Below are 72089 nucleotides of genomic sequence, written 5' to 3' on the forward strand. Positions count from 1 at the left end.
TCTCTGTGCTTGTTTCCTTATCCAGTAAAAGGGATGTTAATATTTTCACTATTAGGTCCTTAAGAAGAATAAATGGAAAATGAGGCTCAAATATAAAAGCATTAAAATGTTCTTTATTATTACTATAGATTAGCAAGTGATAAGAAAAAAAGCTTCTGAAATATCCTAAATTTAATTATAAGGGTCAAAAGATGGAATGTATATTGAAACCCTGACTTAAATCCCATTTTAGTCTACCACCATGACCACCACACCCTGGTTATATGTAAAGTTTCCAGCCTATTAACCCCAACCAATCTAGAAGCAACAACTACTTCTTCTTATGGATTGTCTTCCTATCCCCCAACTTTCCCCATTTCACCATATCCCACTTCTTTTATCTATACTCAGTGTGTGTTCAATGTAAGTAATTTATGCTTTAGTCGCTTATATTTTCATTATCAAAATACTCTTGGTCCTGAACATATATTTTCAGCTGTTATCCAGCCTTGCTGTTTGTAGCTGTAGGAACTCATCCCACAATGTGGCTCTTTGGTTGAAAATGTTAAGGACTTCTAAGCAGCTCACAAACAAGCAAGTTCCATACAATAATGGCAGGGGTGGACACCAAATACTAGTAAGGGCAAGGAGCTGGTAAAGATAGTTAGCAAGGTGAAGTTATGGTGGGAAGGCACACTGATAAATTGTTGTGGTTCTGTAAATTAACACAATCATTTTGAAAAGCAGTATGAAGTTTCCTCAAAAGGACTGGAAATGGAACCACTGTATGACCCAGATATCCCTCTCCTTACTATTTATCATAAATAACTAAAATCAGCACACTACAACGGTACAGACACATCAATGTTTATAGTAGCACAATTCACAAAATCCAAATTATGGAACCAGTCTAGGTGCCTGTCAACAGATGAAAGGATAAAGAAAATGTGGTATATATACACAGTGGAATTTTACTCAGCCATAAAGAAGAATGAAATTATGGCATTTGCTGGTAAATGGTGGAATTAGAGAACATCATGCGAGTGAAATAAGCCAGACTTAGATAGTTAAAGGTTGAATATTTTCTCTCATATGTGGAAGCCAGAGCAAAATAAAGGGTGATCCCATGAAAATAGAAGGGAGATCAATGGAATACAGAAAGGGGATAGAAGGGGAGGAAGAAATGATAGGGAAAGGGAGGAACTGTGGAATGCTATTGACCAAATTATGCTATGTTCTTATATGAATATAACACAGTGAATTTTACCTTTTTGTATATCTGTAAATAATCAATTAAAAATAAATAAATACAAAAAAGATCAGTAGAGTAGAAAAGGGGAACATGGAAAGGAAGAACGGTAAGGGAAACAAGAAGTGCTAGAGACTAAAGTAAAGCAGATTGCTTTCCATGCAGGTATGATTATGTCAAAATGAACCCCAATATCATGTATGAATATAACATGGTAAGAAAAATATTCTTTTTTTCAAAATTATTTATTTATTTATTTATTTATTTTAGTTGTTGATGGACCTTTATTTTTTATTCATATGCGGTACTGAGAATCAAACCCAGTGCTCCACATATTCGAGGCAAGTGCTCTACCACTGATCCACAACCCCAGCCCTAATATAAATATTCTTAAAAACTGATAAAAGATAGTAAATCAGAGTCTTAACCTAATGGGTCAGTTTCCAGCCCATTTCCAAAAATAAAGATATATATTCACACAGTTAAGGCAGAAACAATTGAGTGAGACATTTAACCTCTGAAATGTTGTTGCCACTTTCCTAACTGATTATATAACCTGCTTGTGAAGATAAGACAAATATGTCTACCTTCACATCCTCAAAACACTAGCACACTCTACAAATAAAAGGCATCACATGCGATTCCAAATTAAAGATCAAAAAGAATGCTTTCAAAGATCAAATTTAGCCCAGGCATATTAGCAAGTTATCTTTAACTTTCTTCCTCATAAGTGTGCTATGATAAAAAGATATTTTATTATGATACACACTGAGGTCTTAAGGAAAAGAAACCTGAAATACAAAATGTCTTAAGCTGGGTTTACTGGAAGTAGAACTTAAGAGACAGGGATTCTGGTGAATGTCACTTATTCTCAAGAGAAGGAAAGCAGAATAGATGCAGGGAGAAAGCTAAACAATATGATAATAGGATCTTGACTGGGGATTAACTTTGGCCTCAACCCATGAGGAGCACTGAAATATGAATTGTACTGAAGAATTGAGGTAGGAGTGCTGGCCACTTATAGCTCCATGGGAGTTAACCACTGACCTCTTACTACTCCTAGGGAGTAAGCATAACCACCCTTGCAAGATGGCCATTTCTTGAAGTATGATGCTCAAGAAAAGAAAGCAGCTTTTAAAGACAGGCAACCAACACTCAAAGCAGCTGGGGATTTGGGTGCACCCACTGGTAAAGGAAATCTGGGCAGGGCACCAACAGTATCCACTCCTCAAAACTTTATTAAGTTATCCAATTTTTCCCAGTTTCATGAGTCCTTAGAGTTCATTCAATCCTTTGTCCCCTCCCTTTCCCTAACACTTAAAATGAAAAAACACCATGAAGTGTTCATTGGATTACTTCCATGAAGTAAAAATGGAATAGCCTGATTAATAAACTATTTAAAAAAGTAATATTAAAGACAGCAGTAAACAGGTTCTAGGTTAAAAAATTAGCATTTGATGTGAATTTTCTTCTTAGGAAATGTATTTTATCTCATGTTGTTCACAGTTCCTCGTTGTTAATTAAGTTTAACAATGTCAAAAAAGCATGTGATTTGTCCTTCATCCTATAAGAAATATTTTTGTGTATTGTTGGGTCAAATTCTTGAACTTGAAAATATTCACAATGAAGGAAAACGAATTAAGATCAGCTTTATAGATATAATTCAGAAATAATAATGACAAACTTCTCATTAGCTGAAGTTCTACAGAAAACAGAGTCTATATGCCATAGACCATATACAATCCCAGAGCAGCAAGAGTTGGGGGTGGGAGTAAGTGAAACAGGAAATGAGAAAATGCAAAAATAATGCAGGGTTAACCAGAGATGTGCTCCAATTGGCAGCAGAGACATCTTTTTCCATGTATCATCTTGATTGTTTGAGATTGGCTATGGTAGAAATATTTATGCCATGGAAACAATCAAATACTACAAATCAAGACCCCCCCCCCCTCCCCCTTTTTTTTTACAGAGATGGTTTTTAAACATTTACCTGTATAGAACTGACTGTTATCATACTGTCCAAAGCTTTGTAAGAAAATGCAGCTGATGTGTTCCCTGGACAGACTGAATGAAATAGTCTACTGTTGAGGAAGAAGGGAGAAAAATCTGTAGGTGTGTTAGTTTCTGTTACTGTCACAAATACTAAGGTAAATCAACTTAAAAGAGGAAAGATTTATTTTGATTAATTGTTTGGAGGTTTCAGTCCACAACTGATTGGTTCTGTTGCTTTGGGTCTGTGGGTGCACTCTACATCATGGTGGGGGCAAGTGGCAGATGAAGCCTGTTCACCTCATGGCAAGGTGCAAAAGAAAAGAAGATAAAGAGACCATGGTCCCACAATCCCCTTTGAGGGCACACACCTGATAACTTGAAACCTTCCACTTGGCCCTACCTCTTAAAGTGTCCACCACAATCCGAGAGTGACATGCACTAGGAACCAAGCTTTTAACATATGAGACTTTAGGGGACACTTATCCAAGCCACTGAAGTAGACTTCCCCATAATGCCTATTTCAGAGAGTGTTAACTCCTCCAGGCCCCATACCCCGAGTGAGGTAGAGTCCTCACTAAGTTGTGAAGTTGGAGGAGTCAGAGCTTCTGTTAGTTCAACCTGTTTGGACATTGAAGATGCTCATATACAAGTGATAAGCCTGTTCCAGAGTCTTGCCCTTACTGTGAGACTGAGAGGACTTGGGAGATAAGGCAAACATGATAGCAGTTTGCCATGAAGTATTCATCCAAGGACCAATAAGGTAGAAGAAGCCAAGAGAAAGTGAAGAGGCCAAATTGGGTGGGATAAATCATCTTTCACAGAGAAATATATTTTAGACAAGGATCTTTACCAAACTTCACGCTGTCTTTAAGTAATGCAAAAACAGGTGATCAAAATTCTGCTTGGTCAGAGAAAAAGAAGCAATAGGGGATTCTAAATACCGAGTGACCTTGTGAAAATTTGATGTGACACATGCCACTTCTGACTGTACATCAGTCTTTGTTTTGACACACACCTGATGGTGCTTGCATTTTAACATTAGCATATCCTAATTAATTTTCAAATACCAACAATTGTAATTCATAGAAGGCCAAACAATGCAAAGAAATTACTTATTCATTTGGAAAGGTCAGCCCAATTATAGTAGATAAAAGCTTGTACTGTCTTATGTCCCTAGTTAATATCAGGTATGTGTCATTCCACACATTCAATAAAAATGTTAACTCTACCATGTACTGGGAATGTAAGAAATACCAAAAAAATTAGTCCAGGCCTTTATCCTTGAGGAATTCTTTGTTCAATGGAGGGAGAAAGGCATGTAAATAAATAGACTTAATGCAGAGAGATAAGAAGAAGGCATATGTTAATGTAATGGCATATTTTCTCAAATGAGATGGCAAAGCAGTGCTTATGCCCTATATGGAACATGGAATTTATTCTGTAGGAAGGTATTATGAATGCTTAGTAGTTTTGGAAAGGTCTTCTTATCCATGGCTTGCAGTGCCTGTACTGCATAGTGAACACCCAGGGTTCAGATGCTGCGCTCCACAGCTCATCAGATTTCATAGATTCTGACTGCATGCACAAATAGAATCCCTTATTTTGTTCAACAACAAGCACTTTGCTTGTATGCTTTCAAATGCTTCACTGGCCCCCATGTGTAGATACTATTATTATTCTTACTTTACAAATGAGGAAGCTAAATCTTAAGTTGGTCACAAAATGTATGGAAGGTTACATTGTAAGTACCATAGGCAGCATTTGAACCCAGTTCATGTTACTCCTAAGTCCATATGTTGTGCAGATTGCCTATCTAGTAAACTGTTATTGATCTGTAATGAGATAAAGAGCTTGTGCCAGAGTCTAAATCAACTACATCAGTTAAGAATGTTGTTCAATTCACCTAACTTTTTTTGGATCAAGATTTCCTTGATAAAGTAAACAGTGTATCGATTTACACTCTAGTGCAAGTTTCTTATCTTGTCATGAATCAGCACTTTGTGTAGCACTACACTAAAACTATATAGCTTCCTACAAAGACAGCATCTTAGATTACTGTAGTCTTCCTTCTTTCACATCTATGGAGGAAGAGTATTAAGTGCACTTAGTGTGTCTTAGGATAGAAGTAACTCAGAAAAGCAACTACTACTCTAGGAAATCCATTACAGTATTTCCCAGCCTGCTGATCATGTTGAATACTCTTCATACCACCCAAAGAAACATACATTTTGGAAAGAATTTCCAACCTTAACACTGACCTGGGGAATGTTTTGTATTCCCCAGGCCAACCCCATTAGCATTTTGTGAATGCTTTGTCCCTTTAACACATTCTCTTGTCTACTTCATGAAGTACCCAGGACAACAAAAGTGATGTGGACCAGCTATCCCTCTCTGTTGGTGCCCACCAGCAACCACCCCTATTTCCTTTCCTTCCTTGATATTCTGCTCTCATTTAAGAAGACAAATCCAGCAATTCCAAGAGAAACAAGTACAAATTCTCAGGAAAATTATATGGAGGAATGTTTGTATCAATTTTATTTATACTAGCTCCACACTGGAAACAACCCAAATGCCCATCAACAAGAGAATGGATATGTGAATGGCAATATATTTAGACTCATTCATACAAGGGGTTAGAATCCAGCAATTATAAAGAACAAAGTACTGAGATACATTATATATATACACACACACACACACACACACACACACAACATGGATGAATCTTGTAGACATAATGAATGCAAATATCCATACACAGAATATATACTCTATGTTTGTATTTATATGAAGTTAAAGGACAGGCAAACTCGTCTGTGGTGATAGAAGTCAGAATAGTGTTTACCTTTGGGTTAAATGTGGAATGGATATAGATTGGTAGAAAGCACAAAGGAATCTTCTAGAAGGCTGGAAATGTTCTATATCTTAATCTGGAAACTTCAATGAAAAGAAATACTTTTTAAAAAAAGTTCTCTGAGTAAAAGAAATAGAGGATTTGGGGGTTAAACTCAAAATGTGCACAATTGTTGACCCAGCAATTCCATTTCTAGAAATTCCTCCTAAAGAAACAAACATGAATTATGCCCCCAAATAAGTATCAAATCATTTGAAGAGCCTTGTTTATAATTGGAAACAACCTAAATGTTCCAACAATATGGACTCAGTTAAGGAAATTATGATAGAGTCATATAACGAGCTGCTAAGTAGAAATAAAAGGTGAAGTTGTAGAGAACATTCCATCATGAAAAATGTTAGCAATATTGAGTTTAGAGAAAACAGAAGGTTATAGAGTAGCATGTAAAATAGCATGTCTATTTTTATTTTTAAAGTTTGTGCATACACATATCATGTAAATATGTGCATATATATGTACATAAAATACACATGGGCATGTTATAAATATGTATTTAACTCGTGTGTCAAATACTGCAAGTGGATTCACCTACATGTTCAACTCAGAGTCTATTTTATGGATACCAGTTTATTTCCATCTTTGGGCTTTTTTGAAATTTTCATACATTTTCAACAATGAACATTTATTACCCGTGTTATCATAAAAATATTAAAAACAAAGTCTGTAGGCTTTGTGCCTATTAAATAAAGTCTGTAGGTTTCTAACAATGCCAAAATATAATTGAGGTTGTTAGACAAAAGCGATCTGCATCATTTTTTGTGACCTAATATAAATCACCAGCCAAATTTCAAATGGGTAAATTAAACCACTCTGAAGCCAGTGATTACACTTGGGCGATCTTACAGTAGAATCCCTTCACCAGTTTTGAATAATAATAAATATGTAACCTAGTGCCAGTAATTCCCCATTGTAGAAATCTTTAGCTGAACTAAACACTTGTAAAACATCTATGATTTTCTAGTTCTTACTGAACTTGTTGATGGAGATAAAAAAATGGTAATAACACAGTTTTAATCCAAGATTTCTCCCCTTTGTCACTTTTACCTCCAAGAAGTTGTCAATTAAACCAAAGGGAAATTTCACTTCTCTTAAGTTTCATAAAATAAAAGTTTTCTGGTATCAGGAATTAGGAGTCTGTATTGTCAGTTCTTTCCATTTATCACTGAATGCCTACAGAACTTAAGAGAGAGATTTTTATTATTTTAAGAAAAAAGGGGATAAGGATATCTGCCATAGCAACATCAACCACACTGACAGTTTATTTTAACAACTCCAAGCTAATTTTCATGGAAGACACAGTATCCTGAAGTTATCAGATATAACCATGCCTATGTGCTTTGTTACAAAACCCCTACAAGGGATTGCTGTAGGCGGTTGAATTTTTTTCCAGTGGGAGAAAGGTAACTATGGTAACTATTTTTATCTACTAACATTATAATTTCATGTTGGATGAAGCCGCCTACATCTTTATTTGTAATAGTAAGCCATTAAGGGAATCCTGAGAATACAACTCTAGAAGCTCCAATCTTTCTGTTCTTCCTTTACCTGCTAAGTAGTCATTAAAAGAAAATTACACAGACACAGTAACCCAGTTAGAATTTTGAGGGGTTTTTGAGCCATTGATTTAGCTTCTGGTGTGTGATTTGTTTTAATGTATTTCACCTTTTTTTCCAAAACAGACTTTTCCTAGACTTATAGACTTTTCCTATACTTGCACAAAAAACTACATCACTTTGTAGTAGTTATACTATATTGTGTATACTTTTTAATACATCAGGGGTCCCCTACTTAGGTGCTATTTTTATTTTTTCTCTTGAAGCCTCTGGGATGGGTTTTGGGTTAATGAATATGAAAGTCAAATTTGATAATGCAGGTTTGGAATAAATGAGGAACACTGGCTGTCCTACCCTCCCCACAAGAATGTCTATGGAGTTTATGTGCATGAATATGTCTGTGTGTGTGCATGTGCACATTGTTCATATTTGTGTGTTGGTGAGAATTGGTAGGGAGGCAATGATAATAGTCAACCAGAAATGGCTTTGAGACCAATTGGTATATAGCCAAAGGATTTAAAACCAGCATACTACAATGATGCAGCCAAATCAGTGTTTATAGCAGCTTAATTCATAATAGCTAAGCTATGGAACTAACCTATGCCCTTAAACAGATGAATGAATAAAGAAAAAATTATATATACTCAGCTCAGCCATAAAGAAGAATGACTTTATGACATTTGCCAGTAAATGCATGGATCTATAGACTGTTGTGCTAAGTGAAATAAGCCAATCCCAGAAAACCAAAGGGCAAATGTTCTCCCTGATTTGTGGATGCTAGCCCAAAGTAAGTGGGGAGAGGGTAAGAATAGAAATTCAGTAGATTAGACAAAGGGGAATGAAGGAAAGGGAGTGGGGATAGGAAAAGAAAATCCAGTGGAATGAATCTGAAATAATCTTCCTATGTTCATATGTGAATACACCACAGTGAATACCACCATTCATATATCCACAAGACTAAAATCCTAATTAGAATAAGATATATTCCATGCTTGTATAATTATATCAAAATAGATTCTATTGTCATGAATAACTAAAAAGAACGAATTAAAAAAGAAAACTCTAGCCTACCAAAAATATCTAAACTAGGAGTCAGCAAACATACTGTGTAAAGGGCTATGTATTAGCTTTCTAGAGCAGTTGCTAACCAATCATCACAAACATGGTGGTTTAAAATAAAAAAAGATTAGAAATTTATACTCTCATAGTTTTGGAGACTGTAAGTCTGAAATCAAGGTGTTGGTAGGGTCGTGCTCCCTCTAAAGTTTCTGAGGGAGAAATTTTTGTCTTCTAATTTCTGATGGCTCCTGGCATCCTTTGGATTGTGTTTATATCTCTGGTTTCATCTTCACATGGCTCTCTCTCTCTCTCTCTCTCTCTCTCTCTCTCTCTCTCTCTGTGTGTGTGTGTGTGTGTGTGTGAGAGAGAGAGAGAGAGAGAGAGAGTTCTCTTGTCTCTTATAAGGACATTTGTCATTGGTTTTAGGGCCCATCCAGATAATCCAGGGTGATCTTATCTTGAAATCCTTACTTAATTACATTTGTGAAGACCTTATTTCCAAATAAGATCACATTAATAGGTTCAAGGTGTTAGGACATGATTATGTCTTCTTAAGGGTCACCATTCAACCAAGTACATGCCAGATAATAAGTTTTCTAGGCTTTGAGGGATATATGGTTTCTATGGCAAATATTCAACTCTGTTATGGTACAACAGCAGCTATGTATACAAATATTTACAAAAATGTATGTGACTATGTTTCAACAAATCTCTATTTCCAAAAACAAGTGATAAACCAGATTTAGCCAAAGAAGTGTTATTGACTCCTTTTAAAACTGCTTTTCTAGAATTCATGTGCCTTAATACTCTAGTTCTACCTGAAAAAAAAAATGGCATTAAATCAATCATTCCTGGGCACAAAACCTCTGTAAAAGCCAAGAAAATTTACCCAATGCCTTTGAACAGATTTTTCTGGTCCCCCACATATTTTTGCCTACTAACTGTATAATCTCTTTCAAGTGCTGCCTGGAAAAGGAGAAGGTGCTTCATGTGAATAGTTGCTATAAAACACTTCAAAAGTTAGGTATGCGGGGCTTGGTGTTTAGTTCAGTGGGAGAGCACTTGCCTAGCATGTGTGAGGTCTGGAATTTGATCCCCAGCACTGCAAAAAAATTTTAAAAATAGGCATGCAGATGGTTAATACTGTTTGCCCTCCAGGGCTTCCTTCCTTTTTTTCCTTTTTCCTTCCTTTCTTCCTGCCCTGAGGCTCAAATCCAAGTCCTTGTGCGTGCTTAGGCAAGTGCTCTACCACTGACCCACATCCTCAACCCTGATAGTGTTTGCTTTTAAGGGGTGTAATGCAGGTGCCTTTCAGTTTCCTTCAGACACTTGCCTAATAATTCAGTAGTATTTTTGCCAGATAAATATAGTATGCCTGGTTACATTTGATTTTTCAACAATGAACAAATTTTTATTATAAGTAGGTCTCAATTATTTCACAGGGTATACTTATACCAAAAGAATCATATTTATCTGAAATTCAAATTTAAACTGAACAACCTGTATTTTTATTTGCTACATCTGGCAGCCTTAGCCCTGAGCATTTCTTACTTTTGTAAACAGAAACATGTACATTTCTCTTTATCCTGTGACATAGCAGTATCTTACTCATCCTCACGGTGTTGACTTGCTTATATCAAACCATTTTCAACTTACTAAATAATTTATAAAACAACTCTTATTCTGTGAAAGTGATAAATGTAAATTATATGTGAAATAGATAATTTTGTCTTTGCCATTATTAAACAAGGGCACAATGTTGTGAGATGATTCCCACTTTTATGTAAGAATATTCTAAACTAGAGATAGTAACATATGCTGTCAGTCAGCATATTAAAAATTAAATACAGTAACTTCAGGCACCATTGTGATTAGAGACTCAAATGCAAATAGAGATTGGGCTCATTTACAGTGAGATCGTACAGATTGGAAATTAACAAACGTTTTCTATAAAGAGCCAGATGATAAATATTTTCCACTTTGTGGGCCATCAAGTCTCTGTTGCAACTACTCTGACATTGTAGTGCAAACACAGCCATATAGAATACATGTATAAATGAATGATTGTGGCTGGGTTCTAATACAACTTTTTTTAACAGATGATTATAGAATTGAATACACAAAATTAAAAGATTCTTAGGGACCTCAGGGAATACTGTATCTCTCTTGTAAATAATTTACTTCCTTCTATATAGTATTTCAAAGTTTCCAATAGTACTATGAATGAACTCTTCAATTTTTTCTAATTAATTACTATATTTTATAACTGATTATGGATGGTTTGAAGGAAAGTTATTGATTTGTATATATTAATCTTACATCAGGATTACTTTCTGATGTTCTAATATTTTATTAGCATTTGAGTTGATTGAATTGGACTTTTCAGGTGAATAATTATATAAACTGCAAATCTTGACAGTTTCTGATATTCACACATGTTAGTTATTTTTCTTATCTAAATGCTCTAGCTAGCAATCCCAGAATAATGTCAATTGGGCAGCAAAAGCAATTTGTTTCTTTTTCAGTAGATTTTTTGCACATAAGTAACTTTATTAAAGTTTTCAAAAATTTTTCTGCTTCAGTATTTTGTTCTCTGCTTCTGCTTTCAATATGAAACAGACATCAGGGGGTTCAAATTTGTTATATGTCAGGACTTTGGATTGAAAACCTAATGCAAGTGGATGTGACATTAAAAATGCTGGCACTAGTTCAATTTAATTAATTTCTTAAAGGGTATATAAAACTGTTAGGTTGCACATAAAATATGAAAAACTCATTTCTATACCAATAACTAGTAAGGGATATGGGTTTTGGCTCAAACAAATCATTAGAGACCACTGGATAATGTGGAGTCAATTAGTATGGCCATAAGAGTGGTCAGCTTCTGGATTCTGAGCAAGGCAGTACTTTAATTTCATAACAAACTCATACTGTAGATGGATTACTTCTGCAAACTTAGGTGCCAGTTATTAACTATTGTCACCCAGCTCCAACCTGCCATTTATTTACTGATCTGTGATGCTGAGGTTGGGACTTTGCAAACATATTTCTACTTTACCAACAAATTCCTGCTAGGCTCTGTCACTAGTAGTGTGTCAGAAACAGACTGTAAGGCCAGAGAAGGGCGGGGGACTTGTTTTTTTTTTTTTCCTGTCTATTTCCTATTAGCTTCCTAGGTAATTCCTGTTGGATTACTATTTCTATCATCACCCCTGCCTCATATCTTTACATTGGAAGTATCCAGGCCTTCCAGCAGTTGAACTGAATTTTTGCTTTTTCTTTTTTTTTTTTTTCTATTCAAAACATGACAGCATCATTGCATTACGCTACCACCCTGAGACACTAGCACACATGAAGCAATGTGCTTTTCTTGGGACTCATAGTTCTAACTCCATGGACTCCTCCTCTTCCAAGCCTCTATAGTTTTCTTTCCCTTGTTTTTCCAGGGGGTAGATGCTGCTTCCTGCAGTTGCTACTTCTACAATACCTCCATGTTTTATCTTAAAAGATAAAAGATAGCCTTTTCAGTTATATATTCATCACCTTATACCTAATTACATTTTTGTTTTGTTTTGTTTTGTTTATAGTACTAGGGATTGAACTCAGCAGCACTTAACCACTGAACCACATCACCAGCATTTTTTTAATGTTTTACTTTGGGACAGAGTCTTGCTAAGTTACCTAGGTCCTCACTAAGTTGCTGAGGCTAGCTTTGAACTTGTGATCCCCCTGCTTTAGTCTCCCAAGCCACTTAGATTACAGGCATGCACCACTGTGCTTGGCTAATACTTCTTTATACTAAGTTCTCTCAGTTAAAATTACTTGTGTAACTTTTTTCCCTTGACTGGTACTTACCTGCAGATAAAGAATTCATTAGCGGTTATGTGGATTCTCATTAGCTCTAAAGCAACTGAGATTTTCCTGGCATTGACCCTCTTTTGGAGGATGGTTCACTTTTTAAATTTTTATTTTATTTTTTCTAATTTGTTATATATAATGGCAGAATGCATTGCAATTCATAGCACACATATAGAGCACAATTTTTCATATCTCTGCTTGTATATAAATTATTCAAGCCATTTATGTCTTCATACATGTACTTAGGGTAATGATATCCATCTCATTCCACAATCTTTTTTACCCCCATGCCCCTTCCCTTTCCCTCCCACCCCTTTCCCCAATCAAGAGTTTGTCTAATCCTTCCATGCTTCCTCTCCCTATCCCACTATGAATCAGGCTCCTTATATCAGAAAAAAACATTCAGCATTTGGTTTTTTGGGATTGGCTAACTTCACTTAGCATTATCTTCTCTAACTCCACTCATTTACCTGCAAATGCCATGATTTTATTCTCTTTTATTCTGAGTAATATTCTATTGTGTATATATGCCACATTTTCTTTATCATTCATCTACTAAAGGGTATTTAGGTTGGTTCCACAATTTAGCTATTGTGAATTGTGCTGCTATAAATATTGATGAACACTATATACACTATATACTATAAACACTGTGTCTGTGTAAAATGCTGTTTTTAAGTCTTCTGGGTATAAACCGAGGAGTGGGATAGCTGGGTCAAATGGCAGTTCCATTCCCAGCTTTCTAAGGAATCTCTATACTGCTTTCCATATTGATTGCACCAATTTGCAGTCCCACCAGCAATGTATGAGTGTGCCTTTTCCCCCACATCCTCACCAACACTTATTGTTGTTTGTATTCTTAATAGCTGCCATTCATGCATGGGATGAAATCTTAGAGTAGGTTTGATTTGCATTTCTCTAATTGCTAGAGATGTTGAATATTTTTTCATATATTTGTTGATTGATTGTATATATTCTTCTGAGAAGTGTCTGTTCAGTTCCTTGGCCCATTTATTGATTGGGCTACTTGTTTTTTGGTGTTAAGATTTTGGAGTTCTTTATATACCCTAGAGATTAATGCTTTATCTAATGTGCGAGTGGTAAAAATTGGCTCCCAAGATGCATGCTCTTATTCACCTCACTGATTGTTTCTTTTGCCCAGAAGAAGCTTTTTAGTTTGAATCAATCCCACTTATTGATTCTTAATTTGAATTCTTGTGCTGTAGGAGTCTTATTAAGGAAGTTGGGGCCTAATCCCACATGATGGAGAGTTAGGCTTACTTTTTCTTTTAATAGGTGCAGGTTCTCTCTTAATTCCTAGGTCTTTTGAGTTGGGTTTTGTGCATGGTGAGAGATAGGGAGTTAATTTCATTTTGTTGCATATGTATTTCCAGTTTTCCCAGCTCCATTTGTTGAATAGGCTGTCTTTTCTTCAATGTATGTTTTTGGCACCTTTGTCTAATATAACTGTAATTATGTGGGTTAGTCTCTGTGTCCTCTATTCTGTACCGTTGGTCTACCAGTCTATTTTGGTGCCAATACCATGCTGTTTTCATTACTATTGCTCTGTAGTAGAGTTTAAGGTCTGGTATGGTGATGCCGCCTGCTTCAGTCTTCCTGCTAAGGATTGCTTTAGCTATTCTGGGTCTCTTATTTTTCCAGATGAGTTTCATGACTGCCTTTTCTATTTCTAAGAGGAATGTCATTGGGATTTTGATTGGAATTGCATTAAATCTGTATAGTGCTTTGGTAGTATGATCATTTTGACAATATTAATTCTGCCTATCCAAGAACAAGGGAGATCTTTCTATCTTCTAAGGTCTTCTTTGATTTTTTCTTTAATGTTCTGTAGTTTTTCATTCAAGAGGTATTTCACCTCTTTCATTAGGTTAAAACTTAATAGTTTTAAATACTTGACATTGAAAGCAGTCTCTCTCTATATATGTATATATAGTATATATATATAAAACAAGTTTAAGTTCCTGTAGGAAAGCCCAGCATATATTTAAGCTGATGATGAAGGGAAATTACCTTTCCTTTGTTCAGGGATATAACATCTGATTCTGTAGATCTAGTAACACCTGTTTTTTGATGTTACACTAAAGTTTTTGAAAATTGAGTGGGAGGACCTAGAAAATTGTGCAAACCAATCCACCTCCACTCATTGAAGTGAGTAGCACAACTTAGATTTGCTAATTACTGACTCAATTCAATTCAACATGTCTTCTAGATAGATACAGATACAAGTGTTTGTGTGTGCACATGTGCATGCACATACAAAGCTTCTGTGTTTTCTTTTTTAAAATTTTTTATTTGTTCTATATTAGAATATGCCCTTTAAGTGTTTTGCCTCTAGCTATATAGACCAAGGCAAAGACCTTGTCTTGATTTTATGTCTCCATTTCTTATTTCAATGCCTGGGATATAACATATGTCATAAATATTTGCTTTTATAAACATGTTTACTGGCAAGTTGAAGATTAAGACATGCAAACATGAGAACCTCATCAGAGTTTTCTGCCCACACTTATATTTTACATAACTGTGTCCCTTTTCCCCAATTAGATTTAAAAGTAATTGATGCAGAGCCCATAAGAGTCTTTACTTTATTCTCTTCCCTATCTCTTACCAGTGCAAGAGATGCTATCTGAGAGTTATCAGTGTCTCTTTAGACAATGAATAAATCTGTTGGCTGCAATTTTTCATTTAGACTACCTGGTTGGAAACTTTTTTCACAATCATATCCAAAGACAAATATTTTCATTTCCCTAAAGCAAATACCCTGAATTGTATAATAAAACAAGCTGTTCCAGGCTCTTTTCACACCCAGTGGTCAAAACCCTTGTTCATCCTCATTTTTGAATTTTAACAGGTTCCCAGAAACAACTGCTATAATTTCCTTCAGGGATATAGCAAAGACTTCAATGTAGTTTGAAACTGCCAATGTGTGCATGGAGTAGGCTCTTTAGTGTTGAAAAAGTTGAAAAATAGGATGCAATGAACTGAGTTCAAACAACATTCTAACTTCTATGTACACAAAGGAGTTCATAAGAACTCATATATTTCCTTTGGCTGCAGGTGGATTTTCTCCTACACTTCTTTCTCTCAAATTAGCATCATCAGCCAGTACTTTCACAGGAGAGGCAAGGGATGGAAACCCAGCAGTCAGAATAAATAACAGCAAGGAATGTCTCAGGGGGAAAGTGAAAACATGAGAAGTCTATGGCCTCCTTTATGCTTGTTAACAGGTTATACAGCAAGCAGGTGGCATAGTCTCACAGGAAACATTTATCGTCAGATGCGCATCCTCACATTCAAGGCTGATCATTTCCATCCCTACTTATATCCCAGAGGGTAGGAAGCATATCCACAAAACAGCCTTGAATACCAATGTAGGTAATATAAACTTTATGCATGGTAAAGCTATTTAGAAATAGATTTGATTTTTCTCCTACTCCTCTGCTACAGGTGTAAAGAAGATCATAAGAATGTAATCCCTGGGAAAATTATTTGGGTGATTTATAAGAATACACTTTCCTTATTTTGTCCTGAAACATAAAATATTTCCAAATGTGCTATTAAAGTGTAGAAAGTCATATAATATACATTTTCAAGTACACCAAGATTAAACAGATAAAAATATTTTATTTTTCAACTCTTTTTAAATAAAGTAGTACAGATACATCTGGAACAGCTTCATCCCTCCCCCTGCTCCTAAAGTAGATCTGTTTTGTATCATGTATGGTTTTCAACTTCAACCACATAAATATAAACCTATAACCCAATTACAATGTTTAAAAAAATTCTTACATAAATGATACAGTGATACATATTGCATGCCTTGCTCCTTTCATTGAACATTTTGTTCTTTAGATTTGTTCTAGGTCACGTATGTAGACCTTGTCCATATATTTTTAGTGTTTTATAATCTCTTTTCTGAGTATCACAACTATCCATTATTTTATCAAATGATAATTAGATTATTATCAATGTCCCACTAAATTCTCTTGTACTTGTCTTCCTATGCACGTGTGTAGAAATTTCTAGAAATGAAATTACCCAGTCTGCATGTTTATCTGCATCTTTAGTAACTATTGCAGAAATGCTATCCAAAGTAAATCAACCATTTCTTGTCTGTCATCAATGCTTTTGAGTTCCTGTTTTTTTATGTTCAACTCTCGCCAACATTTGGTGCTTTCAGACTTAACATATTTTTGTAAGTGTGCGAATGGCAGAATGGTATTTCATTATTCATAACCCTTCATTTCCCTAATTATAGATACAACTGAGTAACTTTCCATATGACTTATTAGCCATTGAGAATTTTACTTCTCTGGGTTATCTGCTCATTCCTTGTTCATGTCTCTTTAGATTATTTGCATTTTCAAAGCTTGCCTCTAAAGCCATCTGAGCCTAGTGTTTGTGTTGTGAATAGACTGTTATTCTATTTCTTTACTAGTAATGATTTTAAAACTTACTTTTATAACAAAAGACAATTTTATACCATAAGACTTGTTAAGTCTTCATTTTACCCATAATTTTGAATAGTGTATTAACTGGGTGTATAAATATAAATGATGGTTGATTTTCTTATTATTTTAAAGATATTATTCTAATGGTACTTGGTCTATGTTGTTACTGTTACAAAGACAAATTGCCTATATTATTGTTGCTATTTTGGACAATCTGGATTTTCTTTTTTATTGTTTTTAATGGTTCTCTTTCTTTCTTTGCCTGCAGTTTCATTATGTATGTCTAGATATGGGCTTATTTTTATTTATCCTACTCAGGACATGTTATATTTCGTAAATCTCAGGAATCATGTCTTTATTAAAACATTATGAATAGTTCTCAGTTGTAATCATTCAAATATTTACTCTTCAACAATCTCTCAATCTCTTTTTTTGGGGGGGTGGGGGTGTAACCAGGGATTGAACTCAGGGGCACTTGACCACTGAGCCACATCCACAGCCCTATTTTGCATTTTACTTAGAGACAGGGTCTCACTGAGTTGCTTAGCACTTTGTTTTTTGCCAAGGCTGGCTTTGAATTTGCAATCCTCCTGCCTCAGTCTCCTGAACCTCTGGGATTACAGGCTTGTGCCACTGTGCCCGGCTCTCTCAATATCTCTTTTTATTTTTATTTTTTTTTTATTTTTTATTGTGGGTTGTTCAAAACATTACAAATTTCTTGACATATCATATTCCACACTTTGATTCAAGTGGGTTATGAACTCCCACCTTCACCCCAGATCTCTTAATCCCTCTTTTACGTTTTCCATTTCTTTATCTCTTTGTGTTTCATCATGGTCAATAGCCAGATCTGCATTTTTGATCAATAGACCTCACTTTGGTTATAGATAATCTATTGTTTAGTTTGTCTTATAGGTTTTAGTTTCAATAACCACATATTTTAACTTATTTTTTTCAAATTTTATTGGTGTATTATAGTTGTACATATGGTATATTTGTTGTTACATATTTGTACGTGTACACAATATAACAATATAATTTGGCCAGAATCATTCAACAATATTTCCTTTTTTTCCTTCCCTCCTCACTCCCCCAGTCCCTTTCATTTACTCTACGGGTCTGCCTTCCATTTTCATGAGATCTCCTACCTTTCTTTGACTTTTTCCTCTTTATATCCCATGTGAAAAATACATACAGCCCTTCATTTCTTGTAGAAATGGAGAAAGCAATCATGAAATTCATATGGAAAAATAAACGANATATATATATATATATATATATATATATATATATAAAACATTTTCTTTAGCCATTCATCTATTGATGAACACCTAGGATGGTTCCATAATTTGACAATTGTGAATTGTGCTGCTACAAATGGGTAAGCCTGTATCACTATCATATGATAATTTTACTTCTTTTGGATAAAAACCAATGAGTGGTATAGGTGGGTCAAATGGTGGTTCAATTACTAGTCTTTTTAAAAATATTTTAGTTGTATATGAACACAATATCTTTATTTGTTTATTTTTATGTGGTGCTGAGTATTGAACCCAGTGACTCACACATGCCAGGCAAGCACTCTACCACTGAGCCACAGCCACAGCCCCCATTACTAATCTTTTAAAGAACGTCCATAGTGATTTCCACAGTAGTTGTAATAATTTTATTCCACCATCAGTGTAAAATTGTTCCTTTTTATTCACATCCTCTCCAGCATTTAGTATTGTTTGTATTCATGCAGTGAGATGAAATTTCAATGTAGTTTTGATTTGCAGTTCTCTAATTGCTAATGATGTGAAACATTTTTTTCATATATTTCATGGCCATTTGTATTTCTTCTTTTGAGAAGTAGTCTGTTTAGTTCATCTGCCCATTAGTTAATTTGGTTATTTATTGCTTGATGTTAAGTTTTTTTATTATTTGTTCTTTTTAAGTATACATGACAGTAGAGTGTATTTTGACATATTATCTACAAATAGAGTATAACTTATTCTAATTAGGATCCCATTTTTGTAGTTGTACTTTCTTCATATTCTTAATTGCATTAACAGGAGCTTTGCCTGGGGACATCTCACATCCAAACTACAAAATGCAAGCAAATGCATATAGATAATAGCTAGTGTCCTAGGTTTCTGTCAAAGAGTAGAAGTTTTAAAAAAATGATTCTTTTTAGTTATAGATGAAAATAGAATTCATTTTGACATAATTATATAAGCGTGGAATATAATCTCTTCTAATTCAGTCCCCAGTACTTCCCCCTTCCTCTCCTCTCCTCCCTCTCCCTGATCCCTGCCCTCTACTGATCTTTCTATTTACTTTATTTTTTTTTAATATTTAGTGTCTTATGGGATATACATGATAGTGAGATTCACTGTGGTATATTCATATATGGACATAGGAAAGTTAGGTCAGATTCATTCTGCTGTTCTTCCCTTATCCCATCCCTTCTTCCTCTGCCTCAGTCCCCTTCACCTAGTCCACCAATCTTTCTTCTATTTTCATGGAACTCCTCCCTTTCCCTTTCTCTATTTCTCTCTTTTCTCCATCATTATGGACTAGCTTCCACAAGTCAAACATGAAATATTTGACCTTTGACTTTCTGAGTCTGAATTATTTCACTTAGCATGATAATCTCTAGTTTCATCCATTTACCAACAAATGCCATAATTTTATTCTTTGTTGCTAATACTCCACTGTTTATGCATACTACATTTTCTTTATCCATTTGTCTCTTGAAGAATACCTTGGTTGTTTCTATAGCTTGGCTATGGTGAATCGTGCTGCTATAAACATTGGTGTGCCTGTATCCCTATAGGTTGCTTTGGATCTATACCAAGGAGTGGGATAGCTAGATCATATGATAGTTCTATTCCTAGTTTTATGAGAAATCACTATACTGCTTTCCAGAGTTGTTATACTAATTTGCAGTCCCACCAACAATGTATGAGTACACCTTTTTCCCCACATCCTCACCAGAACTTAATATTATTTGTATTCTTGATGATTGCCTTTCTGACTGGAGTGATATGAAATCATAAAAGTAGATTACTAGAGATGTTGAACACTTTTTCATGTATTTCTTGGCCAATTGAATTTCTTCTTTTGAGAATAATCTGTTTAGTTCTTTTGCCCATGTATTAACTAGATTATTTTGGGGGGTGTCATGTTTTTTGAGTTTTTTGTATATTCTGGATATTAATGCCCTGTCTGAGAAACAGGTGGCTAAGATCTTCTCCCATTTTATAAGCTTCCACTTCACACTCTTCTTTCCTTTGCTATGCAGAAACTTTTTAATTGATGCCATCCCACTTATTTATTTTTGGTTTTTATTCCTTGTCCTTTAGGAGTCTTGCTAAGGAACTTGGTTCCTGTACTGGCATGTTGGGGTGTTGGGCCTACATTTTCTTCTAGCAGGTGCAGAGTTTCTGATCTAATTCCTAGGTCTTTGATCCACTTTTTGTTGACTTTTGTGCAGGGTGAAAGATAGGGATCTAGTCTTAATCTTTTACATATGGATATCCAGTGTTCCCAGCATCATTTATTAAAGAAACTGTCTTTTTCCTAGCATAAGTTTTTGGCATCTTTGTCAAGAATTGAATGATTGTAGCTGTGTGAATTTGGCTCTGTGTCTTCTATTCTGTTTCATTGGTCTTCAGGTCTGTTTTGGTGCTAGTACCATGCTGTTTTGTTACTATAGCAGTTTTGAATGATGTCAAGTGGCTGTCAGTAGCTGGCTACTTAGCAGATTTAATATTAATGTATTAATATATCTCTTCAAAGTATATATAATATTTTAGCAAAGCATACAAAAGTAACTAATTTACCAAAGATATTTTTATGAAGAGAGCATTTTTCAAATAAACATTTGGAAAAAATTTCAACACTCTGTACTTTTGTTACCAAAAATAACTGTCACTTTAAAAAATTATCATCAATAAGTACAGAAAAGCCTTGAAATGGACTATTGTGAAGTGAAAAAAATCTTTAAATTGCAAAGGTTTACTGGATTTTGAACCCATTGAAATATATTTAAAAATGAACATTTCAAAAATTGGCAAGAACAACTGATTGTACCATGGAAATTAGAAATAACAAATGAATTATAGCAAAAAGTTTGATGTACGTGGTGACTGATATTTTTAAAATGAGAAGTAGACAATGAAGCCCTTCTTATAAAATGTAGTGATGAACTTCAGAACAATGAAGCTGGGTCATCACTCTACAGCTAGAAATGTAAAGGGTATATTTTCGTGGTTACCACTTGTCATCATTCAAAACTTTTACTCTCTGCTATAGTACACTAGTACACTAAATAAACCTGCAAAGTTCTCTGCTAGGTTCAGGGTCACCAGAACAACTGAAACCATTCTTTCGTTTCATCCATTTGTATACAAAATGGTCAATACCAGCCTGCCTTAGTATTTTCAGTGGTGTACCCCAACCCACCAAACCAGTTGCTGAGTATGGATGAATATCTTTACTCCATTTGCAGCCTATCAGGAGGAAGGCTGAAGGCACACCTTACTGGCCACTATGGTAGAGAAATGAGATGCTAAAATTCCAATTTCAGAGATAGTGTACTCAGATTTTTCAAATGCTTTTCTCTTTCTTGTCTTTCATCAAGTGCTTGGTCTACAATCAAGTATTACTTGGAAAATGAAATTCCCATGTGGTCATACAGATAAAGGTTTTTAAGATTTTTAAAATAAATATTCTTTTATGGTCTATTAGGCTGTTTTCCATATCCTTGACCAAAAACATTTTGAGAAATGAAGAAGTCACTTTTCCTAGGTATTTCTAATGGGAAAATGTTCTGTTTGGTGCTACATCCCACAATTGAGTTTTTATTAAATTTTATCCCACAGACTATTCTTTAATTGGTTCCCATGTAGATTTTCTAGCTCTAACTTCATTTTCTTGATGAATGATTCCAACTTTCAATTAGATTTTCAAATGTGTTGTTATGGCATTTAAAAGACACACACAACAGAAAGTCTTAAAAATTCTTGGCATCAGTGGTTTGCTGAAGTCATGATTTCCAACCTTTATGAAATGAGAAAATATTCCTAATACTGTAAATGTTATGCTGTGAATCTAAAATGCTCATGTGATGAAGGTTGGTCCCCAATGTAACAATGTTCAGAGGCAGGGCCTTTGGGAGGTGAATGGATTATGAGGGCTCTGACCTCATGAATGGATTGATCTAATTTTAGATTCATAGCTTAAAGGCTTGTGGGAGGGACTCTTGTAACTCTTGTTTGCTGCCTGGTTTCTATAAGGTGAGCAGATTTGCTCTACCTCATATGCTCTCCACCATGATGTTCTGTCTCACCACAGGCCCAGAAGGATCTGGTCCAAGGGACCATGGACCCAAACCTCTGAAATTGTGAGCCAAAATAAATCTTTCCTCTTGTAAAGTGATTTTCTCAGGTATTTTGTCACAATGAGAGAAAGCTGATTAACACAGTAAGTATATTGGATTTCCTAATACAAAACCTCTACTCCACCCTCTCCTCTATTTAAAAAAAAGCATTGTGTAGCATTAATTTATTTTGAAAAGTAAATTTATTTTAAAGTTATATCTGTGATATTTGTTTGGTTCTTATGATAATCAAAGACAAATGAAGGTATATTAAAAATAAAGGCCTAAATTAAGACAGGTAAACTTATGTTACTTTCTTCTGTCAACGATACCATAACTCTGATCTAACATTATAGTATACTATCACTCAATAATATGTTATTATACTATACAACATGGACTCAGAGAAGGCCCATATGTTAGTTAATACAATAAAACTGCTGACTGTGGTATAATGATTAAGAATGTGGATTCAAAAATGTCAGTTCTACCACTTAATAACAGTGTAGCCCTTGGCTTGTTAATTGACCTTTGTGTGTCACAAATTGGCAGATACTGACACCAAGCTTAATGTAGGATCCAGGGACAGAAAGAGGATATTAGAGAAGAAACTGGAGAAAAGTTATAGCATCTTTGACAAAACAGCTATAGGTTGGTTAATAGTGCTGTATCAATGTTCATTTCCTGGTTTTTGTAAGTTTACCATGGCTATGCAAAATGTAATCATTAGGAGAAGATGGATGAAGGCTATATCTGGGGACTCTCTGTACTATTTTAAGAACTTTTCTCTAATGTTGACACTAATCTGATAGAAATGTTCTGGTACCTAACCTATAACTGTCACTGACGTCTAATGATTGGTTTGTTTACAAGTCACCCAGTTAATGTGGAATGTCTAAGCTTTGCAGCTCTTATACATGGAAGGTCCATGAAAATATGTGAACAAATTAAGGGTAGGCAGTAGAAAATCTGAGAAGAACGAAATAATGGGTAACTCCCTTCTCCTTACAACCCCCCATCTGGGAGAAAGTACAGAGATATTTGGTTGCTTTCATGGCAGGGATTAGATTTGAACTTGGTGTCATCATCATACAGCAACAGGAACAAACCTATATCCACCATGGAGACACTCTGAAAAGTTACCACTTCCATGTTTGTCTAAAGCTACTTAACCTGGCTGGTGATTTGTATGCTTTCTCCTCTGCCATTTGCCTCACATGTCCTGAATAATCAGATTCTGGAGTGCCACATGACCTTCTCTGGGGCCATTGTCATGAGGTTTTCAGCAGAGCAATGGAAAAGGAGAGGCAGAAGGAAGTAACTGGTTTATCTCATGTTTTGACAGAGACAGATCTATTCTCTGCTATTGTCCATGTGAGGCATCTCCAAAATATGTGGCTTTGATGTGAGATTCTCCTGAGCTTAGTAAAGACTCCAGGGTGGTTGGAATTTATCAGCACAAAATGAACTGACATGAAAGGATGAGTAGAGAAAGGAGAAATTCAGTTGGAATATAAAAACAGGCTGGGACTTAACTGCTTCTCTAGGCCTCTGCAGTTTTTCCTCCTTTTTTTGATGCTGAAAAATAAAGGAAGCATTTCCCTTGGAGAAATCTTGTACTTGGAGAGAGTGGTGCTTTCTGATTATAGGGATTGTGTCGTGATTATTTGGGTCATTATCTGAGACTTGCCTTATCTAAAAACCAAGGATGTTAAGTGGATGTACTTCATAGGCCTGCTAGGAGGGATAAATAAGTTCACACCTATGAAGAAGTTAGAGCTTTGGTAGGTACCTCGTGAGTCTCAATATGGTTATTGTTCATGGTGAAGATACTATTACTGCAATCAGAGCACTATGTAGGAGGGACTTTTTAAGTGGAGAAAATATAGGTTTTGTACTCAGAATACCTGACTCTAAATGCTAATTCCATCACTCAATAGTTATATGATTTGGAGGAAGCTAAGCCTCAGTGGTCTTAAGTCTGAAAAGTTGTAAAGTTTCTGTGTGGAAATCAATATAGATTGTAATTACTTAATATAAGGTAATTATTATTTTATTAGCATTAAACCAGTAGCTTGCAGGACTTAGTGATGTTTTGAGTGTGATCACCTCAAAGGCTATATTCATAGTCATCAATCCTTTTCTGTGATGGACAGTAGATAGCCTTCAACATAGCCTGGAAAGTTGAAGAGAAATAATCTTGGAAATCATGTGTTTTCCTTGTTTTACACATTTTAAGCATATTGTTGTTGGGTAGCAAACCACATACAAACTTCACTTAGGTTAAATTTCTACCTCAGCTTTCTCCCAACTTCTGAATCAAAGTAAACAAGAACTGGCAATGTGGTTAAAGTCATTTGGGATAACACTAATAGGATTTGCCCAGCTGTGTTTGTTTACACAACCTAACCCTTCTTATTTAGAGATTGTTTTCTGATAGATTTGAAGTGTGCACATAAATGAAGAATGGAATTAGCCAAGATGAGAGTCTTTCCTGTATGTTTTTTATGCTTAGAGACTGAAAAAAATACAACTTTGTTGGCCAATTTTGGACCACCTCTTATTTTTGTAAATAAAGTTCAAACTGCTTTTACAATGTAACAGAGTTGTTGAGTAGTTAGCACATACTGTATAGGCCACAAGGACCAAAATGTTTATGCTCTATTTCTTTGTAGAAAAAGTTTGTGGAACTCTGGTGTATACAGTCTCACTCCACGAACCAATGTAATAGACAATGGCATTGAACTTGCCACTTGCTCATAAGGGTATCATCTTTTAAATGCAGCTTACAGACAGCAGGCTTAAAGAATTTGATATGAAAATTATAATTCTTTTTTAAATTTGTATTGGTTCTTTTTAGTTGTACAAAGCTAAAGGATTCATTTATTATTTTTATTTTTTTCATATTTTACTGGTACATGATAATTATACATGATAGTGGGGTTCATTGTTATATATTCATATATGTGCACAATATAGCATCCTATATCCCTAGTATTTCCCATTCCCTTCCCTCTTCTCTCCCTGTAGTCCCTTTCCTCTACTCTTCTGGTCCCTTAGATTTTATTTTTTATTATTTTATTTTTTATTGGATATTTTAGTTTTGCGTGACATTAGGATTCATTTTCACATAATCATACATGCATAGAATATAATTTGTTCATTTCAGTCCCCAGAACTTCCCTTTCCATCCCCACCTCCCTCCCTTGTTCCCTTCTCTATTCTACTGGTCTTTCTGCTATTTACTTATAGTTTTCTTTTTTAAATTAGTGTCTTGTATATATACATGATGACAAGATTCACTGTGGCATATTATTGTTTTTATTGTAGTATATTCTTAATATTTCCTTAAGAACTAAAGTCACTTCATAAATATTCTACTAAGATCAGCACAATAAAAAATACAAAACACCTTAAATATGCTTTCAAATTTAAACACTATAGGAATATTTTGAAAATAAGTATCTGTGAAATATTTCATACTCTTAGAAAAATGCACAATGTAACAATATAGAAGTACAGAGAAGTAGGTAAGTAGGCCATGTGGTGTATGTTTTTAAGTGTCTAATGCCAGTAATGTTATTATCTCATAATTCTCTATTACTGAACATCAAAAGACAGTAGAAACTTAAAAGCATAATGTGATAGAGTAGATGCCTGGAAACCACTGTGTCAGGAGAAATATAGATGTTACTTCCACTATGAGCACCACCCTCATCAAATTTTCACAGAACTTTTTAAAAATAAATGATTACAATCATCAACTTATCTGCTAAAAAGGTAGTTAAATAAAACAACATAATTTCATAAAGCTTTCAAAAATGTCATCCCAATCCTTAGTCTTTCTCAGATAAGATCCGAATTAGGTATGAATTAGAGAGAGTAGAAACATATATTTGTCCACAGAAAATTAATGGTCATTTTTTTTGTATCCTGATTACATCAAATCCATCTGATTTGTGTGAACTATAGAAAAGCTCCTGGTTGTCACTTAGGTTGTAAAATGCTGTACTTTATTCTCCAAAGTTCTCTTTCCCATATGAATTAGGTGATTAATTGAATTTCCTAATAAGGTAAGTGACTTGAACAAAATGAGGAATTGTATTTACCATCTAGAGTTGTGGCTGGCAGATTGGGCTCAAGAGTCAGGGAGCCACATACTAAATTTGATGAACCCAAATACCCAGAAGTTCAGTTTCTTCATCTGTGAAATGGATATAATAGTAACACAACCTCATAAGGTTTTGTGAGGAGTAAATGAAATAAAGTATCAGAAGTGCTTAGAAAAGTGCATAGACAGAAGAAGTGCTCAATGTTTCTAAGCATTTGTTTAAGCATTATCTTTAGTGTGATTTTTAACAAAGTTAATATCATGGCCATATTTATAGTAGGAAAATATGAGGCAAAAGATTAAACAGTGTGTGTGTGTGTGCATGCATGTGCAACTGGTGTGGTAGGGGTGGGGCTTAACTACAATATCTTCACTTATATGCCAGAGAAATAATTCTAGAAACCTAATTGGAATGTTTGTCTAGTGTTTTCCTTTCTTTCTTTCTTTCTTTTTTTTTTTTTTTTGGTATCAAGAATTGAACCCAAAGTTGCTTAACCACTGAGCCACATCCCCAGCCCTTTTTCTTTTTTATTTTGACACCGGGTCTAAATAAGTTGTTTAGAGCCTCACTAGATTGCTGAGGTTGGCTTTGAACTTGTGATCTTCTTGCCTCAGCCACCTAAACCACTGGATTATAGGCTGCGCTACCACGCCCAGATCTGTTCAGTGGTTTTTAATCATCTTTAACATAAAAGCCAGGTTCCTCAAAGTGTTATACCAGATGCTTCATGATTTAACCTGACAATCTCCTTAGCCTGAAATACTGGTAGCACCTAGAGTTAGAACTAGTTATAACTCTAGGTTCTGCATCCTCTACAAGATTCTTAACATGGATATACATTAGAATTACCTGTAGTGCTTTAGAAAAATGCTAATCTTGGGGTGCTACCTCCAGGGATTTTGGTGTAACTAATATTGGCATGACTTGGACACTGGCATTCTTTATAACTTGTCTGGTGACTTTAAGGTACAGCCCAAATTGAGGAATATTGTTTCCTGAGGGTCAGGCCTGTGTCATTCATCTTTGTATTCTATCATGATTTTTCACAAAGCAAATCCCATATAATAGGTCCTCGACCAAAGTTTGATATAATGAGAGTGAAAGAGACAAAGTTCGTGTGAAGAAAGGCAAAGCACTGAATTATCATTAGTAGAGCATCTACTATGATGATATTCCTTAGCACTTTTCATGCTGTAGTACTTTTATTCATTACAACAGCATTGTGTTACTTCTGTTGTTGTATTTTTTCAGAGTACACAGCTCTATTTTATGTAGGTATTGCTTTGTTGTATTTTTCAGAGGAAATAATTGATATTCAGAAAAGTTAAATTGACTTATCCAAGGTCACAGAGCAGAGCCATGACTTAAAACTTGACCTGCGCAACTTCAAAGACCATGTTCTTTTCAATACCTGATCCTGTATCAAATAGGAAATGGAAAATAGGAATCCCATAAAATCTTCATTTCTTTTTCTATTACAAGAATCTTAAAGGAGTACTGAGGAAATTTCTGGAAGCAGCAGGGAAGTTGCAATGTGAACTGAAGGAGGCCCTCATGATTCTGGTACCAAAAGGCACTCCTACTGACACTCACAGACTGAAGAGCAATGGATATACATTGAACATGAGTGCTCTGGGAGGCGATGGAAAATTGGAATTGGAACTGATCGTCTCCAATAGGAACAAATGAAGCATCACTGAAATGGGACTAATGGATCTTCAGTCAAACCCAAATCTTCTTGTGCAATTAATTTTCCCTTTTGTCTTTTCCCTTTCTTTCTCTCTCTCTCTCTCTCTCTCTCTCTCTCTCTCTCTCTTTCTCTCTCTCTCTCTCTCTCTCTCTCTTTTCTTTTCTTTTCTTTCTTTCTTTCTTTCTTGACAGAGGTTGAACCCAGGGGAGTGCATATGCTGGCAAACTCTATCATTGAGCTACATCCCTAGTTCTGGAATTGCTTTTTTATGGTTTGGGCCATGGCAAATGCTGGAGTAAATCAGTAAGCAAGAGGAAGAGCAAGTCACTGTGACTTCAAGCCTGTGAATCAGAAACAATATAAAATATAAATATAAATATAAATAAAGATACCACCAACAAAAGCAAAATCGTGATGATAGGTAGGGTATACAGAGTGTCTAAATGAACAGGTGAGGTTTCATTTCCTAAACATGAGCAATTTAAAAAATTAAAAATATAGCAGTGCCTCCTGCTAATGCCATTCCAGAAAATATATTCTGGTTTTTAATCATCTTTAAGGTAAAAGCCAAGATGGTAAGAAACAAAGCTACAGAAGGTTTCCATCATTCTTGGCATTAAGTTGTAACGTGTCACATCTACAAAACAATGCATATTAAGGGACAGAGTAGAATAGTGCAAGTCAAAAATATAAACTCCAAGTGTATTCAGTAGGTTACAAATTTCCAGCTACTATCCAATACATTTTTGTGGAGAAGGAAAATGACAATGCCAGCATGCTGCTGCCTTTGGTTTTACAGACTTACATATTGTGATGTACAAATAGAGACTCTTTGAACAACATAAACACAACCAGGCTATTAACTGTAACATTAGAAAACACTGTTATATCTTTTAAATACAGAGATTCCTCCCCACTCTTACTGCTAAGCTTTTCATTCTACAAAGTCTGGGAAACAAAGACTTGACAAGACTGACAGGGACTCAGAAATGCTTCATTCTGTCTCTAAATTTCTGTGTCTCCTGACTTGCTGACAACCTTTTGATGAGGTGTGAAGTATCGAATCTGAAATGCATGGTGGATTTCACAAGTTCTGTGATGCTCTCAATTTGGACCACATTCAGAGGAATATATCCATGCCTTAGAGCCTCAAGAGAATTTGATTTGTATATGTAATTTAATAATGTTGTGTTTCAGGAAGAAGACAAATATAAAGCCTTGGGTTACTATGACACTGCTATTCTCTCAATGAAATGAGAAATAGAAGGCTAAAAAATGTTAACATATGACAAAGAAAATGATAATTTTGGGGTCAACATGTAATTCAGCATTAATTTGTCCATCAGAAAATCCCCATATCTAAGGTTAATTGCCATGTGTTTGCTGGCCCACTACATATTCTGAAGTCTAAAGCTGTTCAGGCATAGTAATCAATAAAACGTTGGGCTTTCAAATCAGTTTTTCAGGAAAGACCCATGTCTCTAGTTATGCCTGTTTATGGTGCCAAAATCAAAAGACAAAAATGCTGTAAACAAGCAGTTGAGTCTCTCCCAGCACAAATGGAACACAGAGAACATTTATCATAGCAGATATGAATAAATCACTCTCCCAACTGTCTCAGATAGGCAGGCCAAAAAAATGGTTTTACTTTCCAGCACTAAAATATCTGCTATTAGGGAATATTTTTCTATTTTCCCAGTCTATATTTTTAACCAACTTTTTCATTGAAAGAAAAATGTATTTTTGAGGTTAAAAAATAACCAATAAACCATAAAATTTAAAGGAAAACTCATGCCAGAAAAATCCTTGGAACTTGAATCCCTAGTAGAAAGAGTTTTATATCAAATTTTTGAAAATTAAATGTCATAAGGAGACTGTGGATATGAATACAGAAATTATTTTGTTCATTTATGACACTATTTAAATAGGTAAACTTATGTTTTCTGGCCCAATAGACTCAGAGAAAGTAAAATAGAACCTACAAATACAATATTGATTGTCTGGGAACACTAATAATCAACAAGAAAAGTAAAATATGGAATTGGCAAGGTATTCAGAAAAAGAAGTGTGGGAGCAAGATACTGATGGAGCCCTCAGTCCTTCCAGGAAGTCCTATAGAAAAGACAAGGCCCCTTTCTCAAGGACCCATCTCTTCTCACTCTTTACTTTTCCTCCAAATCTCGTTCACTCTCTTATCTGGCAAATCTTTATCTACTCTGCTTGGCAGGAAGCCTAGTTTTGTCTGAGTACAATTTATTTTTCATCTCTGCTGAGTCCCCTCAGGACCTAAGCTTATGAAACTCATTTTTTTTCCTGTCCCCTCTCCCACTCCCTCCCATGGTAACATCCCTTTTCTATATGCTATAGCCTCCCAAATGATCAAGAAGGCCAAAGAGGATACAGAATATACATTTAAAAAGAAGGGAGAAGGCTGGGATCTTGAGTGCAATTGCCTCTGCTAACACCTACACATGAACATCTGCCCACAGCATCATTTCCCTCCTATGCAAACTCTGTGAGAATCAGTGCACAAGAACAATCTATCTCTGGGTATGTAGAAGGTAGTGATAAATTTTATTTATGTGCTTATGTATTTATTGCTTTTTACCACTGTAACACACATACAGTAAACTGTATTCAAGTGCATGAAAATGAACTGTTTAAGGTCTACAGACATGTACATATGTGTAACCAATCACCCAGATCAAGATCCAGAATATTTCCATCACCCCAGGAGGCCTTCACCACTTAGTACTTCCCACTTCCACCCCCACTTCATAGCCATGACCATCATTCTGACTTCTGTCATCATTGGTTATTTTTACTTCTTCCTGAACATCGTGTCCAAGCAGGCTCCCTTTGCATTTGGCTTCCTTCATTCACCATCATATGTGGGAGAGTTATTACTACTGCTGCATATACCAGTGGGTCTTTTTCATCATTATGGAGTATTCCATTGAATGAATATGGCACAAATTCTTTTAAATACCACTACTGATAGACATTTGGACTGTTCCAAATTGGGATCCTGATAAATGAAGCTGCTATAAATTTCCATGACCATGCTTTTTTGATAGACATAAGTTCTCATTCCTTTTATGTATAAACTTAGGAATATAGAATTGTTGGGTCCTAGGACAGGATTACCGTGTGCATTAAATTTCCATCACTGTAACAAAATCAACTTGAAGGAGGAAACATTTATTTTGGCTTATGATTTTAGAGATTTCAGGCCGTTGTCATTGGCTCTCTTGTTTCTGGGTCTAAGGTGAGGCAGAGCATCATGGTGAGGAGTATGCGGTGGAGCAAAGCTGCTCACCTCATAATAACCAGGAGCAGAAAGGGAGAGGAAGGAGGCAAGAACAAAATATGCCCTTTAAGGGGATGCCTCCAGTGACAAATTTCCTCCAAAAAAGCACTACCTCCTACAGTTTTGTCACCTCCCAAAACCCCATTAAGCTATAAATCAGACAATGGATTAACCCACTGATGAGGTTAGAACCTTCACAATCCAATCATGTCTCAGAAGCCGAACCTCTGAACATTGCTGCACTGGGGACCAAGCCTTCAACACAGGAGATTTTGTGGATGCTTCACATCTAAATGTTAACAGTTCTCAACACTAAACGGATCCCTTTTTAGAAGTTCACGTGCAATTTGTAGCAATGGGTTAAATCACTTTATAAACATATCATTTGACTTCAGAATTAGATTGCCAACAGTAAAGATTTAGACAGTTATGTAAAAATCTACTTAATAGAAACTAGGCAGAAATACCTATTTCTTCCAGAAACTAAGCCCTGTTTATTTCCCACCAATGGTCTATATCTATAGGTTTGACCCCATGGTGAAAAATTAGAATCTTAAGCATTGGGAATTTTATTCTCCAAAACTGCAATCTAATTATGCATTATACCAAGCTTGTAAACAAGTTTTAGCTACTTGCCAGTTCACCAAGACATTTAATTAGCTGTTTCTGCTCTCATTGCCCTATTCCCTCTGGAGATACACAGGTAATAAAATAAATGAATTAAACATTCTTTAATATTCACTTGGCAAAATGTGTCATTCAACCTGCAATTAAGTGAATGGTTATATATCAGGCTGGCCAAATTATACATATTTAAAAATTTTCCCCAGATCAATCATGTTTTCACACAAAGGAATATAGATTTATCAGACTACTTATAATATTCTCCTGTTTACATATTTTAGATCTCTGTAAATCTATGTGGGATTGAGGAGGGAAGAAAGGAAGGAAGGATTTGTTTTTTCATATACAAATTTCACATATTCCATTTCAGACTACCTCCACCCTCCCCACCTCCTTACTCCACTGCATCACTGTAATAATTTACATTATCACTAAAGTGTAGAGGACTAAGTTTGTCATTACAAACTGTCCTCAGAATCCTAATGGCTTTGGGCACCCTGGAACCAGAATCACCTTCCTATGAATTCTAAAAATATTTCTAGATGAATATTGGTCATCTCAAAATACACTATCAATAGATTTTTTAAAATGGAACAAACCCATTACTTATATTCTACATATCCACCCAGTGAAAAGTAAAGAAATTTATAGGAATTGTAGATTTTTGTTGGTTTACACCATTCAATAGGTAAAGAAGTGAAGGAAGCTGAGAAAATAAGAGTTGCATAGGGAAAAATCTCCATAACATTAAGCAATAACTTTTTCAACATGATTCCTAAAGCACATCCCACAAATGCAAAAGTGGACAAATTGGATTATATCACACACACACACACACACACACACACACAAATAGGTAAGAGAGGCTATAGATATGTCAATTATTTTCATTAAATCATTCCACATTGTGTACATATCAAAACATACATTGTACACTATAAATATATAGAATTATGATTTGCCAATCTATGCTAATATTAACAACAAAAAAGTAAAAATGTATAAAAAGTTGCAAGTCATGGACTAATAGAATAGTGATGAAATGCAAAGCACATTACATTTCAGACTGACAGTACTTAAGTGGAAATGTTGGAAAGGGTTCTACAGTTCTGACACTCCCTTGAAAGAAAAGCCAGTGGGATGTAAATAGGGTCCTGCTGGGAGGCAAACCACCCTGATTTCTTGAGATGTCTTTGATATGTGTAACTGATGTGATTCTGCAATCTGTATATGGGGTAAAAATGGGAGCTCATAACCCACTTGAATCAAAGTGTGAAATATGATATATCAAGAACTATGTAATGTTTTGAACAGCCAACAATAAAAAATTAAAAAAAAATAAAAATAAATAAAATTTAAAAAAAAGAAATTCACACAATGACAATTGGGTTTTAGATGTTTTTAGAAAGTCATAACTCATGCTCATTCAAAAATAATGAGATTTCCTAGAAACTGTGTTGATTTTGTAAGCAAAGCAACAGGGAATGTTAGAAGTCAAGTTAATAGAGTTGGGTTTGTGTGAGGTAGGATACAGGAAGAAAAGATATCAAATCACAGAGTTGGGAGAGACTTTAGACAGCACCAAAAATGAGAAACCCCTTGGTCAAAAGGTGAAATAATTTTCTGAAGAAAATAAGAATTGAGCAGCTAAAATGTCCACTAACTTGTCAGGTTGCTAATAAGGTAGATATCACAGACCCTTCAGTATTAAACAAGATGATTTCTTTTCTCCCATTTTCAGAAAAGGAACAGTTTGTGTAAAGAAATTTATAGGTTCCTGGTCATTATATAGTATACTATATATAGTGGTAATATATGTTACATATTTTTGCATGTATGTGTTTGATACATATGGTACACATATATCTCCTGCTGTATAAGTATATGATTATTCCCAATTTATAGAGGACAGCTAATGGTGATATCTGAGAATAGTGGACAGAAGGGGGTAAAAGGTAGGTATTATTTCAACTTTTTACCTTATAAACCTGTTTATTTTTTAATTGATTTTTAAAATTGATTTAAAATTTGAGGGCAAAAATAAGATTTTTTATTTAAAAACTTGTTATTAAATCTGGAAAAAAGATACAAAACTTGACTCCATAAAATATAATTAAACTTGCTAACTAAAAAAACCCACAAGGTTACACATGAGAAAATTTTTTTGAATAAATAAAAGATAAAATAAAAAACAAATAGCAAGCTGCAGGAAAATATACATCATTATATTATGGCATTAATTGCAAAAAACCCATTCCAATTATTAAGAAAAAACAGCACAATCAATATAAAAATGGAAAAAGGATATTAATAGGCAATTATGAGAAAATAAATTCTAAATAACCAATAAGCATGAGAAATATACTCAATTCCACTATAATTTTAAAAATGCACATCAAAGGATAATATCATTCATGCATTGTCAGCAAAAAATGTTATAGGTTTGTTGATATCCAGTATTTTTGAGAGTGTGGAGAAACGTGCACTTTTGTACCTTATTAGTGGAAGCATAAAGAGTTTTTGGAAGCAACTTGATAATATTTACTAAATGTGGAATCATGCAAACTCTTTAATCCAGCAATTTTAATATTCGCAATTTGTTCTCTACTTCCACTTCACCATGGTTGGTAAAAGGATGTTTACAACATCATTGCTTTTAATTACAAAGAAGTGGAACACTTCAAAATCCATCAATAAAAGTACAGTGCATCAATCCTGTGGAAGATTGTGGACCTCTAAAATATTTTATGAATAACTAGAAAAGAGGAACTCAAACTCTTCAAACACAATGTAATGAAGAGATTAAGATACTAATTACCCTGATTTGATAAGTACATATTTTATACATATATTGAAATAGCATACTGTACCCTAAATAGGTACAATTATAATGTTAACAAAAAATTGTTTAAAAAATGTTTAAGGATATGGAAATATTTTATTGTGATTTGTTCAGTATATCTGTATGCATATATCAAATTATCACACTATAACCCATAAATATTCATGTTTATAATAATAATGTTTTTTTAAATGAATTAGATTTGTATGTTTATGATAAAGTGAAGAAAATATATTATTAAGCAGAAAAGTAAGGTACAGACAGCTTATGTAACAAATTATTTTAGTGTCAATGAAGAAAAAGAATGTGTGTATCAATATTGCTATAGAGAAAGGGATATAAAAATTGTACACAAATATATATGTCACTATGTATTTTTTGTTTTGTTGTATTTTTGCACATGGACAGGACTGTAGTGAGGTATGAAAGGTATGCTTGTTTCAGGCACAAAATTCAAAGGAATGGCAAAATGTTCAGTCATGAAAATAGCATTTTAATGCAATATTTTTAAAAATCAAAATTAATGCAAAAAAATCAACTTTTTAAATAAAGACAAGCTGTTGAGATGGGTTTATGATTTGTAATACTGAACAAAGATGTCTTTATAGCCTGGGAAACTAGATATACTATTCTTCTTCAGAACAGATGGCAGTTTTGTTTGCTGTTCAATATAATAAACATAATGTCTCCATCTGGGGCAAAGTTCATGGTGGTTTGTTTGAGGTCCATTATAGAATATTTTGGTTTCCTAAGTCTAGGGCTCCTTAGCTATGACTGAGCATGTTTGCAGCATCTACCTAGGCTACACTGTGTTGCCTTTGTGGGACTTCGAGAGCAAGAAAACCTGACACAAACATAAAATTCATGCATCCTGTTGTGCAAAATGAGTAATGGAGATCTTTATCTTTAATCAAGGGATTTTGATTATGATCATAAAATTCACACTACCTTATCAGTTGCTAGTAGCGTAGAAATCACAGACCCTTCACATTCTTAAGAAGAAAGATTTTTTTTCTCCCATTTCAGAAACAAAGATTAGTTTTTGTAAAGATTTATAATTCCAAGAGAAGTAAAAGCTTGTGTTAACCGAAAATTGGAATGCAAAAATGAAAATACCTAGGTATAAAGAGCTAGAAAGGAATAGGGGTTGGAAATGGAAGAGCCCTATGTGCCATGCAAATGATTTGAACTTTGACCCATAAACTTCACACTCTCCAGCCAGGACTATATTCTTTATTTCTGTGAGAAAGAAAATTATTGTATATATTTTATGCATAAGAAAAATGAAGTGTCAGGACTGGGGTTGGGGCTCAGTGGTAGAGTGCTCACCTAGCACATGCAAGGCACTGGGTTCGATCCTCAGCACCACATAAAAAATAAATGAATACATAAAATAAAGATATCGTGTCCAACTACAACTGAAAAATATTTTTTAAAAAAAGAAAAATGAAGTGTAGGAAAGTAAATTAATTTGTACAAATAAATGGCAGAACCCAGATTGTGACTCAAACTATCTGCCTCCAGATCCCAAGTATGCTTTTGATGATGTATTTAACTTTTGTCATTTAAATAGGTATGTTGACTTTTAATTTTAATTATTTTCTCCTTTGATTGACCATTCTTTTAGTGTAGCTTCTTCCCTTGCTTATTTTCAGTTTTTTTTTTTCATTTCATATTCATTGAATATTTTGCTGAGAATGCTCTGTAGTGCAGGTTTTCTAATTGTGAATTTTTTTAACTTGTGTTTATCATGGAAGGTTTTTTATTTCACCTTAAAACCTGAAGTTTAATTTTTCTAGGTATAGTATTCTTGGTTGGCATCCATTTTCTTTCAGAGCTTGGTGTATATTATTCCAAGACCTCCTAGCTTTGAGGGTCTGGGTTGAGAAAGCAGCTGAGACCTGAATTAGTTTCTCACTAAACATAATGACATTTTCTGTAGCAGCCTTTACAATTCTATCCTTATTCCTTATCATGCTAAGTGAAGTAAGCCAATTCCAAAACACCAAAGGTCAAATGTTCTCTCTGATAAGTAGATGCTAATCCAAAACGGGTATGGGGGAGGCATGGGAAAAAAAATGGAGGAACTTTGGGCAAAGGGGAGAGAGGGTAGGGAGGGAGCATGGGGGCAGGAAAGACAGAATGAGATGGACATCATTACCCTAGGTACATGTAGGACTGCACATATGGTGTGACCCTACATCATGTACAACCATAGAAATGTGAAGTTGTGCTGAAATTGTGTACAATGAATCAAAATGCATTCTGCTGTCATATATACCTAATTAAAATAAATTAACTTATTTTTAAAAATTCTATCCTTATTCTGTATGTTAGAAATTTTCATAATAATGTGCCTTGGTGTGGGTCTGTTGTAATTTTATACATTTGGGCTCCTATAAACCTCCTGTATTTGATTTTACTTTTCACTCTTTAGGTTTGGGAAATTTTCTGATATTATCTCATTGAAAATATTGTGCATTCCTTTGGTTTATATCTTGGTGCCTTCATCTATCCCAATAAATCTTAAATTTGGTCTTTTCATGTTATCTTATATTTCTTGGAAGCTCTGTTCATAGTCTCTTAACATCTCCTCTCCATGGTCAACTTTATTTTCAAGATTATATATTTTTTCTTCATTGCCTGAAACTCTGTCTTCCAAGTGGTCTAGTCTATTGGTGATGCTTTCCATTGAATTTTTAATTTGGTTTAATGATTCCTTCATTTTGAGGATTTCTGTTTGATTTCTTTTCAGAATCCCTATCACTTTATTAAAGTGATCTTTCACCTCCTGAATTTTATCTCTGATTTCACTCCTTATATCATCCTTTACTTCTCAGATCAGTTTAACTATGTTTAACTATGTACATTCTCCCTCTCTGACATTTCCTCCACTGTGGTATCAATGGTTCTATTATTGGAGCATCTTGGTTTGTTTGGGGCGATTTGGTCCAACCTCATAAACAAAAACAAAACAAAAACAAACAACAACAACAACAAAAAAACAAAGGCTGGCTGTTTTCTCTGGTTTGTGGATGTTCATACACAATAGGGGGGGTGTTAGGGAAGAATAGAAGTACTTTGGATTAGACAAGAGGAATGAAGGGAAGTGGGGGATAGGAATAGGAAAGATAATAAAATAAATCAGACATTACTATCCAATATGCATATATGATTACACAATCAATGTAGTTCTAAATTATGTATAACCAGAAGAACGAGAAAGTATACTCCATATATGTATAATATGTCAAAATACTTTCTACTGTCATGTACAACTAGTTAGAACAAATAAAGAGTACATAAAATAAACAGGTATATTGAGGTCTGATGGCCAGTACAGACTATGGATACCACACATCACATTGAATATTTACTTCTATATTTACCCTGAATATCTAGTTCTTTTTAGCCATACTACCTTTCAAATATATTATTGTCACAGTTTTTCATCTCTTCCAAATGTATTACTTTGTCATTGAACAGAGTATAATACCCATAATTTTATTCTTGTTCACATCAACCCACACTCTCTAAACCTATTTATATAACTTTACTGGCCTTTCTAGTGTGAGAAAATTTATAATTGGGTATCAGTGGAGAATTTAATGAGCTTCCCTTTATTCTCTCTTTCAGTCCATTAATGAAGACTTAAAATAAAATTTGCTTTCTTTTTGTGCAATCATCTGTTACAAATTAATGTTCTCCTCAGAATGCTGAGGATATCTATTTTTATTAAGAAATGTAAATAGAATATATTAATTATACATGTCTGTAAAAAGTTACTGACCTAATACATATTATTTCATACATTTTTATTAATAAATATATCTATATAATCTGAGTTTCCTAACAGAATGCATATGTGAAAGTTAGAAATATTTTCCAATTCAGTCCATTCACTTGTCAACAGATTATGATTTAAATCAATATTTGTTATTTTTCCTACAATAAGAAGTTTCCAAGATAGAGAAAAACATGATTTAATAAGAAAATGGGGAGGGAGAATTAGATGGAGACACTCAAGTTTTCACAGTGGAATATATCAAATCAACTACTTTTTAAATACATAACTCTATTCTCATTGGAATTAATGGTTGGGACCATAGACCGTTAAGTTTATTGTGGGAATTGTACTATTCAATGTTGGCAGATATTAACTCTTTTTCTAACAGCTTTATTGAGATAAAGCTCAAATGTCATACAACTTACTCCTTTAAAGTGTAAAATTCAATAGATTTTCAGTATATTCACAGAGTTGGGCAGCCATCACAACAAAATATTTCAAAGCATTTTTATCACCCCAGAAAGAAATCCTATGTCTTTTAACTATTACCTCCCAAACTCCACATGCCCTTCTGCCTCAGGCAACCACCAACTACTTCCTGACTCTATCAATTTACCTTCTCTAGTCATTTTGTATAAATAGAATCACATAATATGTGTTATTTGTAACAGATTTCTTTTTTTAATATAATGTCTTCAAGTTTCATCCATGTTGTCGTGTATGTTAATACTTCACTAATTTTATGGTGGAATAATATTCTATTGTACAACGTGCCACTTTTTTTTACCATTTATTGGATGATAGGCACTTGGATTTTTTATTATGAATAATGATGCTATGAACATTCATGTGTAACTTTTTACATAAATATTTCATTTCTCTTAGGTGTATACCTAAAAGTAGAACATCTTGGTTAAATGGAAAATTTCTGAGGAACTGACAGATTGTTTTCCAAAGTGGTTTTACCATTTTACATTTTCATCAGCAGTGTGTAAGAATTCTGATTTTTCTATTATCAACATTGCTATTATCTGACTTTTTGGTTATACGCATGCTGGTGGAGATGAAAACGCATCAAGTTGTGACTTCGAGAATCAGTAGTGTAGGTTAGTGACAAAACATGTATTTAGCATCCACAAGGCCCTTGGTTCAATCTTCAGAATCAAAACAATAAATAAATTGTGGCTTTGATTTCCAATTCTCTTGTGACTAATGATGTTGAGCTTCTTTTCATATGCTTATTGGCCATTTGTATAATTTTTTGGAGAAATGTCTATTTAGATCTTTTGTGCATTTTTAAAATTGATTTGTCTTTTTATTGTAGAGTTGTAAATATTCTTCTTTTAACGTTGCACAAAGATGTTCATTGCTACATTATATATATATTAGCAGAAAGAAAGAAAATAAGCATCCGGAAGGCTTCTGAAATGGCCCCAAACTGCACTAGCGAAGCGAATTATGGTACATCTTTATAAAACCATATCGATCAGCTATTTTTTTTGCTTTAAAAAATCTTTTTTTTCCTTTTTTTTATTATTATTAATTGTTCAAAACATTACATAGATCTTGACATATCATATTTCATACATTTGATTCAAGTGGGTTATGAACTCCCAATACTCTAGATCTAAGTCATTTATTGGACATGTGATTAGGACACATTCTCTCCTATTCTATGGATTGCCTTTTCATTGTCCTGATAATGTCTTTTGATGTATAAAAACTTTTAATTTTGATGAAGTATATTTCTACTTTTGGTGATACATCTAAGAATCCACTGTCAAATTCAACATCACAAAGACTTGCCCCTATGTTTTCTTCTAAAAGTGTTATAATTTAAACTTTTGCATTTAGGTCTTTGATCTATTTTGAACAAATTTTTGTATATGGTGTGAGGTAGGGACCACTTTATTCTTTTGTGAAGAAAGTCAAAATTAATTTCCTGTATATTTACTCTAAAAAGTAATCTTCTTATATGTATTTTTTCTTTTTATCCAGACAATTTTCATTCATTTTATTTCTGGTAACATTAGCACTATTTTTTTCTCTTCTTCCTTTGTTCAGGTTTTTGATAAAGGGAGACACGATCATCCTTGGACAATCAGAACATTTCATTCCTTCAACCACAATTATAGACATGTGGCTCAAGTAAAGCTAAGCTTCATTTTGAGTCCCACTAAAAGCTAATCCCTGGACTTGGTGAGAGCTATAAATAAAGAGAAAATCTTTCCCTTTGAATTTGAACCATAGAGGATAAAGACCTAGAGTTTTTGCCTGCAATCTTTTCACCAAAAGGACTGTTGGAATGTAGCCATTATAGAAGACAATAGCGTGAAGGGATAGGGAAGAATGAGCCTGATAATAAAACTTGAACCACTGGATCTTTTCATGATGCCAGTCCTCTGGAATTCTCAATTCAATGTGCCATTTAATAGTTTAATTTTTACACTTAACCCACTTCAAGTTGGGTTTTCATCTTTCATAGCAAAAAGTGTCCAAACTGATACATAAGTCATGTGGCTTTTTTTACGTTGAAAAAATGTATATTTAGATTTACCAGCTAGACTCAGTTTATATTTTCCCAATTTTGTTGGCTACATCCAAAGCATCATAATCAGGAACCAGTCAAACATATACCTTCCTTTCTCCATCAAGCCTGATTACGGTATTGATCTTGGCTACATCAGTTTCATAGAATTTCTGTACAGCCTGTTTGATCTGGGGTTTGTTGGGCTTGACATCAGCAATGAACACAAGTGTGTTGTCTTCTATCTAATCCATGGCCAACTCAGTGGTCAGAAGGTGCTTGATGATGGCATAGTGGCATAGAGGGCAAGCTTGTTTCTCCTGGGGGGGTACTCTTCTGAGGATATTGGGGTGCCTCCAGAGCCACAATATCTTGAGCTGCCAGAAGGTAGGTGACAACATGCAGATATTCCTCCTTTTGTAGTTGTGGGTGCCTTTCAACACTGCCCTCTTGGCCTTCAAAGCCTTTGTTTTGGCTTTAGTTTGAGGAAGGGCAGGAGCTTCATTCTTTGCTTTTGCTCCCACCTTGGTGAAAAGCCCAAGTGGTTTTTTAAATAAAGAGAAGAAAAGAGTTTCTTTCTATCCATCTTCCCTAAAAAGATAGCAGTGGAAAATGTCAAGGGGCTCATATGTCTCTTAATGAAGAGAATGCAGGCAGGAACTGCATTTGTTCAGAATAATCATGACCCAAGGTCCTTGTACAAAAGCAGACTAATGGTCCTTCAAATTCAACAGTGAAATTTTAGATTTTACTTCCAGGTTGTATTTGTATACCTGGCAGAGTATCTAGTACATAATGCACTCTTTAAAAGATAATGGACAGTTAGAATAATAGAAAAACTGTTTCCTCTGCTTAAAACTCTTGACACAAAGGTTTTTAACCCCATTCAGTTTTGACCAGGACCATAGCCCTATGCATGGCCCTAGAGTATTTAGCCTCAAGCTGTCCTTTTGAGAATTCTTCATGCTCTATTGTTATATGGGTCAGTTATTGCCACATAACAAACAACAATACTTATGTGTCTGTCACTTGGCTGAGCTTGGATGTCCTAGACTGACTTCTAATAGGCTACCCTGTTTCAAGCTGTGGGCCCAAGCAAGTCTGCCTTTTTATGGACTGGGCTCTGTTCTGTTCAGTATGTCTCACTATCCATTTCAGGCTGATAAGGTAGCAACTATCTAAGGAAAACTCCTCTCATGGTGACAGCAGAGAGATGAAAGCACATGCCAACCATCTCCTAATACCTCATTAGCCAAATAAGTCACATTGCTGAGCCCAACACTAATAGAATAGGGAAATATATTCCTCTATTTGTGATGGCGGAAAGTGTGAATGTTATTAACACTACTCTACAGCAGTGTTGTAGAACCTTTTTAACCTCAAGATATTGATAGTTCTTTCTCTTGAAAAGCCAAACCAAACTTTTTATTCCTCAAAGTTAAATTATTTATTTCTTCATTCATTCATTTATTAGAAAACAACTTGCTGAATATCTATTGAAGCCTGGTATGTAGTGAGAAGGGTATAGGAGGAAAATGGCAAGGCTGGAGAGACTTTTCAGAATAAATCTTCAACTATATCTGGAGGTTGACTGTTGTCTTCAACCTGCCTTTGCTCAAGGACAGCTCCAACTCATCCAGTACTATCCTCCCGTGGACAATGAATCAATATCCTGATGACCCTCAATGAAGAATACAGGAGAAATAGGGGGAAACATAGGTGAGGTCACAACATTTTTTATTTCTCCATCATTATATATTGCATTATTCCAGTGTTGATAAAGCATTACCTAAATTCCCAAGCTAAGCCTTCATTGTGCTCAGTTGTGCTGCTAATATAAACCTGTGGGGTTCCTTTGCGTTCCATAATAAAGAAAGGCTTCCACAAATCTGCCCTCTTTCAAGGGGAAACTGAAAGAGCATATGCACAGTCTTGGATGATTTCAGATTGTTGACAATCTGAGCAGGGAGCACTCCTGCTGCCACCAGGAGAGGTCAACCTTTAAAGATGCAGTAGCCTGTACTCTCAGATTTTAGCCAATGATCACATCCACTGGAATGCAGAAGTTTTTCTCTTCTACATAGGAACTTGTATTATTCAGGGTTCTCCAAAAAAAATAGAACTGGTAGGATGTACACACATGTTTATGTGGAAAGAATATGTGGATGGGGGAAGGGAGTTAGGGAGAGAGATTAATTTATTATAAGGGATATTGGCTCACATTGGCTCATGTGATTAGGAAAGCTGACAAGTTCCACGATCTTCATGATTATTTATGTAGATGGAAGACCCAGGAGATCTGATAGTGTAGTTTCATCCCAAAGACTGGCAGACTTGAGGCCCAAGAAGAGCCAGTATTTCAAGTCAAGTCTAAAGGCAGGAAAAAAACTGATGTCCCATTTAAAAGCAGTCAGGCAGGGGAATTCTCCCTTGCCAAATGCATGGGCATTCTTTTGTTCTAGTCAGGCCTTCAACTGATTGGATGAAACCCACTCAAGTTAGGGAGAACAATCTGCTTTACTTAGTCTACCATTTTAAATGTTGATCGCATCTAAAAAACATACTTACATAAACACCCATAATAATATTTGACCAAATATCTAGGTACCCTGAAGCCAAATGAAGCTGGCTCACAGAATGAACTATATAGAAGTCTTCCCACAGATCTCTCCTTTGCCAATAAAAAAAGACTAGTGGCTCCAAAGTACATGCCATTGGTGGGTCAATTTTACTTTATATAAACTGGTGGGAGACAATTATTCAAATTTTAGGGACTAAGAATCAATTATTAAACATAGCCTCTATTAAAAATTAAATTACATAAATTAAAAATTAAATGAAGTATTTTTAAAACAAAGGTAATATTAAAAATTTCTATTTATTTCACTGTTATGATTATGCTCTTGAGATTAATTTCATCATTGCATCTGTGTAGGGACATATCAAATGATACGCTATTGCATAAATCTCTTCCCAATTTTGCATTCAATGATGCTACCTTTGTAGCTTAAAACCTGCCGTGGTGGGAGTATTTACACCATGGGAGTCAACAGATGCTGCAAATTATACCTTATTAAAACCTATTTTTTGATGTTCACAAGAACATTACTAATGATATCCTTTATCTACTTTATTTAATAAAGGTGCATGTACATTTTGAAAATCTTAAATCCTTTGAAAATATTGTTAAAATTAACTGATAAATAACAACACAAAAATTGTACATATTCATGAGGTAATGCAATGTTTTGATACTATTAACCTTGTTTTTATCTTCAGAGCTACCCTATGGGATAAGCACTACTGTTAGATCCATTTTGTGGTCCTGAAGCACAAAGAAGTTAAAGTGACTTAACCTAACTCACACAAGCTAAGTAGACAGGCAGATTGGTTTTGGGCTCCATGTTCTCAATCAGTATGCATGTAGTCTTCCTTTTCTGAAAATATAGTACACTATAGGGAATATTCCAATCTTTATCCATACTTAGAACTTGTGCTGTTTCTGTTGTCTCTGGGATCCTTAATATGCTCACTGATCTCATCCTAGGCCCACTCTAGTAGTTATCCTGAATCTACAAGAGTCCAAGACCTAAATCCAGTGGCAGCCCCCTGGTTTCTTACATGTGGTGGGATCCCTCTCCTGTCTTCTTTTTCCCGTTCTCAACTTTTCCCTCACCCCATGATGCCTATCTAGCTTGCTAACTCTACTACTTCCAGTTACTTTCACTTACTAGCATTGTGGTCCTGCATAAATATTTTTAAACTTTCCAAGTCTTATTTTCTTCATTCATAAATTGGAACTCACAATGGAGTAGTAACATAAGTGTAAAAAAATTTATTCTGTATCAAACACATGTGAGTTAAATTTGAATGTGTTCCCACTCACCTTCACACATTCTTCCCCTTATAGTTTGTGCTGCAGTAATCTATCGCCATGACTTTATCCTACCTAGTATACTCTCTTGAGTCATCAGAAAAGTGATGGAAACCTACTTCTGGGCAGGTTTTCTTGGAGAGCAATCATTCATACTAAGATGCAAGATGCTGAATGGGCCTGCCTAATCAATAGCAAGCCTTGTCTCCAGCTGGAATTCAATCCATTTTGACTGCTTCAGTGGGACTCCTGGGGCTTAGACAGTATCGAAAAGCAATTACTGATTTTCACTTATTTTAGCTCTGCAAGTTCCTTGCTGGCCCACTCCATTATCCCCACCTCTCCAAGTCCCTTATGCTGCAAGGCAACCTCTTCCTTCCTCTTAGTGACAAAACCTGAGTGTCTTTCCAAACTGCAATGTCCTTTTTTCTTATGATGGGTTTTTACCTTTAACTCAGAGGCCTCTACCCCATTAGCCACAAACATAACTACTTCCTTGATGTCTGCTCAATTCAAACTTGTTAACCCCCCAAAATAGATAAATCTTCTAACAGTTGGAATTTACCAACAGAATCAGCTTCATCAAAAGAACTGAACTCAAGCTCTTCATTCCTCAACAGTAGGGGTTGGCAAACTTTTTCAGGAAAAGCAGATAGTAAAAATTTTAAGTTCCTGAGGCCAAATGATCTCTTTGGTAACTACTCCATTCTGCTATTGTAATTCAAAGCAGACACAGACAAAATGTAAACAAATGGGCATGACTGGCTTTCAATGAACTGTATTTACAGATGCAAAAATTTTAATTGCATATATTTATCAGACACCATAAATATTCTTTGTTTTCCTTTCAGCATTTAAAAATATAAAACCATTTTTAGCTCATGGGTTATACAAAAAGCCAGATTTGGCCCATGAGTCATAGTTTTCTGACCTCTCCTCTGTAGGAAATACCTTGTGAAACTAGAATCTGCAAGTTTAACATAAACTTCCCACGTCCCAGGCATTAGGCATTGCAACTTAAAACCTGTCCAGGTATACTTATTCATTGGACAGCATCCATTTTTGACCATTTTAATCATCTGAAAGAGTATTTTTGCCAAACCTATGTTAATTCTTTTTTAAAAAATAGCTAACTGGTTGACCACTACCAAATCCCTGTCTTAGATCAGGCTCCCTAGAAGCTGATCTTGAAACAGTTTTGGATATGAGTGTTTTATTGAAGTGAAGGGCAAACTCTCAAGAGAAGAGTCTAACGAAATCAAGGTAAGACATGAAGGAAATCAAGCAAGTATGTGGGCTCAGCTGGGGGTTTCAGCCTGAGCCCATGCAGCACTCTGGAGCACAGATAACACCTAGTTAGTCTCACCTTGAACCCAGGGGACAGGCCCTTTGTAGTCCCTGTCAATAACATTCCAGGTGAGGCAGCTGCCATTCAGTGGAGGAAAATCTTCAGGGAGAGGAGCAGCTATGAGTTGTTTGGGCTAATACTCACAGCAACAAGTAAAGAGGATGCATCAGAACAACAACAGAGACCAGTACACTCCCCCTTGTACAAGGCAGCCAAACTCTTGGTTTTGAAAGGCTGCAGCCAGTTTACATCCCCAAGAAGAATTCACAAGTAGCCTTTCCATCCTGGTACCTTTCCTTCTTCAAGGTGGGCTACCTCCTAAAGGGGTCACTGAGCTTCCCAGGAGTGAAAACCAATGGGGTTGGGTGGAAATGCTGTATTTTCCACATGCCTAAGAGCTGCTGACTACCTCAGCTCTGGGAGAGCTTCTCTTGTTCTGAATAGATAACTCACAAGCCAAGGAGAGGGAATTATATATTTTTCTGTATCAATTATCACTCCCCCACATAGCCAACCTTTACAAACTACCATCTTTCCTAACATACTGCTCCAGTTGTTGTTCCAAGGCAGCTGTTGTTACTTTGGGCCTTTCCTCAGAACACTTTTTTTTTTTAACATTTTGACATGCATTTTTAGTTGTTGAGGGACCTTTATTTTATTTTTATGTGGTGCTGAGAATTGAACTCAGTGCCTCACACATGCTAGGCAAGCGCTCTACCACTGAGCCACAACCCCAGCCCTCCTGGAATCTCTTTCTAGCCAATAAGCCTGATGGCTCTTTCAGGCCTTCTGCAATGCCTTTTTTGGATGGCTGATGCTCCTATATCTTCTTTTACTAGGAATACATTCTTTTATTCTCTTGTTTAATGCCTACACATACTTCAGATATCAGCTCAAATGTCACTTCTGTTGGGAAATTTCCCCATACCAACTTTATTCTCTCAGACAGGTCAGATCCTTATTTTATAATCTCAATAGTCATGTATATCTTTCCTTCATATAGCACTTATTACAGTGTATATTTACTGTTTTGTTTCTATAATAATTTGATACTCTGTCTCCCACCCCACATGGGATCATGTGTACTTTGACTACCATTATTCCAGGAATCTATTACAAGAAAATTATTTGAAAAACGAAGAGTTACCCCAGGCTAATTCCCTTGCCTCAAGATGAGACTACCTTAGAGGTGGATGTAAGTCACATAGAGAAGAAACAAACCACCTTAACCAAGTCATACTAGATAAGCCAACCCCTTCCTAATAAACCAGCTAAATAAATGTTTATTATTTTATGCCATTAAGACTCTGTAGCTATTTATAACCCCAGTGTTACTATGGCCATAGAAAAATAATGTACAGAGATTTGAAGAATTTTTATTATACTCATGAGCATTGTGAATCTCCAGGAGGGAATTTAAAATTATTTGACCACAAATTACCCTGTCATGCCTTTTTTTTCATAGAGTATGTAATGGGACTAATTTTCTGAGGAACATGATATGAGAAATGCCATTTTAAGGACTTTCATAACTATAATATTAACTCTGTATTTCCAGGGACCAAATAGCCTAATTCTTGTGCTTAGCATATAATCCTTTTTTATTTAGATAATTGTAGATTCATATGAAATTAGAAAAATTATATGCAGAACTGTCATGTGCATTGTACCTATTTCCTCCAATGGTAACCTTTTGCAAAACTAAAATATAATATGATAATCAGGGTATGGACAGTAATGCAATCTCCTGATCTTATTCAGATTATGCCAGTTTTATTTGTACTCGTGTGTGCATGTGTGTTAATTTTATAAATTAGTAATCTCATTGGAGAGATGATGGGATTTCATATGTATGGATATGTTAAGCAGATATATTAAAGGACCAGACATCAGCTTCTTTTATAGCATAAAATTGACCATCAATTCAAATTCCAAAATAAAATTAAATTAATTTAAATAAAAATTCCTTTGGGGGACTGGGGATGTGGCTCAAGCAGTAAAGCGCTCGCCTGGCATGCGCAGGGTGCTGGGTTCAATCCTCAGCACCACATACAAATAAAATAAAGATATTGTGTCCACCGAAAACTAAAAATAATAAATATTTTAAAATTCTCTCTCTCTCTTCTCTCTCTCTCTCTCTCTCTCTCTCTCTCTCAAAAAAAAAAAATTCCTTTTGTTTCCTGGACTTTTTCATTTTGCTTCACAATATATGGATGAACACATTTTTTAGAGAATTCTGACAATTTTTAAACTTTTCCTAGCATGTGGATAACAACATCCTTTCTTATTCACTCTAATTCACAGATTATATTTTGCCCCTAATTTATGTGTTCTGACAAGACACATTTGTGTCTGAATTTGGAGAGTTGAATAATTTTAGTTTGATAAGAAAGGGAAGAAGACACTCCATGTGAATCATATTTTTCTCAGAGTGTAGCTATTAGTGTTTATCTAAGGACAAATGAAAAAGATCAATCTTTTTTCCCACAAGTAAATGGAAATAGATTTTACTTGTCTTAATGAGGATCAGACTAAATACTTTGTTTATAGGTGTATGTGTTACTAGTAAAACTGAGTTTTTCTTTTTCAGTGTTTGCTATTTAGGGAACTACATAATAGCTTGATTATCCCAAAGGTAGAGAGTCTCAGTAAATTTCAATCAGATTGAATATTCTAAGAAGTTCAATGCTGATTTTTTTAAACAAAGACTCTGTATTGTTTTCTTGTCTTTTTCAGTTATTCAAAATGATTACATGGTTTCCTTATTGTTGTTATACTAAGCTACTGGGATAATAAACAAACACTAATTTTTTTTAAAATGAAAAATAAAATCCCAAGTGTTGAAAAAGAATACTTAACTCATAAGCCCAGACTTGGACTTTTCAGAAAAACAGGATTAATTCTCCTCTGTCCAATCTGCCTGGCAATCTGAAAACTATTATAAGAGTATAAAGTTAGGTTGTGAAGCCCTAAAATGATCTCTCAATATAATGAAAAAAGTATGATATATTGTGCTAGTGGTGCACAATAGCCATCCCAACCCCCCTACCTTTTCAATTTCTATTAAAATGGTAAATACATGAACAGCAGACAAATAGTTATATTCCTAGTCTCTTTGTAGCTATGGGTATCCATGTGACACAGTTCTACATGGTTATATGGAAGAAGAAGTTTGCCAAGAACTTCTGCAAAAAGTCTTTCTTCCTTATAAAGTGACAATATTTAAGTAAAGCATACTCTCTGGTATAGATCCTTTACTTTTCTTTCTGGCTTGAATATGAAAATGAGATACTCTGGTGCTTGGAACTGCAGCAGCCATCTTGAGACCAGGAGGCAATAACCTAAGGCAGAAAAGCCAACAGGCTGATAACAACAGAACCCAATGATAGAAAAATCCTGACTCATTCATTGAGCCATTACTCCAAACCTGGAATCACCGGAATTCTTGTGTAAAATGAATTTCTTTATTATTTAAATTACTGTTAGCTCTTGAGTTCTCCTTTTAAAAAAATTTGGTTTATTTATTCTTTTTAGATATACATGACAGTAGAGTATATTTTGGCATATTATACATGCATAGAGTATAATTTATTCTAATTAGGATCCCATTCTTGTGGTTGTACATGATGTGGAGTAACTCTTGTTGTGTATTCAAATACAAGACTAAGAAAGTTAAGTCTGATTAATTCTTCTGTCCTTCCTCTTCCCCTTCCTCCTCCCTTGTTGAGTTCTTTTACTATAGCCAAATGTGTCCCTAGATGATAGAAAGAAAGTAAGAACTAAGATGCTGTAACAATCTAGCCTGGTTATATTCAGAGGCCAAGAGAAAATAGTAATGCTTTTCAAATAAAAGAAATAACCTTATCTGTTTACAAAAGGAGAGGTAGTGTAGTATATTCCATAAAGACTCTACTAAGTTGCTGAGAATGAATAATAACCTTGAAACATATTGGAAGTAGTGTTTGATTGATGGTTGTGGCAGATGGCATTAATGGCCCCAAATCCTCACCCTTCTCTGTGGTGATAACCTGTGCCATGTTTCTCAGTAGTAATTCTCATCTTGCTTCCCACCCCTTCACATCAGGCTTGGCCACAGGCCTTGATTTGGCCAATGGGTATAAGCGGTCATCACCTGAGTCGGGACTTGAGATGTTTCTTGCCATTTTGTCATAAGCATGAGAAGAATATGTCCTGCCCACTCTTCTGGTTCCAGCTGAGGAAGTTCTGCTGAGACCTGTCATTCAGATCAGCCAACCCCAGGCTCCCCCATGGATTTGCAAAAAAATAAATGCTTTTTATTGTATGGCATTGTGGTGTGTGTGTGTGTGTGTGTGTGTGTGTGTGGTTACTCACTACAGAGTATTAATATAGTAATATGTAACTGAAATTGTGGGTAAGAGACTCTAGACTTGAGCCAGACTGATGTTTTTTTTATTATTATTTCCAAAGTTCTACATGTTTATTAAGGTAAACAGTAGTGAGATGTATGCATGATTTTGATTTTATTCATTATAATTTTCAACACTTAAAAAGTGTTGTTATTATCCTTTGTTTTTCTTATATTTTCTTTTATTTATATATTAGATTTATTTATTTTAATTAGGCATATATGACAACAGAATGCATTTGATTCATTGTACACAAAAAAATGGAGAAAGGAGGCAGGAGGGCAGGAAGCATGGTGGAATGAGATAGACATCATTACCCTAGGTACATGTATGACTGCATATATGGTGTGACCCTACATCATGTACAACCAGAGAAATGTAAAGTTGTGCTGATAGGTTTTTAATCCCTGTTCTGTGCTGCATGAGTGGGCAAGGTAAAATTTAAAATGTCAACCTAATCCTTGCTTTTAATCACTATTCTATACCACCTCTAACAATTACACTCTAGTAGAAATGTATTCAAAGATGATTTTCAAATCATGGGCCCCATAAGAGCAGTTGTTGAAATCTACTGGAGATTCCTGAAAGGAGGATAGTGTAATTGTGAATCCCAGAAAAAGAGCTTCCCCAAAACATCAAAAATTTACATCTGTTATGCACTAGTTTTTCTTAACATGGACATGGTAATTTTCAAATTTGGAAATAGTAATGATATGTCAAAAGGTGATGGTGCATGAGTATCATGGAATACATGCATATAGAAATGTGGCATATATGGGCTGTGGATGCGGCTCAAGTGGTAACACGCTCGCCTGGCATGCATGGGGCGCTGGGTTCTATCCTCAGCACCACATACAAATAAAATAAAGATGTTGTGTCCACTGAAAAAAAATAAATACTAAAAAATTCTCTCTCTCTCTCTCTCTCTCTCTCTCTCTCTCTCTCTCTAAAAAAGAAAGAAAGAAGTGTGGCATATAAACGAAGTCCTACAAAAGTTGGAAGATAGCTACTGAGACTTGATCAGGAAGGAGGTCACATCTGGTTTCATAGCCGCTGTGTCTCAAGTAGATGAAGGGAGATTAGAGTAGCACCTCTAATTCAACAGCAGGTGCTGATGATCCCTTCTGCCCATTCTGTTTCACTCTCAACAGCATGAACATCTCCATATCTATGTCCTTTCTTATCCTAAACTAAGTTAACGGCTTGATTAATTGACATGGGTAAGTTTCATCATTAGTGTGCAATTTGACAAAATACTGACCCTGTAAATCCACTTCAGAAAAATTTTCATAGCGATACAGGCTTGCAAAGACAGATATAGGGACATTTTCACTGAAGTTTCATTTTCAAAGCTGATTAATGAGGAAATGGTTACATAATTAATGTATTGCCTGGCATATCATAGAAATGAATACTAATTAGCCATTTTTAAAAACAAAGTGGATATATGTGTAGTGATATATAATAAATGCAAGATGCATTGTAAAAGCTGAAAAGAGCCAAACAGGACTGGGGTTGTGGCTAAGGGGTAGAGTACTTGCCTGGCATGTGTGAGGCCCTGGGTTTGATCCTCAGCACCATATATAAATAAACAAAGTGAAAAATCCATTGGCAACTAAAAAATATTTTTAAAAAGAACCAAACAAATGTAAAATATCTTATGTTTTCATTTATGTCAATCAAAGGCATGCTCACCTAAATATGTAATGGGGTCACAGGTTTATAAATATACACACGTGTCCAAAACAAATATATCTTCTTTGCTTCTTATAATTCATCTAATCTTCCTCTTGATCTCTTCTCTTACCCTAATGAATAATGGGGAGAATCTTAAATTTGCTAATTAATTGTATCTTCCACAAAAAATTGTTTTGAATATTTATTTTAAACTAATTGTAGGGTCACAATAAGTTGTAAGATATATATAGGGAGGTCCCATGTATCCTTCATCTAGCTGCTCCCAATAGTAACATCTTGCATAACTATAGTATAATATCAAAACCAGGAAACTGACATTGATACACTATTGAACTTTTTCAGATTTCAGTTTTCTTACCTGTGTGTGTAGATATATGCAATTTTATCACATATGTAACTTCATGTAATCACTACCACAGTCAGGATACAGAACAGTTCTGTTACCACAAGGCTACTTTGTGTTACCCCCTTATAAGCTATACCTGTTCCCTCCCCCTAATCCTAACTGCTGGCACCACTAATTCATTCTCCATTTCTATAATTTTGTTATTTCAAGAATTTAAAAAAATATATGTAAAACGTTTCTATTTATATAAAATGAATCATATAAGCTTTGAAATTGTCTTTTCTCACTATCATAATTCCCTTCCAGTCAATCTGAGTTATTATACATATCAATAATTTACCCCTTTTTTGTTTGTTTGTTTTCATTTTTGCTTAGTAGTGGTGAGGATGAAACCAAGGGCCTTGCACAAGGTAGACAAGGACTCTACCATTGAGCTATACCACTAACCCCTATTCCTTTTATATTGCAATTTTTAGGTCTTGTGTAGAATAGCAGAGTGGAACCTCTCATTTACTCAACGTAAACAAATGAAAGGATGAAAAATAGAATGTATTACCTATATCTTAAACATTATATATAATTCTCTTTTTTATTCTTTAGTGTATTTCCCTTACACTTAGGGTGTGCTATGATTAGGCCTGTTTTACAGATAAGAAAACTGAGGCTCAGGGAGAAAATGTTTATTCATTTTATAATACCAAATTTCAAGTTATTGGTCAGAACAAAGATGGATCTTTGGGCTTTTAGGAGAGTGAAGAACACAATAATAGAATCTCCTCAGCCTCGGAAAAGATTACCTAGAAGTCCAACATGAACACATGTTCTTAGGGATGGGTAGAAAACTCCAGGTATCTCTAATTGTGACATCAGTTTCTTCAACTGAGATGGAGAGAACAGGGTTTAAATTCATCATTTTATGAAGTTAGGACAAGATAACATTCTAGGGAAAGCCCAAAAGCAAATATCTGGCACTTCAAAGTTTACAAAACCTGTGTTCTGTTGATTTTATCCATAAAGAATTACCTGGAAGCAAAGTGTCTACACTAGCAAACAAGCCAATATTTATAACACACAACACAACAGAGCCCCTTTACCCTCAGTATTTCTAGGATTCCAGGGTCTCGTACAATCAACAGGAGTCTGCAGGACTGCTAAGTGTGAAAAGTTGTGCTAATGAGGAAAGCTGCTAAGTGTCAAAATGGCAAATGCAAGGAAGGCATGTGTTCTCAGAAAGGCAAATGCTTTCTGAATTCCCTGGAGTGAGCTTGCATTTTTGTGCTCAAGTCTCAGGATTCTACTTTCATAAAGTCCTATGGTTGACAGATCCCTTAAAAGTAATTCAAGCAGCCAGGTGTAATGGCACATGCTTATAGTCCCAGCTACTCAGGAGGTGAAAGAAGGAGTATCTCAAGATCAAGTTGAGCCTGGGCAACTTAGTGAGACACCATCTCAAAAGAGAAAAGGCTTGGGATGTGGCTCAGTGGTAGAGCACCCCTGGGTTCAATCCCCAGTAACACACACAAGCACTAACACACACAAAATTAAAGCATATAGATCAACAATGATTGCATGATATTTGAGCTGGGTAGTTGAGGTTCACTGAAAATTGGCATGAGGGATACATGGGGGTGATGAAAGTATTCTAAAACTTAATTGTGGTGATGGTAGAACAACTCTATATATTTACCAAAAATCACGTACATGTAAAAAATATACATTTAAAATGGTTTAATTTTATGGTATATAAATTATACCTCAATAAAGCTATTTTTAAATAGTAATTCAATAATATCTTTCCCTCAATACTTGTGCCCTCTGTTTTAAATTTTATTTTAATTGACAAATAACAATTGCATATATTTTGGAGTACAATTGGATGTTTTGCTATACATTTACAATTTTAAAAGATTAAATCAGGCTAATTAAATGCATCAATTCATATAGTTGTTATTTTGTGGTGAAAACATTTAAAATCTACACTTTTAGGAATTTTTAAATATGCAATGCATTGTTATTTATTATAGCCACTATTCTGTGCAATAACTCATTGAAGTTTATTCTTCCTAACTGAAACTTTGAAGACTTTGATCACTATCACCCTGTCTCCTCTGACCTGAACCTTTGTCACCCACCATATGAGATCATACAATATTTGTTCCTCTGTACCTGGCTTATTTTGCTTAACATGATGTCCTCCAGGTTCATCCATGTTGTTGCAAATTACAGGATTTACCTTTTTTAAAAAAAGTTGAATAGTATTCCATTGTTTGTATATTCTACATTTTCTTTATCCATTTATCTGATTATGGACACTGTTTTAGTCAACTTTTTCACTGCTGTGAGTGAAAGATCCCATCAGCACAATTTTAAGGGGTGGAAAAGTTTATTTGAGGGCTCAAAGTTTCAGAAGTCTCAGTCTATAGAAGTCCAGCACCATTCCTCAGGGCTCCAGGTGAGGCTGAACTTAACAGGGGAAGAGTGTGGGAGAGGGAAGTTGTTCACATGATAATGAATGATCAGGAAGCAGAGAGAGAGAGAGACAGAGAGAGAGAGACAGAGAGAGAGAGAGAGAGAGAGAGAGAGAGAGACCATTTGCCAGATTACAACATATAGACTCCACGCCCCCAATTCCCATCTCCTCCAGCTCCACCCTATCTGCCTTCAGTTACCACCCAGTTAATCCCATCAGGGAATTAATTCATTGATTGGATTAAGACATTGATTGGATTAAGATTTCAGGGCATGATCATTTCTCCTCTGAACCCTCTTGCATTGTCTCATGCATAAGCTTTTTGGGGACATTTTACACAGATGCTTAGATATACTTCCATATCTTGGTAATTGCACACTGACCAACAGAGTGGGTGCCTGCACTCTTTGGAATGCTAATTTAATTTCCTTTGGGCATATACCCAGTCATGGGATTGCTAGATCATATGATAGGTCTATTTTTTTTAAATTTTTTGAGAAAACTCCATACTGTTTTCTGTAATGATGGGATCGATTTATATTCCCACCCACAGTGCACAAGTGTTCCCTTTTGTCCATACCTTCACCAACACTAGTTATCTTTTGTCTTTTGTAATGCCATTTTTGTATCAGTTGCTTCCAGCTTTCTCTGGTAGATACATAGAGCTGGCTTTGTCTTCTTCACAAGGGGAAAAGGTCAGATAATTAGCTCTTCTTATGAACAATCATGAGGAATAAAAGTTGGTGTAAAATAATGTTTTCAAACTCTTCAACATTTGAAATAATAAATTGAAATATTGGGAAATGATATATAGGAATTCCCCAAATTATAAATTATTCTTTAAATACTTTAGTGTTCTTTACATTCTTTACACATTATTATGAGTATAGAAAATCTTTAATAAATAACAATATTACATTTAGTAGTACTTACAAAGTACAGTACTCTATTGTGAATATTCAGTATTTGGAAATGCCAATGAACATTACTGGATATTATTTGAATAATGCATTATTTAGGTCTTTTAACAAAGTTAACAACACTACCCAGACTCACAAGTTGAAATTGCCAATCTAAGGACTTATTTTGCTTCTGAGACTTGTTATTCTAATGTATAAATGAAAGGATTTTTACAAAGCATAGTTCTGGATATAAACTAATGGATATTTCTTGTATTTGCAAGAATGACTTACTGTTAGCAGTAGAACACAAATACACTGCACAGTTTTAGCCTAACAACAGATACAAGCAAGACTGTCCAATCAGATCATGATCATTTCTCTTCTGTGTACTCCTGTCTCTGTTCCTGGAAATGTTGACCTTAACTTTTAATTCTATATGTGAAATTTTGCTCACACTTTTTCTTTTTCTTTTGGCTTTATATTAGTGGATTCCTTTAAGACCATCATCTCTATGTTGATATTTAAGCTTTAATTCATGCCAGAAAATTATAATACTCTTCTCTATTTTCCCAATTTATCAATAGGTTTATCTTAGGATTCAAAATTCAGAATAATACATTTCTTGAGAAATCATGGGGAAGAAATTCCATATAGAAACACTAATGACAGTGGTTTTCAAATCATGACCCTGGAACAGTAGCATCAGCATTTCCAGGAAATTTGTAATAAATGCAAATTATCAAACTCTTTCTCAGACCCAATGATTAGAAAAATTGGAGGTAGGGTTCAATGAGGTATTTTCATAATCCTGATGATGATTCTGATATAGGCTAAAGTTTGAGGAATTCTATAAATGGCCAGCTATCTCACCCCTGAGGAGGCATAGCACTGAGGAATGTGTTCTATAATTACTTCCAGAATTTCCCAAAATACTATTTCTTCATCTGGATGTCAGGTACATGGAAGTTTTTAAAATTTTTTTCAGCTTTTTACTTAGGATTTTTACAGTGTTATACATATATGCTATGCTTTGGTAATTGATTTTGAAAAACACTTAGTATAGCAACTGTGCCACATTGCCTAATTTTTTTCTTCACTAAACCCTTACTATTTGCTCTTTAGATTTATTCACCTTTTTCTCCTAAAAATATAGTAAATACCTGCTTAATTTTCATAAAACTGAACATAAAATTATTCCATTCTTCTTAGATCAACCTGTCAGAAAATCACCACTCCCCCCAAATCAATTTTATTCAGCTTTATTTAAATCAATATCTAATTATTAAGCTCCTGGATAACTTAGGACCTAGGAAGGAATTAGATAATGATGAAAACAATAACAGTGTCATAGTAATATCATAATAATAGCTGAGTTAGTTGAGTTCTGACTTAAAGCCTGAATTTAATACTTATAAAAATTACATAAGTTGTATTTTTATTCTTATTTTGTAGATGAGGAAACTGAGGCATACAAACTCTCAGCTATAGGTTCAAGGTAAAACTAAAACAGGGTGGATCCAATTACAGACCTCTTTATTTTAGTTACTACCTATATTAGATTTCCATTTTTGTGTAACTTACCACAAACTCAGCAGCTTAAAACCACATGCAAATTAATTATCTCATAATTTCCATGGGTCAGGAGTCCAGGCATGCCTTTACTGGGTTCTCTGTTGGGAGTCTTAAAGGGCTACAATCAAGATGTTAGCCAGTTTACATTCCTGTCTAGAGGCTTGACTGGGGGAGAATCCACTTTCAAACTCTATCAGGTTGTTAAAATTCATTTCCTTTGGTGTGACTCTGCTTTGTGTACAACCAGAGTAATGAAAAATTGTGCTCCATATGTATACTATGAATTGAAGTGCATTGGTGCTGTCATGTATAACAAATAGATTTATTTAAAAATTCATTTTTTGTGCTTGTAGAACTGGGGTCCTCATTTTCTTGCTAGTTTTCAGTTGGATACCATTCTTAGCTCCTCAAGGCTGCCCTCAGATCCTTGCTACATGGCTCCCTTCATAGGCATTCCCACGATATAGGAGCAAGCTTCTTCAAAGCTAGTAATAAAATCATATCTGACCTGTAGACCCTAATTTAAGGACTCATCTTGTTTACTCAGGTCCATTCAGGATAATTCACCTTTCAATTAATTCAAGATTAACTGAGTAGCAATCTTATTTATATCTCTTTACCTTTGCCATATAATGTAAGCTATCATGAGAATGATATCCCATCATATTCTAGGTCCTGTCCACACTCAAGACAGGGAGATTACATAGAACATGTACACCAGGATTCAGGAATCTTGGGGACATTTTAATATTCTCTGTACCACATTATTTTGTTTAAGTACAGGTGAGTTGGATGTTAGGAAAGATGATGGTAGAATATTTAATTATAGTTCATTTTGTGTTCACTTCTCATAGAATTTGGGTACACAGAAGCCATGAGGAAAGCAGTGCTTGAAATGATGGTGCCATCACCACTTGTCCCTGCCATGTCCATTATGAAGCAGGGGAGACAGTGATAGAATTGCAAAAGAAATGAAGCGCAACACCTGTTCTTAAGTTATCCCTACCTTCTTTAATATCTCCCACTTCTCCGGAATAATTCACCATTCCATTCATTTGCCCAAGTCAGAAACCTGAGGGTATTTTTAGAACCATCTGGAACAGATGCAGTTGATGCCCTGCTCTATATCCCTCGGTGTCGCAGCTGAGGGAAATGGTTCCTGGCTGGTTGACAACTTCTCTCCTGGAGCACTTGCATCTCACTTCTCCACATAAGCACTTTTTCTGACAGTAGAGGAGCTCGCTGGGCCACAAATGCCTAACACAGATGCTCAGTGGAGCCAAATATCTCAAGGGAAATGTTTTAGTCAGCTTTTTTGCGGCTGTGATTAAAAGATCCAACCAGAAAAATCATAGAGAAGAAAAAGTTTATATGGGGCTCACAGTTTCAGAGGTCTCAGTCCATAGACAGAAGACTCATTCCTTGGGGCTCAAGGTGAGGCTGAACATTATGGTGGAAGAGCATCATGGAGGGAATCAGCTCAAATGGTGATCAGGAAGCAGAGAGTGAGCTCTCCACTTTTCAGATAGAAATATATGTTTCAAAGTCATACCCAATTTCCACTTCCTCAGCCACACCCTACCACTTCAGTTACCACTCAGTTAATCCCTATCAGGGGATTAAATCACTGATTGTGTTAAGACTCTCACAACGTCAATCATTTATCCTCTGGACTTTCTTTCATTGTCTCATATGTGAGATTTTAGGGGACGCCTCACATCCAAACTATAACAGGAGGCCTTCTATAAGAGATGGGAGCTAGTGAATAATGCCCCTGCCTTCTCATTCTCTAATGGGACAATTGTGAAGTGTTGTTCCACACAGTTCCTCAATATCACAGTCCCAGTGATATTGAGTCTCAGTTGCTCTCAGCAATAATTTTTATCAATAGTTCATCCTTATTGGCTTTTTTCCTTTCCCAGTTTCATGTCCTCCCTTCCTAACTTGGATTCTCTGGGACCATCTTCCAAATAACCACCAACACCCTCGTCTGCTTTAGGGAGTAGGAGACAAACTAAGATACCTTTCTCTCCTGTATGTCTCAAGTTTAATTAATACCTAAACTCGTAAATATACGCAACACCCCTAAGAACATACCATGATTTAAGCCTTGATACTTATTGCTTGGGATAAATGTACCAATCTTCTGAGCTCTGTATCTTTCAGTCATGTGTACACATTCTTCCACATGGCTGTCAGCATACTCTTTCTAAAATGCAAAGTTTACTGCTGATGATTTTTTTTTTATTTTTAGTGCATTATATCTATACATAAAAGTGAGGTTCATTTGACATATTCAGAAAGTCATATAACATAGTTTTCTCCATAATCTTCAATACTATCTCTTCCTCTTCTATCTCCCCCTGATCCCTTCCTCTATCGATCTTCCTTATATTTATTTATTTATTTTTAAATAAATTGGTACATTATAGTCATATATAGAATTGGATGCATTCATACATTCTCATAGCATAGTTTGGTTAACTTTGTTCCCCAGTACTCCTTGGTCCCCTGCTTTCAAAGTTTATGTTCTCAGGCTTCTTGCTCACAATTCTGAAAGGGCTCTTATTTGTCTAATAATTAGAATATGTGAGCAATATATGGAGTGATCAATGAAGAGTCATTGATTGTCTCCTAGATGCCAGGTACTCTGCTAAATGCTGATGATGAATGAGGCAGATATGACTCTCCCCTAACAAAGTTTAAAGTTTCAGTAGACAGACATTAAACAACCACCCACTGAGCTTTACACATAAGTGCCATGATAAGAGACAATTGGAAGGAAAAGTTCTGAACTATATAATAGTCAGTGGCTATTTAAATTTAAACCAATTCAAGTTGAAAAACTCAGTTCTTTAATCTCACCAGCCATATTTGAAGTGCTTATTAGTCACATATGGTATAGGTTATATGTGGTACATTTCCATCACCACAGAATGTTCTATTGGACAATGCTGCTAAAAGCCTATCTAAAATGGAGACTTCATCAAAATTTGGATGTGGGAGGACTTTCAAGTCAGAGAAATCCTCTGAAAGGAAAGGACATTAGAGTTGAGTATCCAACAATCCTAGCAATTGGCCAGGTTTAGGAGAATGGGGGAGAGAGGAACAGTGAGAATCATGAAGAATTCACAGAATAGATGAAATCTCACAACAGAGTGGTAGAGTGTATACATGCACAAAGCCTGGGAAGCAAGATGGGCAACTAAATAGGGCATGCTGAGGATTTTGAATAAATAGAAGGAAGACCAGTAGAGTACAGGAAATGGAACAGGGCAGGGGAGGTGAAGGAAAAGAGGAAGTACTGAGAATTTAAGTGCAGCAAATTATATTCCATTCATGTATGATTATGTCAAAATATAGCCCAATATTATGTACAATGCATTAATTAAAACATAAAAAGAGGTCTGGAAAAATTAAAAAACAAAATATTTGTGTAAGATCTATAAAAATATATTTATCACTGTAAAAGAATGGTGAATTATAGCTTTTTGAGCAGCATAAGTCTCTATTATATTTTTCTCTATTATGTCATAATTAATATTTTAACAAGTTAAAGATAAACATGGGGGCAAGAGTAGACTTGGGACAAGTAGTAAGAAAAGAATTACAATTGTTCTAGTAAGAGTTGAGTGGGCTAGGGTTGTAGCTCAGTGGTAGAGCACTTGCCTAGCATGTGTGAGGCACTGGGTTTAATACTCGGCACCACATAATAAATGGGCTGGGGATTGAGTTCAGTTGGTAGAGTGCTTGCCTTACATGTGCAAGACCATGGGTTCAATCCCCAGAACCAGAAAAAATGAATAAAATAAAGGTATTGTGTCCATCTACAACTAAAAATATTTTTTTAAAAAAAGAGTAGGTGGGTGCCAATCATAATGACTCACACCTGTGATCCCAGGGGCTTGGGAGGCTGAGGCAGGAGGATCCAAGTTCTAAAGCCAGCATCAACAACTCAGTGAGACCCCATCTCTAAATAACATACAAAAAAGGGCTGGGGATGTGGCTCAGTGGTTGAGTGCCCCTGAGTTCAATTCCTGCTACCAAAAAAAGTTGATGGGTACTTTGGATGAAGATGATGAAGATATATATAATTATACACATTTAAGGGGTACAGTGTGACATTTCAGTGTTTCATATTGAATATTTTTATGGAATGTTTAATTAAAATTTCCATCTCCTTATCATTTCTTCTTTTTTGTTGTTGCTGAATTTATTCCTCCTAACTAACTGCTTTCTGGTATCCATTATCCAAATTCCCTCTATCATCCCTGCCTTTCTATTTTTCCTAGCCTCCAGTAATCACTGTTATACTCCTCTTTGAGATCAACTTTTAAAGCTTGTACACATAATTAATATTTTATTAAGAGAGAACATGCAGTATCTGTCTATGTCTGACTTGTTTCATTTAACATAATGTCCTCCAGTTCTATCCATTTTGCCATAAATGACAGAATTTCATTCTTCTTTATGGCTGAATAATATGTCTGAAATAGCAGCACTGAAATGACGGGGTAGCAGATGGTAGCATGAATTAGGATCTTAGAAGAAAGGTGTCAGCTGGAGATATAACTCTGTGTGTGTGTGTGTGTGTGTGTGTAGAAAGAGAGAGAGAGAGAGAGAGAGAGAGAAAATATGTGTGTGTTAGCTTTGGGTGAAATAACCTATGGAAAAAATATGGGGTAAAAATTAGGTCAGTTGAACTGTTATAGGATTATATTTTCCTCATTATGACTCCAGCCATACTACTTTATTGTGTAGTGAGTAAAATTAAAATAACTATAATATCAAGAGTTCTGATTACTAATTTCTAAGTCTTAGAGTCAACTTATATATGAAGGTTCTAAAGTATTTAAGTTAGCCTTTTAAAACAGATGTGTGAGCTAATGCCATACAAATTGGTACACTAAGAAACTCTTATAAAGTGACATGATAATAATAACATTAATAGTTTTTATTGCATTATAGAATTACATAAGTAAAAACTATCTGCTAACATAATCCAGGTCATTCATACATATAAGAGCTAGCTCTAGATAGGATGTCAAGTGTGATAATAGAAGTAATAGAAGCTTACTTTCTTAAGCTTCAAAAATATCAGGTTTTGGTCACTTAATATGTAAATGTAAAACTACTGACATTTTTCAGCTAAGTATTCTAACATTGAAATAAGCAATGGCCTCATTTTGTAATAAGAAAAAATATATGAAAATATCCTCATAAAAACATCAACTCCACTGTTAAGGGGTCTTGTTTCCAAATGCTTTTGCAAATAAGATGATGTAGTTGAAAGAATGGTGGTTAAAGTTGCTTCTTATAATGATGTTAGAACACTCTGCACCCCTTGTTCTGTAGAATTAACACTTCCTTGTCACAGATATTAAAGAACCCACACAACAGGAACTGTACTTTTAAAAGTAGCATTTGGATTGCCTGAGATAAAAGATGAGATGCAATGTGAATGCCTGAAAACCCTAAGTTATTAACATTAGCTGGCCAGCTTCAGGATGCACACATCAACCTTTCCATTTTTCTTGCTTGCAAAATGATTTTTAGGAAATCAGATTACATTTATTTTGTATTTTTATGTTATTTAGATTGAAATTACCTTTTGTTCCCCTGTTGATCTATGAAAAAAAGTACCCACCCATCATGTTTCTGATTTTAAATATCCATAGACAATCTTATGGGGTAACTATCATAAAATCAATGAACCATTTTTTCCTAAGCATGAAAAAAAATGACACAATTTAATTCCTAATCATGCATCCTAGCAGAAAGACAAATAATACATACATTTGAAACCAGGAGACATTTATTCCTAAACAGGCACCTATAAATCCCACCACTCTCATCATGCCAAGTGCAGAATTTCTGTGTACACTCAATGAGCAATTTTTAAAAGGTAATTATTCCCTTTTCTAAATCTCCAGTTAATCTTCTATTATCATTTTACAGCTTCTTATTTATCAGAACTTTTTAAAAAATATTTATTTTTTAGTTGTAGTTGGACACATACCTTTATTTTATTTATTTATTATTTACCATATCTTTATTTTATTTATTTATTTTTATGTGGTGCTGAGGATTGAACCCAGAGCCTCATACATGCCAGGCAAGTGCTCTACCGCTGAGCCACAACCCCATCCCTATTTATCAGAACTTTTTCAGATAATAACTTGCTGTGTCTTCTCCAAAAAATACTATAGAGATTTTTATAATCTCCCCCATTTCTACTGGAGAGGGCCTCTCTGAGCTGTCATGTCAAGCTATTTTCCAGCCATTGTTTTGTCCCCACCTCAATGATTCTCCAGGGATATGTATAAACAAAGAGAGGGAAGGTGGGTGTCTTAAGATTGTGCTTCTCAACAAACTGGCCCTTACATAAGTAGTAGGTTAGCGAAACAATCCCTGGAATCACCAATGGGGGATGGAGAAGTGGGACAGGAAAGGGAGGAAGCCACTGTAGGGTAGGTTATTGGGTGGATCACTAATATGGGCCACCAAGTTTTATGCAACTTGAGACCTCTGGAGGTGCTGTAGAACATGCCTCAGAGTTGTTGCACCTGAGGGGCAAAGAAATTGGCATATTCAACATGCCACTCATTAATTGAGGGTGTTTTTTGAGGCTCAAATACATGGCACACATGGCCCTTCCAGTGCTTAAGCAGGTAAGTCTGCTTCCATAGCTAGAGAAAGCCTTCAGGCCTTGAGAGATCCCAGTATTTGCAGTAGAAAGCCTTTGGCAAGTGTATAAGTTACCCATTGCTACAAATTTAGTAGCTTAAAATAATAAAAATTTATTGTCTTATAATTTTGTAGGTCAGACATTTATATTTCTTCTGGAAACCCATTTTCTTGCCTTTGATAGCTTCTAGAAGCTGCCTAGAAGCTTTGGTTTGTAGCCGTCTTCCATTTTTAAAGCCAACAGTATACCTCCAACCTTTGCTTCTGTAACCACATCTTCTTCTCTGATTCTGACCCCAATGCCTTCCTCTTACAGGGACCCTTGTGGTTACATGGGCTTACCCAGATAATCCAGTATAATCTCCCCATCCCAAAATCATAACTTAATCACACCTGCAAATTCCCTTTTTACTTGTAAGTTCACATATTCATACATTGCAGGGATTAGAATGTAAACATTTCTTTTTCTTCTTTTTCTTTACATTTTTTAAAAGATAGGGTCATTCTGTATTGCTCAGGCTAGTCTGAAACTCATGGTCTCAAGAAATTCCCATCTCAGCCTCCCAAATTGGGGCTAAAGGTATGTGCCACCATGCCCACCTCAGAACACAAACATCTTTGAGGACCAATTAATTGTTCCATACCTATCACAGAGGATACAAGGATCTTGAATGCCCAGGGATATATGGGGCACTGACAGTGTTTCCTTCTAGACAAAGATAGGCTGCTGCAGGGTAATATGAATAATTAGTCTTTGAACACTTTATGGAAAGAAAAGGTAGGTGCTGTATAAATAAAGGTTACTTTTATTCAACTAATAGAAATTGAAGTCTTCCCGGTCCCCTGTAATGTTGCAAAACCCTAATACACATAATATCAAGGGAGCTATCTAGTTGTTATTTCAGCCTTAGAGTTAACATGTTTGGAGGCCCAGGATCACAGAGGAAAATAGAATGCCAGAATTTCAATTTCTTGTCAGTTACACGGAGGGAAAGAAGCCTCAAGACAATCGTATGTTATTTTAGGGGCCCATCTAATTTCAAGATGTTTCATCAGAAGCATAAAAATGTGTTTTTCTGAGGAACATTGCTGTTCTGTTTATGAAAACAAAAACAGCAAGTGTCCACACAGGTGTTAGGAAGTACAGGGAGATGAAAGTAAGAGTAAAGACTTTTCCTGCCATCATGGGCTTCTACAAGATGAACCAAAGAGCTTCAAACCCTAAAAAACTTAACACTTGCCAAAAAGAATGAAGATAAATAAAGAAGGTTAGGAAGAAACTCTGTAACAGTCATCAACAAAAAGAATGTCTAGCCCTTGCTGTTTACTTCTCTCTCTTTGTCTTAATAAGGCTTTGAGAGAAATAGACCCATACTCTGTTTTAACAGAATAATTTACTAAGTAATTTATTTCTAGAATAATTTAGCTAGTACCTCACACAATTGCAAGTGTTATGCTGGGAATGGAAATTCAGAGGTGAGCAAAAATTGGGCTCTATCCTCAAGCTGATCAGTCTAGTTTGAGTAGAAACAGCTAACAATTTCAGTACACTATAATACTTTCTATTTATGGAATATTGAATTTTTCCTCTCTGGTTCTTCACTCAACTGAAATAGCATTTATATAACCTCACCCTTACCAAATCTACTTGAGAGGCAGGATTACTTTTCTGATCTTTTGATTTTTGGGTTAGTATAAGTGATGTGCTTTAGACAATAGGATGCTAGTGGGCAGATAAACCAAAGACTTGAAACATGTTTGTGCTATTGAGTTTGTCCTTTTGTACTATATGCACTGTCATGAAATGAACATGCCCTATATAGACACTGCCTTGTGGTGTTGGGTCCTTGATTGAGACATCTGGAGTTCACCACATACCCTGGATAGCCACTGGTCCATGAAAAATAATACACATGTCAAACAGAACTGGATTCAACCTGCAGCCTAGAGCCTGAGGTCTGGATCTTAAAGCTTGGAACCCAAAGTTTGGATACCAGCCTATCCCAGTCTAGTTGTTTCCAAACTACACACCTATGAGTACCAGGATAAATGATTGTTACTTAAAGCCACTGTGTTTTGCGATGGTTTGTTATGAAGAATTTTTGTGGCAGTAGCTGATGGATACATCCTTGCAGAAGCTGGAAATGAGGACCCCAGAAGAAGGGAAAACTAATGCTGAAAGAGGTAGTTGAAGGGGCTGAGGTTATGGCTCAGTGGTAGAGCAGTTGCTTCACATGCACAAGGCACTGGATTCAATCCTCAGCAACACATTCAAAAAATAAAATAAAAATATTGTGTCCATCTACAACTAAAAAAATATTTTTAAAAAGAGGTAGTTGAAAAACAAAACTAAAACACAAAAAAAGAACAGAAAATAAAGAATCTTCCCCTTCCATAGTACTGCTTTCCCTCATTTAATTAACAGAGGGGTCAAGTGAGGAAGTCTTCCAACAGCCAGGTCATCCTGGGGACTGAAGACATGAAAGATGAGATGTACTCATGACCTCTGCTTCACAGCACCTCTCATGTCCTCCTTTTCACCTCTGCTTTGGGTCTCAAAGGCCTTTTATGAAAATGAATTGGAAAGGAATTACAACCTAAAAAGCTACACTTAAAGAAAGGCAAAGGTCAGAGCTTTTTTATCCATTAGCATCTGTATGTGGTAATCTCCTTATGAAATCTGGAAAAAATGGCTCTAAAGGAAAAAAAAGCTATAGCCATATAGTGTTAGGCAAAGATAAGAGATCATAGGAAGTATTTTTACTGCAATGAAAGCTTCTCCATCTCTCTGGGATTTAAGCTGGCAGTCACTAACAGAGAAACTGTGGTAGCCTATAACTATATATAATTTCAAAAAAATTGGAAATCTCTTACCAAGACCCCTTAAAATATAGTATATAAGGGCATGTAATTATTATATTGGCTCACTACTGATGAGATTTCTAAGTATCAGCATAATAATGCTGGAATGCTACCTTTGTTAAACCCGAATTTCAAATACATTTAAAGATTAGGTAAAGGGCTGGGGTTTAGGTCAGCCCTTTCTCACATTCTCACTCGATTTCTTTGCTTCTATGTGAAAGTGCCTCTATTATGACAAGTGAGACCAGAGACATTGGGTTGAAATATCTAAGAGCACTTGCCTAGCATGTGCAAGGAACTGGGTTCAATTCTCAGCACCACATATAAATAAATAAAATTAAAATCCATTGACAACTAAAAAGTATTTTTTAAAAATTAAGATGACCATTCTAAGGTCTGCAAGCAAGTATGAATATGGGAGGGTACATGTATATTAAAGTAAATCTATGTGCAAAGATCCCCAAAATAATTTTTTGTCCTAAGAGTTGAGTCTTTTTTCAGCTCAAATTATAGTTTCTGTATATATGTGATGCCACTGGATTCAGGTTGAGCATACTTTACCTCAAATACTTGGGACCAGAAGTGTTTGGGATTTCCTTTTTTATTTTCAAATATTTACATATATAAAATGAAACGCCTTGGGGATGGAACCCAAGTTTAAATACTAAATTCACTTATGTTCCACATAAATCTTATGTTACAGAACCTGAAGGTAATGATACACAAAATTGTTAGTGCCTTTGTATTTTGACTGCAACATATCACATGAGGTCAGAAATGGAATTTTCCGCTTGTGGTCTCATACTGTCACTCAAAAAGTTCCAGGTTCTAAAGCATTTCAGATTTCAGATTTTCAAATTAGGGATGTTCAACCTGTACTAGCTTTTTGTCACCAAGGGCAAGGTAGAGATTACAAAAGTGTCCTCTATGCTTTCCCAGGCATGCATACACACACACAGCTAGGCAAGAAATCAAAAGAGAGTGCTGGTAAAACTCAGTACAGTCAACCCTGAGCCTTCTTTTGTTGTGATTTGTGCCCTTCTTGGTGCCTTCCCAGTCTTGCATCAAGGTCTGCATGTTTATCAAGTGAATCATGCTCCAAAAGTGGTGTCAAGGCTTGCCCTTTCTTATCAAGCCTCCAAGCTCAGGTTCCAAAAGATGCATAGTACACACAGGTGGAGAAAAGGTCATTTTGGAAAGGGCTTTAATCAAATATGCCACACCATTCACCTGGAGCCAAATTGTTTTACGTGGGTGGATTACAAACCCCTTCTTCAGTTTGCTTTCTCCCTCCTTCTTCCAATAACCACTCTGTAGCTCCAGTTGAGATATTCAGAATGAGCCTTTGCCATTTAATCTAGCAACTAACCACATACTATGCCACAGGCACAAAAATAAAAGCAGAATTGACTTGTTGTGAAATGACTAAAACTCTTGAAGGAAGGGATTTTTGATACTTTTTTTCTTTAGTTTTGGTCTTAAAAGGAAAACAAAATGTATAAATGAAAATTTGGTATTCTTATTTGTGAAAGCAGTACCAGGAAAGTTCAGTAGACTGACCAAACACAGTGCATGCAAAGATACATAAAGAATGCCTCCTTTCTGGCCTTTCTCACTTGAGTTCTTTGCTTCTCAGTGAAAGTGCCTCTATTATGACAAGTGAGACCAGAGACATTGAGTTGAAATATCTAAGAGTGATCTGTGTGATTTTGGACACACATTGTCTTTGCAAATATGATAACATGCCTTTGCACTATAGTCCATGGAGACCAGTTTCAACTTAAGCAAATAGAACCTCAAATATAAGGACCATATTTGCATGGGAAGGGTCTTGTATCATTGGAGAATCAGACCATGAAGTGGCATATTTGACCATTGATAACATTCCCTCCAGCTTCAGCTCCACTCAGGGCCCATTGACCATTCTTTAAGAGGCCAGCTCCCAGACTCTCCCCATTCTTGCTCTCAAGAATTTATCTCCATTTTTTACTCAAATCCATTAAATTTGTCCTTAATTGAAGTGTGCCAGCATCTTTCCCCCACTACTTTCCTATTCTGTATTTTCTGCTTATTCTTTCCCACTTCCTATCCTCACTTGAAACAACTCCAGGAGTGGGGAGGTATAGTAGATTATAAGATCTAAGCCTCAATCAGAATCTCACCTGGCCATCTAGTGGCCATGTGACCCTTGGCAACTCACCTTCAGAATCGGCATTTTTTAAAGAGTGTGTTATAATTATGTATAGTAATTGGGTTCATTTTGACAAAATCATAAACGCATGAAATTTGATTTCAGTGCCCGTTATCCCCTCTTTTCCTTCTCCTCCTCCCTGCTCCATTCTCCTTACTCTACTGATGTTCCTTTTATTTCAAAACTAGTCAATTCTGCTTTTATTTATTTTTGATGGTTCTTTCTATTTATACATAAAGGTGAGATTCCATGTGGCATATATTTGTATATGCACATAACTTGACTTGTTAAATTCATTCTGCATTTACTCCATTTTCTTGTCTTTCCTCCCTCCCTTTTAATCTCCTTTTACTCCACTGATCTTTCCTATATCTTTATCATATCCTATCCCCCCTCCTTCTTTTCCTTATTTTGCTCTAGCTTCAACATATTAAAGAAAACATTCAACACTTGATTTTCTGAAACTGGCCTATTTCACTTAGCATGATGGTCTCCATTTCCATCCATTTACCTGCAAATGCCATAATACAAATTTGATGTAATCCCTATCAGATTGGCACTTCTTTAGTGGAAATATTGGGATAACCAATTTTGCCAAAGAAGATTCTTTGAGGATAGTGAAATAAATAATACATGTGGACTTGTTTCGAAAATTTTTGATTACTAATTTGAAGTTTTGGTAACTAGTAAGTTTCTTTTTATTGTCAGTTTGGTTTAGGGCTTTTTTTAAAATTTGAAAATGTCAGCACTTCAAATGCTCCTTCTAATTGATATTCTCTACAGCAATTTCTACCCACCCTTTCTACCTTCTGTCATTCAGACCAAGATTAAGGAACATAAATAAGTCCCTAAGTGGCACAGACAAACCAGTAAACTGACTCTTAGGACCTGGGAAGAACCAGCTGGTGGCACTGAACTCAGAAGTAATTCCAAAGAAAAGGTAACTTTAAAAGATTAAAGGCTTAAGGATTCAGGAAGAGAAAAACACAGCTGAGACAATAGGCAGGGGAAAACAAGTCTTAGAGACTTGCAATGTGTACCACACCAGCCCCAGTGGCCTTGTTTTCTTAAGGACATCTGATTAGAAACGTATTTAGACTCAGCTGTGAATGTTCTGTAAAAGTAAGAAAAGAAATGAATTTTACTGAAGAAGTGCAATTCTGTAATTTTGTTCTGAATATGTTTTCTACCCTGAGATTCCTTACCCATCAGGGAAATAGATTCTTATATTTTGAACAGCTGGCTGAGAGTGTGATGGAAAATTTATATAAAGCTAGGGCTCTGAGGAGACCTCAGGGATAAAATTCTATCCCCAAGGCTGTAGTTTTATCAATTTTTATCTTTTGTCTGATAGTTATGGATGCAACTAGCCATGAATACAAAAAAAAAGACTTCTTATTGGAAGTGCTTCTGGCATCGAACAAATTTCCTTCTTAAATAATAGTGATAGCACTGACCACACACAAAGTTAGAATCTGTCCACTCATTCAGCCTCAAATCAAAGTGGCAAGAATCTAAAGATCTCTTCATATCACTTGTGCAATAATACTTAATGGTTTACCACATGATCATTTTGACCAAGTGAATAGAATTGTTTAAAGGACACCAACACCATTATCTGTTTCTATAGCCACATACAAAGTGGCCCTGGTCTTGGTTCCTCCAAGATAATGCAGTCACAAGCACTTTGAAATCAGCTAGAAATTTCCTTTGGGTGGGCTGGTGATGAGTAAGTACTTTGATGTCTGGTGTATTGGTTGGGAATGTCACAATTAAGAGGGTTTTTTAAGGGAATGATAGTAAGTCACTTGCAATGGAGTTTAATAGTTTGACTTTCTTGAAGAGAAGTAGAAATGTTTTCAGATTAAAATATTATTATGGTCTATTGTGATAAAGATTCCACTTTCTTTCTCTCTAGCCATGATATTCCATTTAGCGTTCTAGCAATATTTTTTTATTTGTAAGCTCCCCACCCAAGCATGTGAGCTGATGGACTATAAACATCTCAAAAATATTAATTTATTTACCTTAAAAATTCACATTTCATGCCAACCTTAATTTGGGGTGATTTTAAATTATTTATCTTCAATTTATATATACCATACACAGAAAAGTACAATAAGAACAGATAGTACAAAGATTAAATGGAAGATAATAAAATGTCTGGTATTTTGCAGACAATTTCTCTTGAGGAAAACACTGGGGCTAAGTTATAGCTAAACCAAGCAGAGATTTTTACATAGTAAAGTGTGACTTTAGGTCCAACAGGTATTTATTCAATAAATCATATGTGCCCCATACTGGAGAGGGAAAAATATATAGTCACTGTTCTCAAGAAACACACAGCCAAACCAACAGCCTAAACTGTGCTTCATCTGTACAACCTGCTCTTACAGTGTGATATGAAGATAAAATAAA

General features: G+C 35.3%; 1 pseudogene; it reads right to left on the minus strand.

Annotated features, from left to right (window-relative positions):
* Nucleotides 1–40591: 40591 nt before the first annotated feature.
* On the minus strand, nt 40592–50718 carry LOC107144127 (annotated as a pseudogene).
* Between the last annotated feature and the right edge of the window lie 21371 nt (nt 50719–72089).

This window comes from Marmota marmota, unplaced genomic scaffold, assembly GCF_001458135.2.
Source record: "Marmota marmota marmota unplaced genomic scaffold, marMar, whole genome shotgun sequence".
Classification (NCBI taxonomy): domain Eukaryota; kingdom Metazoa; phylum Chordata; class Mammalia; order Rodentia; family Sciuridae; genus Marmota; species Marmota marmota.